The 72,089-nt window shown below is 39.4% G+C and overlaps 2 long non-coding RNA genes across 2 annotated transcripts; one reads left to right on the top strand and one right to left on the bottom strand.

The window, feature by feature from the left end:
* Window positions 1–1,843: 1,843 nt before the first annotated feature.
* Window positions 1,844–4,421, bottom strand: LOC138923938 (uncharacterized). Its single transcript, XR_011438318.1, has 2 exons — window positions 4,111–4,421; window positions 1,844–2,793 (listed from the first exon to the last, which is right to left on the bottom strand). It is a non-coding gene; the product is annotated as an uncharacterized lncRNA (long non-coding RNA).
* Window positions 4,422–20,025: 15,604 nt separating this feature from the next.
* Window positions 20,026–44,939, top strand: LOC138923705 (uncharacterized). The gene is made up of 7 exons (XR_011437697.1): window positions 20,026–20,166; window positions 20,978–21,044; window positions 21,720–21,794; window positions 23,890–24,003; window positions 41,012–41,182; window positions 43,061–43,188; window positions 44,212–44,939. It is a non-coding gene; the product is annotated as an uncharacterized lncRNA (long non-coding RNA).
* Window positions 44,940–72,089: the final 27,150 nt, after the last annotated feature.

The raw sequence follows: 72,089 nt of genomic DNA, 5'->3' as shown, positions 1-72,089 counted from the left end.
CTACAAGACTTCTTTACTCGGGTGATTACCACTCATTAGCACGGATAAGGAAGTTGTTCTGATTAATCCAGTCACAGTTTAGATGACCATCCTCATTCGCTCCTAGAAAGCCTGAGACAGGAAGCAAGGAAATCCTCTGTTTTCTACATTCTGGTACCAACTATCATACAATCTACTCATGTCATCCCCTGTAAAGTTTTCAAAAAATAAACTCATTCTAAAAGATTTACTAAGGATTTTTTAGTTAAATTTGAGAAGACATTATCTTATTTAAAATAGAAATGCCCTTCTATCTTCAAGTAAAATATAAACAAGAAAAGGAAAATGTTCAAATGACAAACACGTCCACAACTCTTGGAAGACCGAAAGCAAGCATGTCAATAATCCCTCTGTGCAGTAAATGTTGCTGTGATTATGCTGCATTGGTTTATTTAGAAATAAAGTGCGTTTCTCTCATTACATTAAAATGGACATAGGAAAGAATATGTAAAAAGGAAAACAACGTGTCCCTATATGGAAATAATAAGAAATACATGCATTTCAAGAACAATGACATATTGAAGATGACTTATAGCACCAAAGACTACAAGGCAAAATTAACCCACCTCTTTTGAATTTACTCAAAGAAACCAAAAATGTGTTTTCACAGTTGTCAGAAGCCGCAGTCGACAAGGAGGCCAGCTGAATAAAGTAAAAGAAAAAGTGGCTGGTAATGTGAGTTGACATCAAAAGTTTCATGGAATTCCAAACTTGAGTAGATATCTTGACAAAGGAAAGTGTAGAATGTAAAAGGAAATAGAACATTACACAGTTCCTTCTTTTGGGCTTGAATCAAATATATTTTAAAGTTTCTGTAGAAGTTTTAACCATAAAATTTACACTTTATGGAAAGTCAGCTTACCCTAAAGGACTAAGCTCAACAAAAAGTTTGAATGTGATGAATTTTCTCTCTAAAAAGGATGCTGATAGAGGAACAGGCAAGTTTCATTGGTAATTAAAGCTATGACATAAAAATGGTAGTTTAACATGACAGTGTAAAGTGAAATATAAGCTTAGGATTATGAGGACAAGAATGAAACAGAAAGCAAGAGGGTATTAAAGCAGAATTTTGCAATATCTTGGTTAAGTATTCAAATATTCTGGTTGCGTTGGAAAAGTTCTTTCTATGGAGAGTGGAAGTTTCCCCAAATAATTTTGGCTGAAATTTGTCTTCGTCAATTGACTTTTATATTCATACAATTGGCAAAGTTTTTTATAGTAGAAAACTTTAATATTTCTTAAGTATGGCAGATAGATGGTAGATATAGATAGATAGATAGATAGATAGATAGATACAGATATACATATATACATAGGTAGATAGACTTTTTTAAAAACTTACATCTACTAAAGCACAAGTCTGAGGTTTGGCTTCCCACGTGGCATAACCCAGGGAAAGAATGCCCTGGTGATTTGGACTCAATTACTCTGGTTCATGTCATGGTTGTTTCTCATCATAGATCAATAAGTTCTCACACTTTTGTCAGTTCTCTGCAGACTTCATTCCTTAGCACTGAAAGCTGTTTTTTTAAGGCATGGTGCCAGATCCTAAAATCAACATTTTACTTGGTGAGGCGAGCCAACCTTCAGCAAGCTTTCCTGTGGACACCAGTGCTGGCATCCTTCTGGGGTTTGCTATACATTTCTTAATCTAGATATATTATTTATGGTGACTATAGGCTTTTTCCACCTTAACCTATAACAGGCTTGCCATATTGAAGTACTAAACTGAGGATTCCAATACTTTTTCTTCCCCAAGGGTAACATTGGTTGAAAGAAAGGACAATTTCAAACAGAACCTATATGTGTTGTTTCCTTCACTTATTCCTTTATTCAGCAAATGTATATAAAATACTTGTTGTGTTGTAGAAATAATGCTCAACACTGGCAATACAACAGTGACCAGGTTAGAAAGAAAGACCAATGTCTTCAAGTTCATAGTCTCATGGTAGACAGAGATTATTAAATACACAATTATTTGGTGATGCTGTGTGACTGAGTTTGATGGGTCAGTAAAATTTTACTGAAGAAAGTGATGTGTCAAAGTAGAGACCAAAAGGATGAGTGGAATTTCTCTAGACAAAGTACAAGTGGAGTGGTGGAGGGACCTTTATTTATTTTGACAACAGATATTTACGGATATGCCACATGTCACATCCCTGTTCTCAGGGATTTGCATTCTGTTTAGGGAGACAAGGAAAACCAGTTGTAAAATCTATAAATAAATCACCTCTGATGGCAACAGCGTCATGAAGAAGTGAAACTGGGCCGTGGTGCACATTATGTGTGCCTACCAGCTTCTAAGCGCTCTGATTTTTGGGCGGGTTACTCTTTCCCCACGCAGCTCATATACTTCTGGGAAAGCTCATGTCTCCCCTAGTAGGAGGTATGAACACAATTGTTGAAAAGAAATTCCATTTCTTTGCAAGCAGTTAGTCGAGCAACCCAAACTTCATTGAAGCAGCTTTTGCATCCCCTGACCCTAGATCTTAGATCAGGGTTGGCAATGAAACACTGTTCTAGCCACCGAAACACGAGGGGGAGATTGTGCTAAACCTCTAGGGAAGAGGTTGCCTCACTCCTACGAGAACAGGAAAAAGATGGCCTCTTTCTTGCTGTGGTTGTGATCCCCGTAGCTGCTGCCTCATATCCCTTTGTGGTCGAGAGACTCTCAGAGAAACTGAGCAATAAGTTGACTCCATGCTGGTTTCCACCTGCCTCTGGACGTTCAGTCACAGGAGCCAGTGACCACACCTGTAGAAATCAACATTTCTGTTACTCATCTGGAAACAGTGAAATGGAACCAGAGAAATGTTTGCTGTATTAGAAAAGAAGTGAGGGGAGGACAGGGGACAGTGTAGGCTCTGCTGTAGACTGGCCGGTCCAGGACAGTCTTTCCGAAGACGTAAGATTTAAACTGAGGTGAGAATTCAGCCACACTAAGCCCTGAGCGCACAAAGAACAACTCAATAGTCACACAGTTCAGCTGGGAGTAAGGAGACACCACATGGGAGACGAGCGAAGTTCTGGTCATTCCAGTCACGTGCAGAGGGTCAGGATTCACTCTAAGAGCCATTAAAGCATTTGAAGTTTGGGGATGACAAATTATTGCCTTTTTGTTTCCTATGTAATAAAATTCTGATGTTTTCAACTACCATTAAAATGTGTTATTAGTTTATAGCAAAAACACTTCATTTTACAGTGTTGATAAAATTAAAATGGAATTAACATCATTCTTAAGGCACGTGAACTTATCTTATTTCAAAAGTATTTGATGACAGGAATTTCTTGCAGAAGGCAATGACATTCAGTTAGTAAAATTAGTTAACAAGAAGTAAAGATCCAAGACAGTATAATTTTTATGAAAAATAAAGGAAGTTTGGAAAATTTGTCTTTTTAATTATTGTAGAAATCAAAATAAATTAAAGTTGCAGGATATAACTACCAAAGAATTTTTTTTATCTAAAATAATACTTTTTCAATGAAGCATTTTACTAAGAATAGAAATAGTTGAGATAATTAAGGAGGTGTGGCTTGAAGGGGTGAGAATTTTTAATTTGCTTAGAGATAAATTTAAGGTAAAAATTTAAAATGGCTTTTCTAAACTTTCATATTGCTACTCTTAAGAAGTTGTATATCATAAATATTTTTCTTTAATCATGCACCTCTTCACTAAAATATTCACTATGGAAACCTACTGAGTAATTTCCACAAATATTTGCTGAATTCCTGTGTGCCATACACTATGCTGGGGACTTTGAAGAGAAGTACAAGAAACAAACAAAATTCTCTCCCCACCATAAAATATGATGCCATCTCAAAGAGGATAAAAATACTATAAAAGAGAAAATCGTATAAAATAGAATGAGACACAATTTGAAAAGAGGTGTGGACAGACATTAGAGAAAGATCATTCTTGCTGGAGATCCAGAAAGGCATCGTGGACAGGCGTTCAGAAGAGTCTTCACACACAAGCCAGGTGCGTGCGGGTGGGGCAGAGGAGTCGGAGCAGTTTTGAATTAAATAATAGATTTTTAGCGGGTGTAGTGTTATGACTACAGCATTACTCACCTCTGACTGGCCAGCTGCTAATCTCAGGAAAGAATTCATGTTTAGAATCCCCACAGGGAGTCACACATACATGAAGGTTGAATGTCAGAAGCACATTTCCTGATGTCGAGAAATTAGCAATACGACGGAAATCCAGAGAGGAAAAACACAGAGTTTTGCTGATTGCCATGCACGTTTTTCTGAGAGTGACTAGGCGACAGCAAAGTAGATGGCAGAAACCATGGGTAGCCAGGGAGGCTGTGAGGCGTGTAATAAAAAATTACAGTCCCAGTTCCATTCCTCAAGGCCTGTGTGATCCTGCTCGAAACACTAAGCCACACTTAGCTTTACTTTGAACATTTGTACACTGGAAATAATATGCCCAGGCGTGTTCTAAGACATGAGAAAATGTATGGAGGCATTTTTTTAAGCTCTGGAATTGAGCTGTCCAACAGTAAGCCTCTAGTCTTACGTGGCTGTTTAAATTTAATGAATTAAAATCAAAGAAAATTTAAAGTACAGTTCCCTGGTCACACTAATCGAATTTCCATTGCTAGCAGCCACATGCGGCCTGTGGCTATTGTACTGGACAGCCGGACGTGGGACATTTCCAACACCACAGACAGCTCTCCTGAACAGCACTGTTCTAGGAGGCAGTGCAAATATCCATTGCTTTTTGTACTTCTCTTCATGGCTGCAGAATAAGGTGTTCCAGTAAATAAATGAATCCTTCTGGGTAGAAAAAAATTATCTGTAGGAAAGATAAGGAAAAGTGGTACAAAAATCTATCTTCATGAGAAAACGCCGTATTAATAAACTGCTATCTCCACAGTGCTATGTGTTAGGTTTCTCCAGCTCCTCACTTATTTTCCTTGAGATTTCATGGAGAAAATAATCACACTTATAGTCTCAGGAAATGGAATCAGGAGTAAAAATCATTCTGTAGTCCTCAGGTATGAGTAGAAACCACATCACATTTTAGAATATGCTCCAAACACTGTGACATGTACTTTTAAAATGCTTATGTATAACACACATGACACTAACGTGTATGAATCCCGAGTCTATGCTCGATGAAGTTTTACTTACGTACACACCTGTGTAGTCACACTTCCAGTCCCAGACGGCCCCTGTGGGCCTCCCACTCGATAAATCCCTCTCCACAAAGAGACCACTCTTCTGACTTTGGTCACTAGGAGATTAGATTTCCAGTTTCTTGACTTTGTGTAAGTGGCACTATATAGTTTATACCCTTTTTTATGTGGCTTCTCTCACTCAGTATTGTGTCTGTGACATGAGACCATGTTCTTGTAAGAAACAGTAACTAATTCTTTTCTAAAAATGAGAGGAATTTTGATATTATGCTCTCCTGTTCTGGTGAAGTGAGATCACCATTCAGAGAGGACAGTGGAGTTGCCTAATTAGTTCTGATGCTTAACAAACTGTCTTTCCATAGTTCTGATGCATATTAGTCACACACATTGTTACGAACTCGCCTAAAGGAATAGATTTATTTTCCTGACTTTCTTTTCCCCCTTAAATTGCAAAAGGTCCCCAAAGATTGTTCTTATCCTTCCAAAACTGCACTGAAAGCTCATTTTCCAAGGTGGCCACATCTTTTCTGAATATGGTGATTCTGCAGCTCCAAACATTCTGTGAATTTCTAGCTTCTTGAAGCTGAGGGTTTCTCTCCATATAAAGCGCACTTGGATGCGACAACTAAGGCAGAGGACAAGAGCAGTCTTCTTCCTCAAATGTGGCTGTGAATCCTCTTGCCTTTTGTGGAAAAGCAGTTGTGAGTAATACTGTTTTTCTAATCTCTAGATCTGCAGTCCTATTTGAAGATTAAACAGCCACATAACTATCCTTGTGAGTCCAACTCTCTAAACGTTAGATCTGGATGAGTTTAACCTTTAAAAGTTCCTTGTGTAAAACAGTGCACATGAAGAGCCCCCACTTCTTACTGTGTGCCAAGTGCCCTGAGACCCTTTACATAATCATCATTCATATAAAACTCTCCCCACTGCTCTTGCACACTTACGAGATTTTAAGGTAAGAATTATTTTCCTCCTTTATAGATGGAGAAACAAAGCTCAGGAACTTAAACATTCTCCCCCAAGGGAGCCAAGGACAGAGCCTGGCTTCAAATTCCTTGTCACATCAAAGCCACGAGTGCCCACGTCTGTCTTTCTTCTTTGTGTTTTCCTAAGAGAGAATGGGAATTGTACAGATTTTAAAGCAATATTATAGGTTCTGTGCATCTTTATATCTGTGTTTTTGTGTAAACCCTGTTCCTCTGAAGGCAGAATCAAGTCTTTTAGAGAAGAGAGAATTCATCTAATTGTAAAAGCTAAATGCTAACTGGCAAAACAGAAATGATCTTAGAAATAGCGCAATGTAAACAGATCAAGAATACAGGGTTTAAAATGTAGATCCCAAGTGATATTACACAGTTTTACAATTTGTAAACTATGTATATTGTTATAAAATGTGAAATTGTATTCTATAGAGCTATGTACCAACTACAGACTTCCAAATTTCCTTTTCATTATCCTAGAAAAAAGGGTTTCCCTTATTATAGCACAAAGAAATAGCAAAGCCATGGAAATAAGAACTTTCATTTTTTTTATCGAATGCTGTTCTCTTGCATATTGGAGGGTAAATTTTAAGATTAGCATATGTAGGTATTATGACTATTAGCATAATATTCAGACACATTCTAATCTAAATGTGGGGAAATGGATTAAACTGTGTTGGAAAAGTTAAAGTAACTAACGTGGAACATACAAAATCAGATGTTGCCAATAAGCCTACACAATTTAGGCCTCTATTTCAGGAGAAAAAATGCTTTAAAAATCCTTTTAAAGATAAAGACGTACTGGGTCTCTCTTGTTAGGTCAGCTTCTCAGCAAGTTTAAGAGCTGGCTGACACATAATCTTGTACACGGTAACTATAAACACATGAGATAACAACGGAGCTGTTGTCTTGGTCTCTAGGATTCACTTTATGGCAAAGCTTCAGATCAAAAGACAGAAGCAGCTACAGTCCGGTATTTAATACAATTATCTTTTCCTCTATTTCTAGGCTTTTAGCCATTGTCTAAGGTTTTGCTTCTTCAACTAGCTTATTTAGGCAGATGAGGTCTCAAGAAACAATAGGTGAAACTTCCATAAATGTGCAGTTGGGTGTGGGGAGTGAAGTCAGTAAAAACTGCAGTTGTTGACGAAGCCTGTGGTCCCTGTAAATTACTCACTTTCAATAACCCTGGAAAGGACTGAATCAGTGGGTCTGACACGGAAATATGTTTGGAGTAATCTAAATAGTCGCCGTGATGTTTACATAGTAACTGAGCTTTTTAAGAAAATTCAGCCAGATTATGAATGAAAAAGGTGTCCATTCTCAGGTCTTGTTTGGCTGCCTTATTTGACTATGAAAGGATTTTTATTTCTGAGACTTGGAAAGGTGGATTTTCACAGGAGGCAGTTCTCGTGACTTAACGGGTCCCTCACAGGGAGTGAGCTCCAGCTCATCCAGCTCTGAAGGCCAGAGTCTATTTTCTATGGGATGAAGCTCGAGAGCAGACATTTATGGGAATTCTCCCACTTCACCCTCAGCTGCTCGGCCAGTTGGTTGGCGTTTGCTGCTGGTGAGTCAAAGGTCATAAGTCTGACACTTGAGCAGATCGCTTTGCGTCTCACAGAGAAATCTCTGTGACAAACACGTAGATTACTGCCTCATCTCTGCCAGCGCCTGCTGAGTTGCAAGTGTGAGCCTGTTCCCAAAGGGGACCAGACTCTCTAAGGGCCTGAGGGTCCCCTAGTGAGCATGATATAACTTGTCTTTCTCATCAAATAATTTCTGCCAAAATGGAAAGACAACAACCACAAGGAAAATGGGATTAGATTTCTTTCAGTGTTTTCTGGAGAAAGAATTGTTATTAATGTCAATCAACATTGAAAAAATGACATCCAAAATTTTAACTAGAATGCATATTTTTTTAAGTTGTGTTCTTTTATAAAGTGGACGGCATTTTTTTTTAGGGGGAGAATAAGTAAGGTATTTCTGATCTAAGACAGAAAGTTAGGATGCTCAACATAGAGTCAGTCAAGAGTTTTAGAAGAATATTTTAAAATTATATCCATATGTGGTAAATTTTAGAAATGTGTGACTTATTTATGCCATGAACTTTAAATGCATTTATCCTTTGCCATCTTTGAAACTATTTCGCTTAATTAAATCAGTATTTTGTCAGTTCTACATGGGAGAATTTTGTTTTTAAATCTTATTGTACATTTTTAATGTAGAAGCATATAAAATAAAGAGAACTGAATAGTTCTTGAGCTTGGTCTTAACTACCCGCCTCCCACCATGTAATTGGTAACTAAATCCTATTAATCTTATCTCTGGAATCAGACATTTTTGTCTCCACATATTCTGCCAATACTTTGGGGCATAACCCTTCCCCTGAACTTCATAATGTCCTCCTGTTGGTCTGATCACCTCCAGAATCACAGTCATCTTTCCAGAAGGATCTTTCTAGAGCACCAGTTTCACATGTCATTTCCTAGCTCCCTGTTCTCTGTAAGGTAAATGTGAAACTCTCCATGATTGGTGCCCTGTTAAGACTGGCTTGGTCTCAATGACCCAGCTAGAATGAATTAGTTACAGCTTCCCAAATGTGCACACTGCCTGATCGTTCCATTCATTTACACCCTGTCTGAAATGTCTGTTTGCCTCCAACAGTCATCCTCATCCCTTTTCCCTTGCAAAACCAACCCAACAACTGAATGTTTTGCTTCCTCTGTGTGGCATTCGCATGCATGGGGTTGAGCAGGGGTACCAGGCCCCCAGCTGTTCCAGGATGAATTGTGATTAGTCTAAGTCCAGAACCGAGCTTCTCTTTTCTCCCGTCCTCTCCTTGTGCCCCTCCCTCTCAAAGCAAGGAGGCCAGACAGGAATTTCCCTTTGCTCCTACTCTTGGTTGACATTTCAGCAGGATGCGACACACTAAACACCGTTGAGAGAAGAGCTCAAGGACGACAGCTAAGAGCAGAGCAGAGAAAGAAAGGAACCTTGGCCCTTTGGTGATGTCCTCAAGCCACCGCACTACCTCCAGACTGACTCTCCCTCCAGTCTTGTGGCAGAAGATGATAGTTTTCCCACTATTTAATCCACTTTTGGAGATGGATCTTCTGTTCTTTAACATCAAGAGCATCCTGATGGATACAGTTCCCACAGCTCCCAAGACACACGCCTTTGCTGATACACACTTATCTTTGTGAATCCTAACTTCCTCTGTGAAGACGCCCTCAATCCCGCCCCTTAGAGTCCACCTCCTCTTTTGTGCCATTGCAGTTTATATACAAGGCTTCTACACACACTCATCACGTAGCATTGCAACTCCACTGCCAAATCCAAGATGGCTCTTGGTGTGCTTGGCGCATATTGTGTTCTTGCCACCTGGATGCGAAGAAAGCACGAGAAAATCAATAACTGTTTCAATTAATTTATTTAAGCTCATGGACTGACCTTCATATAAATGATAAATTATTCTTGTTGATGGAGAGAAACAACTGTTCTATGTGCATAAGAGTGTTATTTCACCACAAAACACCAAAGCCATCAGCAAAAAATCACATTTTCAGATAGTTTTGATAATACTACATAGTTTTGAAATATTATTATAATGGCTTACATTGGTAACAACCACAGTAAGCAAAGCTTTGCCCCTCAAAACTCTTCATGTATGTAATTACATTTTTTTTCCTTGCGCTATCTGTAAATATAGGGAGAGCAGTGTGTTTATTTACATCTTCCAGGTAAGACTCCCTTAGCTATAGAGCGGATGATTCATCCACCCAAAGGATGAGCTCTTGGAGCTCCTTCTCCAGAGGGCCTTCAGCTTGCATCCTCCCCTCGGGGCATCTCCGTCTAGCTCTGTCAGGGCACATGCTCCATCAACAGATTTCCGCCCATGGATGGGACCTGCCAACGGATGGGACCCACAGCTCCAACAGAGTACCACTTGGACTCTGGTCCCTAGACCCCTGCATCAGGATCCCCCAAGATTCTTGTAAAAACTAGTTCCTGAGCCTCATCCTGGACCTTCTCAATCACATTGACTGGGCTCCATTAGAGCTGAAGAAACTAAGCTTCTTAAAGCGTCTTGGGTGACGGAGACGTCCGTTTTAGAACCACAGTTCTGTGGCTTCGTTCTCACAGTTTTACTTTCTCACAGCTGTCTTCACTTGCTCTGACCCTTATTTATTTTCCTGGGCCGTGACTGTTGTTAGGGCAAGAATGACACCTGTCCCTTTTGCTTCCTGTCCCTCAAGACAGGCCCCCTTCAAAGGACACGTCCTCTGTAGTAATAGTTGAGCAGACGACACAAATGCAAATCTCGGAGAGGCTGCAGTCTCTAGTCCATATTGAAACATGCAGGCGAGGTTGCTCTCTGACTGTTCGATTTCTTTGGCAGATGCTGTGGTGGTCGCTGTATGGGTGCTGAATTTAGCTTATGGAATTCATTTCTCTTTACTTGGCAACAAGAGAAAACTTTCTTTATCATGTTATGCTTAGGCTTATTTGCTAGGTGCATAAGAAGTCCTCAATTGTATTCCCTTTTTATAATTGCATAAAAAATTACCAGAGACTTAGCAACCTAAAACAACACAAACTGTAGTTTCAAAACTGTATTTTTTCACACTTTCTACGGGCCAAGAGTCCAGCATAGCCTAACGGGGTCCTTGGCTCAGAGCCTCACAAGGTGGTAGTCAGAATGTCAGCCCGGGACGGCTCCCCGCAAATGAAGGCTGCCCTCCAGCTCCTGCCAGACAGGCCCTCCACACACGCCAGCTCATGTCTTCAAGGCCAGTAGGAATGTCTTTGTGACCTCTAAATCCTCTTTTAAATGGCATATTTCATTAGGCCAGACTCTCCCAGGAAATCTCACTATCGATTAAAGTCAACTGACTAGGAACTTTGATTATATCTGAAAAATCCCTTCACCTTTCCCATGTGTTGTAATATAATTACGGGAGTGAAATCCATCATGTTGACAGGCCCCACCCACACTCAGGGTTGGGGACGATACCGGGCACAGACACCAGGAGGCAGAAATCTGAAGGCCGTCTTGCAATCCCAGCTATCACAACAATAAATACTTGTTCATTTTGAGTATTTTTTGCATTCCCTATTGTTCTTCATTAACATGTAAATGTAAAAAATGAAAAAACACAAAAGAGTATGTGATGAAAATATGTCTCTCTATCACCACTGACTTTTGGTCTCCTCTGTTGGTTGACAACAATATTTTAAGGGATTCTCATGTATGCTTCCAGAGTATTCTATGCACCTATGTGCTGAAATAACAATTTTCAAATTGCTTTTTCACTTAATCTCGAGACATATTGTTAGTATAGCAACACATACGTATCTACCACGTATGTGTGTGTGTATATATGTACATTTATATATATATACTTGTAAAATTATTCCATTGCACAGATGAACCATAAATTATTTAACTAGTCCTGTATTGATAAAAAGATATTTACTCTTTTATTATTGTAAATATTCTTGCTTTTTATGTCATTTTACATGTGTTCATCAATTGCAGGACAAATTCCCAGAAGCAGAATTCAAATTGTGAGTGCTCCTAATGTTCTGATAAATATTGCCAATTTTTTTCAAAGATGTTGATCAAGTTACATGCACAACTTCCTTCTAGTATTGCCAATAATGCTTTAGGAAATTTTTAGCTGTCCCAGGCTGAGAGGTGAACAAAACTCCATTATCACTATAATTTGCATTTTCTTAATTGGGAATGTGGTTGAGTACCATCTGACACTTAAAAGCCATTGGATTTCTATTTCGATAAATTGCCTGCTTGTGTCCTTGACTGATTTTTATCCTGTGGCCCTTGTTGGTCTGGAGCAATGAGTGGAAAACTCAGGGAAGAGGACTCACTCCAGTCTGAGAATCAGAAAGTGCACTCTGATGCCTTAGAAATGGAATGAGTCATGTAACCTCCCCACCAACGGGAAATTCATAACTGGGGCTTCCACCACAAAGCAGCCTGATCGTCTCCTCCACCGCGCTCCTCAGTCCCTCTGCTTCACCTGAGCTCATTCATGTCAGGTCTTCAGTGTCCAAGGTCTTCTCTTCCACCTCCCTCCTCACTCCTTCTGCCTCACCCGAGCACAGTCACATCAGGTCCTTCTATGTCCACGGTGTCCTCCACCGCGCTCCTCTCTCCCTCTGCTTCACCTGAGCTCATTCATGTCAGGTCCTTCTATGTCCACGGTGTCCTCCACCGCGCTCCTCTCTCCCTCTGCTTCACTCTAGCTCAGTCACTTGAGGTCCTTCTGTGTACACGGTCTCCTCTTCCACCTCCCTCCTCTCTCCCTTCACTTCACCCGAGCATGTTAGCTCGATCAACTTAACTCATTCTGTGTCCCAGGTCTTGTAGTTAAGTGGCTTTAAAAATCCTTATACAGACTCAGAAATCTGAATTGTACTCCAGTTCTGATATTTGCTAACTATACCCCATATAAATTTAGTCCTTGTATTAATCAGTTAAGCCAGCCAAGCTCTTGGGATGTGAGTCTTAAAAGATATAATTTATGTGAATGAAATAAGTTAAATAAATTAGTATTTAATGAAATTAAATCTTTTTCCATTTTCCCACAGGTTTATTATGTGATGCCATCATGTTCTGAAAATACTTCTTTATCTTTCCCTTGTTTTGGAAGATTGTTCCTGAACAAATATCTCTTGCCAGTCTTCCTCTTTTGGCTTGAGGAAGAGTGGCCTCGAGCTAACATTTATGCTCATCTTCCTTTATTTTGTATGTGGGTGGCCACCACAGCGTGGCTTTAATGGTATGTAGGTCCTTGCCCTGGATCCCAACCCACAAACCCTGGGGCCGCCAAAGTAGAGCGCATGAACTTAACCACCATTCCATTGGGCCAGCCCTGAAAATTCTAATTAATTTGAATCTACAAATGCAACAGATGAAGTAGCACAGATAAACACATAAAAATGTCAGTCTCCTTTGTTACTCAGAGGCGAAACATATGCCATACCACAAAATAATGTTTTGGGAGTTGCAATTCCATGATACTTTTAAAATGAAAGATTTTGAAGAGTTTCTTTTCTTTAGCTATTCATATCATTCAACAATCTTATCAATCTTGTCTTAAAAATGCTTATTCTGAAAGGTTTAGAAATAACTAAGTACAGGCATGCACCATGTAATTATGATCCGGTCAGTGATGGAGTGCCTAAATGACAGTGGTCCCATGAGATTAGCACCATATCACCTAGATGTGCAGTAGGCTGTGCCATCCAGGTTTGTATGAGTACTGCAGGGAAGGGAGAAATTTTCCTCTCCCCTTCTAGATTCTTTTCACTGGTCTAAGAATTGAATTGCATAAGACAGATTAACAGGAGGAAAACAAACAGAAGTTTAATAACACGTCTACACAGGAGAAACCCAGGAAAAATGAGTAACTCCTCAAAATGACCAAAGCCCTCACCTTAAATACTATGCTCAGCTAAAGACAAAAGAAGATGTTGGGGGTGAGGAGAGGCAGGGACTTCAAAGGGAAGAAGGCAGTTCACAGGTAGGTGACAAAGAGCAAATGTTTGGAAAACAAGTGTTTGTTTGGCCACAGAAACAGAACACAGAGGGGAGCCCAGCAAACAGACTTTCCCAGGTCCCTCCCTGCCTATGACCTAGTTCATGTTAAGCTAAGGTGATAGCTTGCTTCCTGAGATTTTTTTTTTTTTTTATCTGAAAACTTTTAGGCAGTTAAGGGGGAGGTAACAAGAAAAACCTGAATCTTTTGTTTCTTAAAAATAATCAGCCTAAAATAATTTTCATGTTAAAGAGATACATTTTAAGGTGGCAAATTTGTTCCCCTTCAGTACACTGCATGATGTTTACACAACAATGAAATCGCCTAAAGTCACATTTCTCAGAATGTGTCCCCATCATTAAGTGACGCGTGAGTGTACTTTAAAAAACATGAGGTATAATAATTTTCTGGTTCTGAGAATATGATGAATAAAAGCGGGTGTTCAAAGGAGAGACAACACCTGAAGAGATCGGTTAGTCCAATGAATAGGAGGAAAGGAGACTGTCCCTTTGAAAAGCTTGAGAAAAGAGGGTAAAATTGAATTGTCTTCACACTCATGCTGCTCCTAAGGCCTAAAGCAAGACTAGCATCCCATATAAACTTTCTAAACTGTCCTTTCTATAAAGCATTTTATTTAAATGTATAAATTCGTATAAGCAAATCGAATTTTTTTTAACTTCTCCATTTCTTAATTTGGAAGGAAATCCTTATCAATTACAACTTTACACTGGAAAACTGTTGGCAGGACCATGAATACAGCGGCCAGCCTGGCTCCCTTATCCTCCAGCCCTCCAGCTTTCACATCTGGGGGCACTTGAATTCCACCTGTAGGGTCAGTTTCCCCCTCAGGCCATCCCAAGCTGGAAAAACGAATAAGGACGATTCCTGTCTCAGTATCAAGGCAGGCTTTCTGTTGGTCCCTTCCACTGGAGTGAGGAAATGGGTGTAGGATCATTGTATGGGGTGAGGTGAGGCACAGAGGCCTCGTGAAAGGTTAATCCCCGTTGTGAGCCTCGATTCTCTTACACTTGGATATGCTCTTTCAGTCCAGAAAGTGAGGGGAGGCTGCCGTGAAAACAGTGTAGGATGTGCACATGTAACTTGTTGAAACACCCTCAGGAAATATACCTACGGTAAGAACTCCACAGGACATGTAACTTGGCCATAATTGCTCTTTCACCTGTTTCTCTATCAGTAAGATGCTAAAACACAAGGGGCCTGTGTGCTTGTCTAAAAGTGGAATAGCCCATTGGAGGGAAGGGGGAAAAGAAGGGAGGGTCTCTCTATACTTAGTGTGGGTGCCCTGCCAGAGGGAGACCTCCTTACAGGCAGAAGTTGAGCCAGTCTCGTCCAAATTTGTACCTTGAATGAAGGCACGAATGAGGAAAGATATCAACTTTATGTACAAAGCTTCTCGAGGCTGGCCAGCTGGCAAATCAACCTAGAATTCATGACACTTCCCCTCCACCTGGTATTTCACACGTGGTGACCACATCCCTCACTCGGCCCTTTATGCTGGAGTCGCTCCGTTGATTTCATGCCTGCTGCCTCCGTCCATCCAAGTCCTCAACCCACCTTCTTCCAAAGCTGCAGATCAAGTCAGAAGCGTCAGCCATTGGTTGCCTACTTGTGTGTGTTAACCAAGTCGCTTTACATGCCTAAGGCTCGATTTCCTCATCTACGAAATGGTAATAATCACACCAACTTCACTGGTTTTCAGTAATTCCAGAATGCCTTGCACATGGTAGGAGAAATTATTGCCATCGTTATTTCCTGTCAGTCATGGACACATTTTCCCTGGGCTCTGGAACCACTTGCTCAAGGCTTCCACCCCCCGAGACTTCTGTGAGTGTTGTCCCACCCTCCAAGGCCCTGCCTGCCGCTGAGCTGAGGGTCTCTGAGAGAACAAGATTTCTTGTTGGGTTTCCTTGTACCCGCTGCTGTTGAATCCTGTCCTGACTACCCGTATCTACTATCAGCTCCCATGGGATCTATTAACACCCAGCACCCCACCCCTCCACTCAGTCTGCCACCCCGCTGACTCAGGGTTCCGTCACTGGTTTACTCAGTGAACACACATTGAATTTAGCAAAACCAGTGGTAAATCCAACACACATTCTAGTGAAATTCAACACGAATACTCTGTGAAATTTCCTCACTTCAGCCACCCTTCTATTTCCAGATAACTTATGAAAACACTTTAAGCTTCCACATGCAACACTTAGAAATCGTTAAAGAAACTGCTGTGGCTTAGTGTTGCAAAAGAAGCTAACCATTTTGAGAAATACCCCTAGTATATTCTCATGTTCTTGCTTTTAAATTTAATTTGGAGCTGATGCTGAGTTGTGTCATAAAACTGGACTGACTTGTTTGGCAGACTTTCAAAAATTTCAAAATCCCCATTACAGACGCAGTGTTTTCCAAATCCGAATGTACACACCCACACACACATCACCAGCAACATCTATTTCAAATGGCATTTTATTCTTCTGTTCTTTAGCAATTTTGTTATTTAATGGGGCCTAATGCTATTATTATTATTAAAGCAGAGAATATGAATGACTCTTTTCTTTTCAGCAAAGAAAGATAAGTAATTGTTACACCCAACTCCATGTACCTGAGTTCTGGGCTTTTCTGTTGTAGGTAGAAATTGGTTGTATTTGTTGCTAAAAGGGGGAAGACCCTTGAAGGCATCCTTCTTGGGCCTCTGATTTGGAAGGTCTAAGCTTTTGAGGCTGGATTATTGGAGAACCCCTGTAGGCGGTGGAGGCCATTGACTTTCAGGAAAGGACGAGATTAGCCTGATCCCTGGTGGTTATTGAGACAGTCGTGCGTTAACTCAGCCACCCCTAGAGAAAGAGCATGGGCCCTGGAGGGCGCTTGAGAGGGGCATGGGCTGCATCACCTCTGAGGGCTTCAGCCTTGGGCATTTCAGCAATGGTGCTTGAGGCCAGCCCTGTGGTCTGTGAAGAGGGACACTGTAAAGGAATCTCTGACCACAGCGACAACACTTGACTAGTAGAGACCATGAAGAACAATGGTGCTGACGGTGAGCGGCAGGGATGGAAAACCAGAGCTTTTCTTCATTGTTTGCCTGGGCAAAGCGATGTATCCTATAATCTATAATCTACACAGACGGGATGAGAAGGCTGTAAAGACGAGTGACACTGGCTTTGGGAGGTCAGGTCACAGGTTTCCCTAACACAGGACATACTCCCTGGTACAGCTTGACATGTGATCTCGTGCGTGTCGTGGGTCCGTGTCCCTCACCCGTTTACACCCTCACCCACATCTAGGAGACTTGAGAAATTATCCTAGAATTACTGCTTCAGCCTCAGCTTGAAGCAAGACTCCACAATGGGCTTCCGACTGAAATCGCTCTGTAATGAGTACCTGTGAGTGTGGGACACTTGCACTTGGCAGGAACTGTAAACAACAGGTCAGATGTCAGTAATTGTGAGTCAACCAACTAATCCAGCAGCATTGGTTTTGTATGTTCCAAATTATGGAGTCAGAGGCCACTCTGTTTCACCGGCTTGTGCACCTCTTCCAGGTGGATGCCGTCCACAGACACATCTTGGTGACTGTATGGAACCTTCGTGCAAAATAGAAAATTGTGCTTCTTCTCTTACCATGGGGCACAACCTCATGGCACAGCTTTAGGGCTTGGTAAGCGGCAGGCAGGCTGAATTTCAGCTACCGCTTTCCCCTTTTGGCTGGGCGCTCTTATAGAAGAGATTAACAGCACGACCCTGTTGGCTGCCCTGATTCCTTGTCCAGCTTTCTGAAGCTGGTCTTCTTTGGATAGCAATCTATAAGCAATCAATAAACCTTTGTGATAATTTTTAAAATAATTGCTCTCACTTGCCCGTAATTCCTGTGAAATATGCCAAAATACATAGATACGCAGTGGAAAATCAGGTCAATAAAAGTAAGAATGGCTTGCATATATTTCACAATGCATATTCATCAACAAAAAATGCGGGGATTTACTGTGGAAATTTAAGAACAAAAATAGAACGGTGTACTCGGAATCAACCTTAGGAATAGAAAAGCAAATTTTGATGGAAAAGAAAATAGACATTAGGAAGAAGCTCAGTGTTAAATGTAGGGATCTGAAGCAGAAAGACAGAGGTTGGTCAACAGAGGAAGAGAGAAAAGTAAATGCTAGAGAGAGAAGAAATGCTTCCTCTGGTGTCTTTAAGATAGCCTCGAACACCAACTAAGCTACCCAATTATGGTCATAAATGTGACAGAAGAGTTTCCATACTTCCAAAGCATATTACCTTCCCAGAATATCAGAATAATAGAACACTGCTGGAATTAGGAAACATTTAAAACATTGACATCAGTTGTGACAGAGAAGGGAAGACTAGACAATGATTATTAATCCCTTTCAAGCAGCTAAGAGCTTGTTATCCTGGGAATGCTGAACATTCTTCTCCCTGGAGAACTTCAACAGAAAAACAATATTTAATTAGAATAAATACCTCTCTGTAGTTAAAAGAAAATAAAAGAAACAATAATAATTAAAGAATCAAAAGAAAAAGGGTAAGAGTGGGTAAAATCTTCATCAAAGGCTCATTAGTACATTGTCATTCACCTGTAGCTTGAGCAACACCACTGCCTCCAGAGGCTCCAGGGAAGAATCTGATCCTTGCCTCTCCCAGCTTTTGTGGCTACCAGCATTCCTTGACTCCTGACCACATCACTCCAGGCTATCCCTTTGCCCTTACATTGACTCTTCTCCTGTGTGTATGCATCAGGTCTCTCTCTGCCTCCCTCTTATGAGGGTACATGGCATTTAGGGCCCACACAGATAATCTAGGATAACCTCTCTATCTCAAGATCCTTAATCTAATCGCACCTTCAAAGACCAGTTCCAGAGAGTAGAAGCTGATATCTTTAGGAGCCATTACTCAGCCTCCTACAGTTGACCTACAGAGGAGCATGGCAAGAAGAAGGAGATGAACAGCACTAATCAAAGGAAGCAATCTCCCGTATATGCCACCTGCTAGGAAAAACTGTCAGCTCTGAGAATGAGTCGACACTGGCATAGTCAACCACTGCACACGGCCACATCCTTAACTTTGAAGATCTTTAACACAGTACAAAAGTCACCCAAGTGCTGGGTTTATGAATGGCCTATTTAGAGACAAGGGACCTGGTCCTCTGGTGGGATTTTCAGTTCCCTAGTTAGAGGATCTTTTGATTCATTTTCTAATTTTAATATAATTTTAACATAATTATAGTTACTAGCATTCAAGGCCATATATTTTTTAAAAATTTCCAGTTTCACATACTTTCTTTTGAAAAAATGCAAATCATTTGTCTCCTTAAAATTAAGTGCTAATGAGTGTGGGCTCATGTTTGAGGTCAGAGGTGAGAGTGCTCAGTGACGTCCAGAAAAATGACTGGAGGCGTCAGGAGCCAGTTTGTGATGGGAGCTCCAAGGTCTTTCAAACTTGGAAATAGATTTTTTTTAAAAAAGCATTTTTCTTTTTATTTTATGGGAGAGCTTTTATTTACTTGAATTAAAGTGTTTCATCTCCCTTTTATCTTACCCAACATCCTCTAAGACTATGAAGGTCAGTTATTACTGTCTTCCTTTTATAAATAGGACCACTAAGACATAGCAAGATGAAATTGCTTCCCTTACGTCACACTGTAAAATGCGTAGTGTAGCCAGTCTTAGTTATTATGACTACCAGCCAAGAATTCATTAAGGAATCTGCATGCTCAAAATTAAGAAAATAAAATGGAGACCAGGAAAGAAATGAACTTCTCAAGAGTCCTCACAAAGGTAGGAATTTTTCAGAAATATAGAGGTTAGCAAATGAAATGCAAGAAGTGCATCTAACATAGAAAATAAATTCTAATTAAGGATTAAATTAAATAAAATTTCTGGGTCAAAAAAGTCAACCCAGTGAACTCAGAAGTATTACAGAGTCTTAGAAAACTGTCTGAAAAGACATCGTCTTGGTTGGTTAACTAATGCTCTTTAGTTTTCCTCCAGCTCTGCAATATTCTTACTGAAAAAACTGTCACAGATTAATGTCGTTAACATAACACACACCAACATTTTCCGTATTGGCTGTTGCGGTAGAGACGGATTACCGTGTCCTTGGAGCCCATGTTGCTGCCTTCGTGTTTAGTTCCCGTGAGGCTGGGAGAGGATGCTGTTGCTTGGCAATCATGCTGCACACAACTTGTAAATCCGCGTATCCCCGTCTCTGTCTGTGAACTCAGCAGAAAAATATGTACACGCAGTTCGTTCCATTTCACCTCCCAAACCCCCAACTGGAGAGAATCACAAGTGTTGCCTACGACGCGCAGGGAGAGCCGGTGGACACGGTACAGCAGAGCGCTGAAGCTCAGGGGAGGACGGACGGTGACCTAAGAATTCTGGATGCTCTTGCAGGACGTGTGGTGATGGTGAGTTAAATGCAAAAATGGAAGACCTTCAAGATAAAGTCCAATGGATCACTTTTATACAAAACTATTTTTCTAAATTAACAGCTCTGTAAAACCAAGAATTCCTCCAAGGCAGGAATATGACACATTATTATATTTATTTCTGGTGCCTAACATAATGGGATGAATGAATAAAATAAAATATAAATAGACATATTAGTGGTTAAATTGGACAAAATGAATTTCAATTCTAAATATAGAAATTGCATATTATACATTCAATTTATAATTGAACTGGAAGGATTAATCTTCCAAATGTTTTGGTTTAAAATGTCTAATAGGAATTTCAAAATTAGTGAGATAGTATAAATGACTTTAAATATACAATTTTGACGATGATTTGGTCCTACTTTATGATTTTTCTATTAAAAATATCAATCTTTTATTATAATTCAAATAGAATTTGACTGATTGTTTCATTACTATGTAGGTTGAATTTAGCCAAACAACCATTTAGCATATATTTCATGAAGTTCACAGCTGCCATCTGAAAAGTGGCTTGGCATAGTGGAGATAAACCTCAAACTCTATTTTGACAGTCTAATTGAGAAAGAGAGTTGAGATGGTATTTTAGGCCAAAAACTCCCAAATAAATCCACGATCACTTTTGCCTGGACTACCTGGACATTTATTATGCGTAGCTGTCTCAAATTTTGTTTTCCACATCTGTTCTTGGACAGTAAGACATTAAAAGCTTAGGTTTTTTCATAAACTATAAAGTGGTTATTTTTTAAATATTTTTTTCTAATGTTAGCTTCATCTCTTTCTTCAGCATGCTTTTGGAAATAAAGCCAAGAGAACGTGTCTGCTGTGAATATGATATATAGAATCCACTTAAAGTAAGGTCAAATATTTTATATAAGCGTAAGAATCAAGTGATGTCAGATCTGCAACACCATTGAGATTTTTAAAAATGATTATTGGTGAAATTAAAAATCATTTCCTGTATTCTTTTGCCCTGGAACATCTAAAATGTCACAGTATTTTACACATATGTACCATGAATACATATCTATAGATTCATACTTACATACTTATATAATATATATTTATATTTAGTAAACAGATCTTTAAAGTAATTGAATTTTATGTTTGAAGCAGTCTTGAAAGTCCACTTCCCTTTATCAGAGAAATATCCTGAAAAAGACCATATGATGTCACTGAATGGGCCAGGGACCTCGCTTCTTCCAAGGAATGTTGTGTGACTGTTGGACAATTGACTTGTTTATTCACTAAATATCATGTCTTCACATACAGTGGTTTCTCAATATGCACAATAAGTTAACAAATCCGAACACATAATTCTTAACTTTCACCCATTAACCCCAATAGCGCCTGTAGCGATGCAAAGTGAGTCTTGTCCTCTGCTCCATAAAACTCAGAGACAACTATTTAGAGCTTCCAAGTCTTTGCTTTTTCGGTATAAACACACCAATAATAGCTTTTCCCCAGGGCAAGAACTGTTTCACGATGGATGTTTATCACAGTCCTATCTCTCCTTTCTTCACATACAGAGCACACAGTGAGGCAGCTGAAACAGACTCTGGGCTTACATTTCCGCTGATGAAAGCCAAGGTTTTATCCATCCTGTGAGTCCCATCAGACTCTTAAGTTTCGCTGTCCTTATGGTTAAAATTGTTCCTGTTGTTGCAGTTCTTGCTTTTGCTTATAGGTTTGCATTTTTAGTTTTGGGGTTTTTTCCTCATTATTTACTGTTAAGCTAAGTTTTACACACCCTGTACTTTTAAAATCAGGGATGACAGAAATACAGCGTGCTACCATCATGCCCCTACTGGCCCCTACCAACCCCTACGTAGACACTCAATTAATCACAGCTCTTCTTCTTGCAAGGTCCAGGTGCCAGCTCAGAACTTCCCTCCGGTCTTTTGGTGTCGACTCATGATACTTCATTCATCTCTTCAAATCTAGACTTCAGGGTGTTCATTCAAGCGTATCACATTTAACCATGTTAGTTTGTACTGCTGCGTTATTTGAGATGTTTTTGATTCCAGACTCTGCCAACTAACCTCTGAGCTATTGTTCCCAACCAGCTCTCTGAAAATGTGATGAGCCTTTTTGCTTCTGTCTTCTTCCAGACTGTCCTAATCTTCTTAGGACTATTCTTCTGTTTTAAACACATGAATTTGGCAGACAATTACTTATCTTACATTTCTTTCTGTTTTTATGCTAATAGACCTCCTTGTGGGCCTACTGGTTTTGGCCCTGTTTTCAACTATTCCCTTGTCGACGAAAATAATCCATAACCAATCTGTAAATGAAAATTTGGGTGAGTTTATTCTGAGCTGAAATCCGAGGACCATGGCCTGGGGCCTTTCTTCCCAAAGGAAGAAAGGGCACTGAAGAAGTGGGGTGCACAGAGTGGTTATATACCCCCAAACAGGGTGTTTCACATATGATTGAAATGTGCCTCCCACAATAGTCACAAGATTGCCCTGTCGGCACAGCGTTTGATAGACACAGCAGGTAGTGGGTCTGCTATCTCAGAGGGTGTAGCAGGAGGCAAGACTATTGTCTCGAGCTGGGCGGTCACAGGTGAGCGCAGCAATCAGTTTCTAGCCCAAGGAAAGATGCTTAATCCTTAAGGAGATGCCAACATTGGGAGGGGCAAGGAAGTTGCACCTTTATCTCAAGGGCCTTTGTTCTTGCCATAGGGAATCTCTAAAGCAGATATACAATGCATGCTCAGCAGCCACGGTCAGGCCCTTTTGGAAAGACAAGGTCAGGCCGAATTAGGTTTATACCAAATGGCTTCCTCATATTCTCCAATATATCCTATTGCTTGCCATTTTTATTTGTCACCCTTCTCCTAAACTTTCTTTTCTAGAAGTTTCTTCCTTTCTATCCATGTGATCATAACGTTACCACCGAAGGGGAGTCATCTGCTTGCAGCAAGACATGCCAATAAGGCAAGGTGGTAGGAGAGAAAGGACTTTATTATAGCTTGCTAGCAAGAGGGAACATGGCTGACATGTCTGAAAGAACCATCTCACAGAACAAAGACAACAGGCCAGTTATATACAGTCTATATATATATAACTGTATATATATATATAACTGCCTATATATATATAACTTATATATATATAACTGTACCTATATGTACAGTTATATACAGCCGGTCTCCAGGTAGGGGAGGCAGCTGGTCTCTGGGTGGGGCAGACGTCTGGTCCTAGTTCTTAATAACCCTTTGTTTACTGTATACGCATCAGAGAATGAAGCAATGCCTATACCCTGATCTTTCCATTGTCATTGATGATGGCTATCAGCATGGGCTCTCTGCCCAGGGGTCATCACATTCCTAAGGAACTCAAAAGAGCAAAGGTATCATCTTAAAGCAGCTGGGGGGGTGGGGCACAAAATCTACAGAGCATGTCTGGGCTAGTTAGTCAGAGGTCAATTAAAGTTACGCTATGGTTTCTTTTCTATGATGTGTCTTGCCTTATGTCAACCTTGTGTTGAGCTGGTATCAATAGGTGTGGAGATAGGCAAGGTAATTTTTATAAAGAGGGAACTGTTGGCATTAGGAAATGATCAATTTTTGTGTTTTTACTTTCCTGAGTAAAAATTCAGCATCTGTAAACTTACAGTCCTTAAAATAGTTATAAGGTTTCTAACTTTGATCTTGGGTCAATTAGCTTGTTTCTTCTATTCTTTATCTTTGAGGATTATTTACCTTAATTGAAGAGATAAGAGCCAAAGAAAGAAAAATCTCTGCAGCTGAAATCAATTTATTTGGTCTCCATGATATTTTAGAGGATTGAAAAGAAACTATTTTCGGTAAGTATTAAATATAATTATGTTAGATATTGATCTGTTATTTATGGAGTTAAAATATCCTAGACAGATTAATTTTAAATATTGCATAAATATTTAAAATGACAGAGTTCATTTAGATGACAGTTTGTGGTGTATAATCCACAATTTATTTTAATATTATATCTGTTTAACACTAATCATTGCAGATTCATAGTCTTCTATTGATTATTATTTTTGGTGAGGAAGATTGGCCCTGAGTTAGCATCTATGCCAATTTTCCTCTATTTTGTGTGTGGGATGCTGCCACAGCATGGCTTGATGAGTGGTGTATAGGTCCCTGTCCAGATCCAAAGCTTTGAACCCCAGGCTGTTGAAGCAGAGCACATGAACCAGCTGGCCCCCAATAAAATTTTGCTTTTCTTAAAGATTGACACCTGAGCTAACATCTGTTGCCAATCTTCCTTTTATTTTCTTCTTCTCCCCAAAGCCCCAGCACATAGTCTCATACTCTAGTTGTAAGTCCTTCTGCATTAAAAAGCAAACATCCCTGAAATGCTGGGACACTGTCTGTCGTACAGTTCCTGCACTGACTCTTCCTGCTCCTCGAGTCAGGGCCTCACCTGCTCTCTGCTTCTCTGATATTCACTGTTGGTAGCGCTCTGTTTGGTCCCTTTGATGTTCCACGCCACTAATTTTTAAACTTTGTTCATGCTGAACACCTGGGGGCAGAGAAAACTCACAGCAGCGATTATGAGCATGAGCCTGTATCGCACACGCCCTTTCAGAGGGGGTCCTTTAAGAGGCATTCTGGAAACTCTTAGAAGGAAAACGCTTTAACTGAGGCTGCAGGTTGGAAGTGCCATCACCGGCTATTAGAGCCAGGGGTGTTTAACGTGCCTCAGAGGGTAGAAAGGGAGATGCCGCACAACAGGACAGTCCGCGCAAGATCACCGTAATCTACAGCAAATGCGTAACGGAGAAGACTTGAGGCCACTTTCATCAGACTTAGGGAAAATATTGTTATTAAACTAAAAATACTCTAGATTCAGTGATCTCATCTAATTTTGTCAAAGGCCATTTTAGAAGTATTTCATAAAAATATTTTTATAACAATGACTATAAATCTATGTTGAACAAATGTCTGTATTGGAACTGGATTTCTGTTCGGATCACATGCAATTTTCTCAGGCCGTATTCTGATACTGTCCCTAAAGATAGAACACGCATGTCCTATATTAGCATTTCTTTTTCTAATCCATTCCCTGTTCCAACTTATCTATGAAATATAAAGTATTCCAGGTATTTTTAGGAACTAGAGATAAAATCGATGCCTTGGCGTGAGGCACACACAGGAACACACGCAGCGTGAGATGGTCCATCCTATCAATGTCGTAAGGTAGGGATTATCCTGACACTACATTTCTGAGTTAGGTCTTGTCTGTGAGTGTGACTTTATTTTATTGCCTCTTTGACAGTTGGCAATTTGTACTGATGAGATACTCTATTTCAATATCTTCCGTGTGCAAATACGTCTGGTTTTAACCTATCACTTGTTTCTGCTCCAGTGTTTTCCCGCTGACAACACAGCTCTCTCAGCTGGCCACCCCCTTCCTGTGGAAAGGCTTTCTCTTACTTCTCTTAAATCTAAACTTACGTATTCCAAATGAGTGCGAGCACCTGGTTACTTCATTGTATCTTCTACTATACTTGTAACCAAACATTTGTGTATTTGAATACATGTTTTTAGTCATAAATTGCTGTCTTTCCAGTTTTCTCTTCTGTTTTAGTCATGGGCATGAGACTATACATTCATGCAGAGCCCTGTGCTTAGAAGGCCCTTGCCCTTAATTTAATGAACTGTTGTCACCATATTAAAACTTTTAATACACTTTGAACACAGTCCCCACATTTCATTTTGCTCTGGATCCTGCAAATTACTACAGTGAACAACCTGAAAATGGCCCAGAGAAAACACTGATATCGTTTTCCTTGAATGAGCACATTTCTATAATCTCTTTCTAGAAAATTCATCTACTTACCAACTTCAAAAACAAAAGATAATTTCCCCAGCAATAAATTCTCGGATAATTAGGACTACTAATTTGTTATGCTGCCCTGCGTCACATCACATCTCTCCTTCATGATCTGCTTGACCCTCATCATCCTGATTTCACTTTCTCAATTATTATTTGCAGGCAACGCCTTATGTCCATGCATGCCCATTTTCATCTACATTATTATACACTACTAATGAATCTCTTTTGATTTCTTGTTTCATAGCACTATAACTCAACCTCTAAACCACACCTTGAAAAACCCTGTTCTATTTGAAACATAATTCTTATCACTTAATTATACCGCATTAAATTTTTAAATAGTACTCCATATATCTCTGAATTAAATTGCAATCATTCGATCATAAGCCGCTTTAAGACTAGTTTCTCCCTAACTCTTCAGTCCCGTTTTTGACATCTTTTCCAAAACTATGCTTAGGTTTCGACCAAACTGAACTTCCAGAAGCTTCTGACAAACCTTGTTCTTTTAAGCCCCTGTGCTGCTGTGTATGCTACTTTGACTGGAAGATGCTCAGTCATCATGTTGTGCTGGCTGGGTCCTCCTGAAGGCAGATCGTAGGATGCAGCTGTAAGTGCAAGAGATTTATTGGGGATAATGCCTGTGAAAGATAAATGGGGTAGAGAGAAGTGAACAAAGAAAGTCTTCAGCCTAGAATGTGTGTCTGGCCTTCTTTATTCAAAGGAGAAGAGGAAGGAAGGACGACTGGGTGTAGCACAACCATGAGGAAGTCTTGGTCAGCCCAAAGAGGAGCTCTGACACAAAGACTCCCTCATGTGGAGCGTCCCATTGGGCAGACGTGGTCAGGTCCTGGTATCTCCACCAGGCTCTGGTATCAGCTGGGGCTGTGACTACCCAGGAAATCATAAACTCGGCACAAATGGTGTTGTGGGTCCTGACAGCAACTGTTGGCTGGCTCTCTCTTGAAAAGCAAACAAAGAGCACACTCCATGACTGCTACAACTCTCCATCGGAGACAAATGCTTTGTTGGGATGTGACAGGGAATAAATCAGTCAGCCCATAAATTGAGAACTCCAAAAAATCCTTCAAAGTCAGCTTGAACTATTGAGTCTTGGTCCTTGACCTTTCTGGAAGAATAGCTCCTTAAACATTTTGATACTAAAGGACACTAATAAAATTATGTGTTGACACCTGTCTAGCCCTATTGACTGTGTGCCTTGCCCCTAGCGATTTGTTTGGGTCAGGGCGGCCCCACGACCAGCTGGTAGTTAACAAGCACAGGAAGAAGGCGAGGTTAGCAGAACCTTAGCAGGGATGGGGGTGGGTTTGAAGAGAGTCAAGGTCCATGAGGCAATCATACCAACAACAGCAACAAATTCAAGCAGAATACAGTGGGTTCCATTTCCCAAGCTCTGTATCAGACACATGAACATGAATTCCAGAGAATTCTTTGGCAGACTGCAAGCCCTTTTAAAATACATGTTTTATAATATCTCTTTTAATACCCCAAAATGAAAATCATAGATAAAATACCTACCTAGTCCCGTTGAATAACAAAATCATTATTATGCGCTAATTGTTCTATGAAGGAAGAATCAAAGGAAAGTAATTTGTCATAAAATAACGTGTATGTCAATGTTTAAACCCTCAGTCACTAATTCACTAGAAGACATGATGAGGCGGTCAGAGCCCTTCGCTGATAGGTAAAATCACCGTGAATGTGACAATTATAAACATTGACTGATTACATGTTTACTGCCAATTCAAATACCATAAATGGTGGTAGGATTTTCTAAAACGTAAAACAACATCTTTTCTAAAATTCTGATCATCACATAGTTCAATGTTTCCTGAATTTATTCTGTAGTTGTATTCCTGGTAAATTTGGTAGATAGTAAAACTGGGCAAAAAATACGTTTTTATATATAAGGGAGTTAGATTCTAGTCTTGAATGATTGCAAACCTACTTTCCACCTGCCCAAATTACTGTAGGTCTGTCAAAAATTGCAAAAATATGGGACCATCTTTGGTTGTTTCAGACTGTTCACATTCTGCAGGGTGTCTAACACCCCTCAACGGTGTTGCTGAATCATCATGAAACAAAAGATGCCCCACAAATCCCAGAACATCATCTGGTCTAAACTTCTCCCATGAGAAACACTATTCCAGGGAGTGTGTGTGGAGAGGACGGAGACTCGTCTGTGAGACGGTCACACTAGGACGTCCACGGCCACTCTGGAGCATTGACGAGGCATCAGTGCTCTGGGAAGATGGGAAGACATTCTGAAAATGAAGAGGCAATTGTGAAGTGCAAAAGGAGTCAAACAAATCTAAGGGGCCAGCGAAGAGCTGGTGTGGGCTGGAGGACGAGTTCACACAAGGCCTTAGAAGCAACAGAGATTATAGTCCAATGGAAGAAATGGTGCAGGCCCTGGGGGACAGTAGAAGGATGGAGAGATGGTGAGGCCAAGTTCTGAAAGCCATTTAACTTAGTTTAATTTACCCAAGAGCAATGGAAGCCATTAAGAGGGACGGTGAAATCAGATTTGCATTTTGTGATCTTGCTGTCACTTGGGGGCGGGGCCACGAGCTCAGAGTGGGTGGCACAGTTAATTTTCTGATGGCATCAAGTGAGAGGTGTAATTCCAGTGAAAGATGTTAGTCCCTGGATGGGGTAGGTGCTGGGGTGTGGAGTAGAGTAGGCAGACAGGAGAGCTGTTTACAAGGTAGAATTTGCCTGACCTGGTAAACCATGTGACTGGGTGAGTCACTGGGTGAGTCACTGGGTCACTGGGTGAGACTGGGGAGTCAGAGAGAGACGACTATGGGGTTATTGCCAGAAATCTGGCTCCTGCAACCAGGTTAAAGCATTCCACTCACAAGGCATTTTTCATAAGGATGGGGGCAAGAGGTTTAGTTTGAAGGGCAATAGGGAAACAACTGGGAAGAGAATATGAGGGGGGATTAAAAAATATTTAAGGCAGGGCCAGCCCCATGGCCTAGTAGTTAAGTTCGGCACGCTCTGCTTCAGCAGCCCAGGTTCAGTTCCCAGGTGTGGACCTATACTACGTGTTGGTGGCCATGCTGTGGCAGTGACCCACATACAAAACAGAGGAAGTTTCTCATGGATGCTAGCTCAGGGCGAATCTTCCTCAGCAGAAAAAAAAAAAAAGAAAGCAAAGAAGAGAAAATTTAAGGCAAAAGTAGCAATTTCCCTGGGGCCTGCCTGGTTAAGTATCTACACTTCCCTCTCTCTCTCCACTTCCCTCCCCAAACTGGCTGCATTAATTTTCAAAAGGACACATTCCATGTTTCCTGCCAAAAGATTTCATTTTTACATACCAAAAATGGATTTCAAAATCCAACGGAATTGGCAGATAATGAGATCACAACTGTGTATTTAGTGATAATCAAGTAAACACAAGATAGCAGGCTTTAGTGCTGCCAGTATTTTGTACACAGATCATTGAGACTCTTTAGCTTAAAAATACTAGCATTAGACAAGATGGTCAATGTGTGAGATAAACAAGATGAAGCAAGAAATATTGCTCTGTAGATATTTGCTAAAGACCAAAATTTGATATCTGACATTGCAACGCAGGTTTGACAACAAAAAAGTTAAAATTTCAAGATTTAGAAATTCTAGTACCAGATGAGCAGTTTCCAACGGGCTGCAAACAATAAATAATGAAGGAGTTGATGTCCTTAAAATCCCAAATTAAACAGTCTAACTATGACATCATACCTCTGTAATATTGCAAGCAGAACAACAACCTCTCCAGGAAAAGTCTTAAGGAGCCAAGACTAATTGGAGAATATAAACATATGCATTCATTTACTGTTGCGAGGACGTCCCAAGAGGATTTACAATGCAGAGAATATATGAGGAATGATCTTTATTTGTCACTTTATTCATTTAAACGTTGATGCTGATGGAAGCAATTTTAAACCCACATTGTTTTGCTAGTGCTCTGACCTCCCAAGGCAATTTTAGAGTTAGCCTGTTTTTTTGTTTTTGTTTTTATTTTTTTCGTGAAGAAGATTGACCCTGAGCTAACATCTATGCCATTCTTCCTCTATTGTGCGTGTGGGACACTGCCACAGCATGGTTTGATGAGAGGTGTGTAGGTCCGCCCAGGATCCGAACCCCTGAACCCCGGGCTGCAGAAGAGGAGCCCACGAACTTAACCACCATGCCACCTGCCCAGCCCTGCAGAGTTAGTCAGTTTTATAGTAAATTTTTCGTATGTCTGTGTGCCTCTCTAGATCAAAACCCTTTGAGGATAAGAACTTCATCTTATTTTTCTACGCTTGCGAAGACTAGCACAATAGCTTGAATGCAGTAAAAACTAAATAAAGGCATATATTAAATCAGTTTGTGTCCTGAGGATTCATATATTATGTATGAATCAAAACCGCATCTTAATTTAATGCTGATACAACTTCACAATTACCATTTTATCTGGATGAGTTAGACATAGAGATAAAACAAGATTGATTCTTGATTCCCATAATCAAAGATTTATGATATAGTTTCACAGGTAGAAAAAATATTGGGAGAGATTGACAAAATGATCTTTCCTTGTGTTTTGAGATTCAAGATTAAGAGATTCTCAACAGCAAGTCAACAAAACATTCTAGATTCTATATTCTGGGTTCTCTGAAGACATAATAGATTCGTTAGGTGACATAAGTTTAAGTAAATCAAGCCTTGTTTACCCAGTCTTTGCTCAGTACCTGAATTCTCACATCCAGTATACTCTTGACAGTCTGTAGACAATAAAATGCAATAAATGGATGCAGCCGTTTCTCCTTTAAAAGTCTGTTTCCATTTTAATCTTATTTCTAAGAAACTCTTCTTGATAAGATGTAGTTGGCTGTTGGCCTTCTTTACTCTTGTTCAATTTGAGAAATGAGCGCAGGGATTGGAATTTGTTTATGTGACTTAGGAAAAAGATGGAAAGATGACTTAATCCTCATACTCCATGATTTTATAGTCCAATAAGACAGAAAAAAATTAAATAAATACTTCAGATATTGAGAAGTAAAATCAGAAGAAAGCAGCAAGCTCTGGGTGAAATTTCCCAACTGGAAATTGTATCACTCTCCCTGAAAAAAAAGTACATAAATAAAATGATATATTCATACATATGACTTTTATTTATTGTTTGTCTGTAGTTATCTCAAATTTACACATTCCTTTTCAACCACAGTAAGACTGCCTTTTGTGTAACTCTTCTCTCTGCTGCAAGTTTTGAGTATCAGAAGCTAAAGCTCCTACTTGTAGGCTTTTCATTTTGCTTGTTTCACCCTCTTTTGCATGATACAGCTCTGGAGTTCGATGTTACCTCTTACCTGTGCTGCCTGGCACCTGCCATCACAAATGTTATCCCTGTCTCTCCCCATCCCCATTTTAACATAGCCCAACATCCTAAAGCTCCTGCTTGTATATGTGGAGTCGCTCTTCTTGTCCTTCCTTCTGTGAGAGTGTCCACGCGGCTACTTGTCCTATGTTGTAAGTCACACTGGGAAGGTGGCTTCAGAGCGAGGGGTCCCTGACAACCCCTGTTGAGATGATCAGTTTTCACACAGGCGACTTCTATTGGCCTGTTTACACAGTCTGCGTGCATAGCAACGAGAGATTCCGTCCAAATAAGTTAACACGAGCTGCAGGAGCTGTCTTTGCCATGACATTTGGAAGAAAATAGACTGATGTGTCCTTATCTACAATGTATAGACAGAAAAGCAATACCATTCATTAAATATCACCGACACTTTTCAAAAACTCTAGGATACTTGAGAGAGCTCTGGAGAGCTTTTCCTGTAATTCCTCCTCCGATGCTCTCTATTATGTAACTTCCATACACTGTAAAGTGCACTGGGTGCTCTCTCTCTCCACATGATCTTACTCACTTTCACAATTTCTTCTATCATCTGGGTTTTGCTAGATTGTATGCACCTTGAGAGCGAGCGTTGTAGCTTTTCTTCATTTCCTAAAAACTTCCTTCTCTTTTATGGGAGTACCATAAATATTAACAAACTATGGGAGAGCCTCTAAAAACTCAGCCCCAGTCTCCCCAAAGTTAAGAGGATCCTCACATTAAATCAGGCCTTTAGGAATGTGCAGCTACACTTTCATGCCATCAAGACTGTTAATAATCTGACTTGTTATTTGTACTACAAATTCTAAGCAATGTATTTCCCGTTTTCAGGAGACAATGTACAGGGTAAGAGTTGAGAACATAGAGGATTTTGTTCTTAAAAAGCATACACCCATGAAGGCAAATTTCTGGAGTTTATTAAATTAATAGCATGAATTGTCGTGTAAAGCTGGAATTCAGATCAACCAAAGAAACTTTGTGCTGCCGAAACCTCAATTCAAGCTTGCTTTGATCACCAAGTGTGAGGCCACGCTCATCCCAGTCCTGGTGACTCCTGCTACGTGCATCTAAGCAGATGATGAACAGTTACATCTAATGCATGTGTAAGACAAATATGTTCACTCTTTAAAGTAACTTATAAAAATTTTCAGTGTAAAGAATAATTTGAAATTTATATATTGAAATTTATAGCATAAAATCATATAGGTTTACCTGTGAAACACAGTACAGATGAGCTCCCAAAGACAAAGGTTTTGGAATTACCAACGACTTGAAATTGTGGGATTCTGTAAAGAGCATAGTCTCCTAATCTTATTTGGTGGCACTGAACACGAAAACACAGTTTCTTCTCTTAACTAGGATAAGAGGTTCCTAAATGATAATATATTATGAACTCTACCCTCTTCTAAATTATGGATCTGAGAAGTGACAGAAATGTTTGAAAAAGCAGAACTCCCTGTTACTTTCCGTGGCTGTGCAGCCACGTGCTCTCGGGCAAGGAGAGCTCTGCTTGTTCCGTACCTTCTTTATGTGAGCTCACTGCCATGACTTTTTTCCCAAGTAATTTTATGGGGATTATAGTGGTTTATAACACTGTGTAATTTGGGGTGTACATTATTGTTTATCAATTCCTGAATACACTTCATTGTTCTCACCCTCAGTCGTCCAATTTTTATCCATCACCATGCAAACGTGCCCCTTTATCCCTTTCACCCACCCCCCTGCCACCTCTTTCCTCTCTGGTAACCACTAATCTGTTCTCTTTATCCATGTGTTTGTTATCTTCCACATATGAGTGAAACCATGCAGTGTTTTTCTTTCTCTGTCTGGCTTATTTCGCTTAACATCATACCCTCATGGTTCATCCATGTTGTTGCAAATGGGATGATTGCCTTTTTTATGGCTGAGTAGTATTCCACTGCGTGTGTGTGTGTGTGTGTGTGTGTGTGTGTGTGTGCCACATCTTCTTTATCCATTCATCCATTCATGGGCACTTGGGTTGCTTCCACATCCTGGCTATTGTGAATAATGCTGCAATGAACATAGGGGTACATATGTTACTTTGGATCATTGATTTCAAGTTATTTGGGTAGATACCCAGTAGTGGGATAGCTGGGTCATATGGTATTTCTATTTTTAGTATTTTGAGAAATCTCCATACTGTTTTCCATAGTGGCTGCACCAGTTTGCATTCCCACCAGCAGTGTGTGAGTGTTCCCTTTTCTCCACAGCCTCTCCAATGTTTGTTGTTTTTTGTCTTGGTGATAGTACCCATTCTAACAGGTGTAAGGGGATATCTCATTGTAGTTTTGATTCACATTTCGCTAATAATTAGTGATGTTGAGCATCTTTTCATGTGCCTGTTGGCCATCTGTATATCTTCCTTGGAAAAATGTCTGTTTATATCCTCTGCCCATTTTTTGATGGGGTTGTTTTTTTTCTGTTGTTGTTGAGTTGTACGAGTTCTTTATATACTTTGGAGATCAATGCCTCTTCTGACAAACGATTTTCAAATATTTCTGCCCATTGGTGGATTGCCTTTCCATTCTGTTTATGGTTTCCTTTGCTTTGCAGAAGCACTTTAGTCTGATGTAGTCACATTTGTTAACTTTTTCTTTTGTTTCCCTTACCCAAGTCGACATGGTATTTGAAAAGATGTGGCTAAGACTGATGTCAAAGAGTTTACTGTCTATATTTTCTTCTAGGAGTTTTATGGTTTCAGTTCTTACATTCAAATCTTTCATCCATTTAGACTTTTTGTGTACGGTACAAGATACTGTCTTCTTTCATTCTTTTGCATGTGTCTGTCCAGTTTTCCAAACATCATTTATTGAAGAGAATTTCCTTTATCCATTGTATGTTCTTGGCTCCTTTGTTAAAGATTAACTGTCCATAGATGTGTGCTTTTTATTTCTAGCCTTTCAATTCTGATCCATTTATCGGTGTGCCTGTTTTTGTAACAGTACCATGCTGTTTTGATTACTACGGCTTTGTGGTATATTTTGAAGTCAGGGATTGTGATGCCTCCAGCTTTGTTCTTGTTTTTCAGTATTCCTTTGGCTATTTGGGATGTTTTGTTATTCCATATAAATTTTTGGATTCTTTGTTCTATTTCTGTGAAGAATGTCTTTGGGATTCTGAGTGGGATTGCATTGAATCTGTAGATTGCTTTAGGTGGTATGGACATTTTAACTATGTGTATTCTTCCAACCCATGAACATGGAATATCTTTCTATTTCTTACGTCTTGTTCAATTTCTTTCAATAATGTCTTATAGTTTTCAGTGTACAAGTCTTTCACGTCTTTGGTTAAGTTTATTCCTAGGTATTTTATTCTTCTTGTTGTGATTGTAAATGAGATTGTGTTCTTGATTTCTTTTTATGCTAGTTCATTGTTAGTGTATAGGACTGCAACTGATTTTTTAAAATTGATTTTGCACCCTGCAACTTTGCTGTAGTTGTTGATTATTTCTAATAGTTTTCTGGTGGATTCTTTAGGGTTTTCTATATGTAGAATCATGTCATCTGAAAACAGGAAGTTTCACTTTTTCCTTTCCAATTTAGATTCCTTTTATTTCTTTTTCTTTCCTAACTGCTCTGGTCAATACCTCCAGTACTGTGTTGAATAGGAGTGGTGAGAGTGCACACCCTTGTCTTGTTCCTGCTCTCAGAAGAATCAGGTGACCTGCCATGATTTTTATAATGGAAAATATAATACTTTTAATTTTTTTAAATATGGAAATACCCATTTTAGACTTTATTAATGATGTCTAAAAAATAGCTTACAATTTTACATCATAAGCAATACAAACCATAAAAAGTGTCTATAACAGTCATTTATCTACATTTACTTTAATTATAGACACAGAAATGGACGTGAGTATTCTATCTTCCCTAAATTTTTGAAGCATAGTTATAAATAAAACATAACTACTTTTCTATTATATAATGGTGTTTCAGTTCTAGGATCATTGATAAAAATTCCCAAATTGCTATAAAATTGGGAAAATATTTTATTTATCCTTAAGTATGCAAAATTGATTTCTGCATATCTGGAATCCGATGAAAATAAACATCACTTTTTACATAATAAATCAAAGTACAAGTTATGTGCACAGTATCTCAATATTGAAGCTGAACAGACATGCGTTTAAAAAGTAAGACTTCAGATGTGCCAGTGATTCTCAAGTCAGCGGGTTTGGGGACGACCATGGAGACAGACCGCCAAGCCCCAGCCATGGCTCTGCAGGGGCTGTGGGTCCCAGGAAGACTGTGAGTTAATAGCTCGTTCAGCTGCACACACCAGGGAGCATTTGGAATTTATGAAACCAATCTGCTCAAACTGGATTAAAACAGCCTTTTCTTCACCTTCATAAACAGAGGTGCTGCACTTCCAGCATGACCGAGTGCAAAGATGACTGACATGAGGCAGGCCATCATCATCCAACCACAGGACCGAAAAGGGCCTTCCCAGAGCGCCAGCCCGACACTTCCTCAGGTGTTAAGTGCATCCTGCTGGTGGAAAAGGGAGGAGTTTAGGTGGTATGTTGGCATATATATTAGTTTCCTAAAGCTGCAGAAATTACCACAAACTTGATGGCTTGAAACAACAGACATGTGTTCTCCCGCCGTTCTGGAGGCTGGGAGTCTGGAAATCAAGCGACGGCAGGGCTGTGCTCTCTCTCAGGCCTCTAGAGCAAGATCATTCCTCGCCTCTACTCAGCTTCTGATGGTAGCTGACAACCCTCGTACGTTCTGCTGGAGACACATGGCTCTAGTCTCTGCCTCCACTGTCACACGGTCTTCTCCCTGTGGACCTGCATCTGGGGCCAAATTTCCCTCTTCTTATAGGGACAGGAGTCACTGGATTGGGACCCATAATCCAGTAGGACTGGATCTTAACTAGATCACACCTGCAAAGGCCCTATTTCCAAAGGTCCCCTTCACAGGTACTCAAGGTTAGCACTTGAACATGTATCTTTTCTGAGGACACAACAAAGATGAACAGTTTTTTTAATAATATGTTTTAGTTCACATCTGTAAAATATAATTAGCCCATGAAACTGTGATTTCACTGATACAGTGTCATTGCTTAAGTTGACTAAAGGCTTAAGTGAAAAGGAATGAATCTATTTGGAGAAATATCTTGGGTAAACCATTCTAAGTGTTACTCAGACACAGCAAAACCTGTGAAGATGGCGCATCAGCGTCTGGAACTCGCTGAGTGAGTGCCCCCCTCTCTTCAGGCAGGAGGCTATCGAGAGGAAAATAAGGTAAATCACTGAGCCTCTCACTAAAAGTTTCCCAAAGGAGACCTCCCAATTTCCCTCACGATTAGGTCATTGCTAAAAGTCTCACTGCCTGGAAGCTCTTCATTACGTCTAACCCCAATCCCTCCTGCTTCAGTTTAAAAAATGGCTGCTGGAGACATGCCCTTTATGCAATTTAAAACCATTCGGTCATCCAACATACAAGTAGACGAATTATAGGCATGGAGAACTTCTGGTGGCTTAAGAATTTAATAGAACAATGACACATGGATTGCTTGTTACCTATAAGAAAAGTAAGATTTAAGAAAAAAAGTACATGATCATAGTTATTTAAATATAAAAATTAGAGTTCATACCTAACGGCATGTGTCGGATTTTTAATCTTGTGATAATAAAATATATAGCATTAGGATTGAATTTTAAATCAAATTCATTCTTAAAATACTTATATAAATCTCTTCAAATCAATAAAGGTTAAGGTTAGTATGATAGTATAATCTCATTTCTGAACTTCTGGAACACTATTTTATGATTTGAGTTGACTTAGTTAATTTTAACTAGTATTTTAGTTTCAAGGATACAGATGCATTCTTTCTTATGCAGTATCTACTCAAAGCCTCTCCACCACAGATAGTATTTTATTTGAATAATTTTCATTCCTTACTGTCTTCCCTGCTCACATTCTCTTTTCTTTACCCTTTGCAAAAGAGCAATGGCTTTAATTTTGAATATCAGGTGACCATCACTGCTTTGTGCCTAAAATCTTATGAGACTTGTTTCTAACAAAACTATATAACAATTTTATATTCATGGTGCAAAATTTGATAGATTATCTTTCAGAGCTTTGTGGCATAGAGAAGAACTGTTTGTAAAAGTTTCTAAAAATAATTTTAGACGTTTTATAAATTTTTACTATTAACACCTAAAATAAAAAATTATTTTAAGAGCCTTGTCAGATCAAAGAAATTATTTGGAAATACAATTTAAATCAAAAACATAAATCAAATTTAAATCAACTTTTTCCTCAACACCGTATTGCATTTGGAAGCACTTAGCATACAGGACAATAAGTAAAGCCATAAATCTCTAGTGAAAAATATTGTTGGCACAAATTCACGAAATCTGAGAAATATAAACTGATTGAATGGAAGAACTATCAGAAGACGCACTGACATTGATGTAATGAATACGTATGTTTGGAACATAATTTTTAATGATCATCAACTTTCCAGAATTTATAAAGTATTATTTAGGCACTTTGCTTTCATCTCTACTGGTCAAACTGATACAATGGACGTTTCACAACATATTCCATCTTCTTTGAAAGATAAGTAGCAAACAGTAGATAGAGAGCAAATTATCATTAATAATAACGTTAGGTTTCTGAGACACATATAGATGACCATTCATCATCTCTAATAACCATATTACCATTTTGTTCAGAAATACCTTAATATAAAGTTTCTATAGGCTTTGTGCTAGCTTGGATAATCTTCAGAAAATCTGTCAAATATGAGTATATTTGGTTCTATCTAGTTTAAGAGTGGAATTGAGCAATAAAAAATATCCAGGCAATTCCATTATTAAAAAAAGAGAAATGTTTACTTCTACCGTCTCGTTAAATCTATTTGATACTCAAGTTTGTTATAGTGCATCTTTGAGAATCCTGGAAGAAACAGACACTTTCTCGAGTTGTGTGCATGGAATCTCAACACTGAAGCTGAGTATTTGGTGAAGTGTACTGAAGAGCATCCTACAATATCCTTCACAAAAGCTGTTTGACCCAAAACTCTTCCAGGTCAGAAGGAGAATCACTCTACAGACTAGACACTTAGTGGCCACTGGTTTCTAAATCTTTGCAGAAATCCTGATAAATCCCCACTTGACTCGCTATCGCCAAAATAATTCCTCTAACGTACCCTTTCTCTTGAATGTTTGGTCTAATACATCAAATATACTTGGCTTTAAAATCTTATAATCTGGTTTGTTTCCCAGTATAGGACGTACTATGGTTGTGAAATTCTTTTAAAATTATGAAATCATAGAGAACTTCAAAATCCTCATCACTCAAGGGAGATAATTTTGTTAACTTTGCAAATATTTCTGTTTACAAACTGAGAAAGCAAATGTGAAATGCTTAGCCAGTGGCTGGCATAATAATGCAAATTCCACATAGGATAGCTAATGCTACTTATTATTTGTTTTTTCCTCAAATCAGCAGTTCTTGAACTTTTTGCTCTCAGGCCCTGTTTACAGTGTTGAAAATTACTAAACACTAAAGAATTTTGTTTATGTGGATTATAGCTCTTGATATATTTAAAATTAAAGTTGAGAAAATTTTATACTATTTATTAACTCATTTACATAAAAATAAATTAAGTATTAATATAAACAATTGCTACCAAAAATAATGACACTTCTAAAACAACTTTAAAATGGCAAACTGCTGTGATATGTTTCATTCATTGAAGTCTATGAAGAAAATCTGGCTTCACAGAGATGCAGAGTCAGAAAAGGCTAAGATATTCCATTAAGCTTTTAGGTAACGGTGAATATTCTCTTCTTGATACCACAGGAAACTCTGCAAATAGTTTCTAAAACGTTAGCTGCAGTCTAGCTACAGTTTAGTTGCGCAGTAGCGAGGAAAGGAAACTGAAACAACATCCACGTACACTTCATACTCTGTTACAGTGAATCTACTGGTCTATCTTACACTGTTGTTGGGTTTTATTGGAAAACATTGATTCACTGAGATGTGCGGAACTCCCAAATGTCGACACGCTTCATTCTTGTGTTAGTCAGCTCGGGCCCCATAACAAAGGAGCACAGACTGGGCGGCTGAAACAAGGGAATCTGTGTTCTCAGGGTTCTGGAGGCTGGACGTCAGAGATCAAGATGAGGGCAGGAATGGTTTCTTCTGAGGCCTCGCTCATAGATGTCTTCACAGGGTCTTTCCTCTGTGTGTGATTGTGTCCTGCTCTCCTCTTATATGGACACTAGACATATTGGATTAGGGTCCATCCTCATGTCCTCATTTAACTTTAATTTCCTCTTTTAAGGTGTTATCTTCAAATACAGTCATATTCTGAGGTAATGGACGCTAGGAGTTGAAAATATGAATTTTGAGCGGGGCCGGCCGCATGGCCGAGTGATTAAGTTCACACACTCCGCTTCGGTGGCCCAGGGTTTCGCTGCTTCGGATCCTGGGGACCCAACCCCACTCATCAGGCCATGCTGAGGCAGCGTCCCACGTAGAGGAACTGGAATGACTTACACCTAGGATCTACAGCTATGTACTGGGGGGCTTCAGGGAGAAAGAGGAAGAGGAGGAGGAGGAAGAAGAAGATTGGCAACAGATGTTAGCTCAGGTCCTAATCTTTAAGAAAAAAAAAGAAAAAAATATGAACTTTGAGGGGACACAATTAGGCCTTAAAAATTGCCCAATATAAAAAAATCACATCTGTTAATACTGCCATCAATTTCATCCCAAAAATCTATAGTACTGAGTAGCCATGGTGGAAGATACAGGTTTTTCAAAATTCTAATTTCCTCTTCAAGCTTGAATTTTGCCATTGATAACAAAGAGAGCTGGATACTTACATTGAAGAGACAAGCTCACTTTGATCATTAAAAAAACTGCCAGATACTCAAGTTTGAATAGCTGTAGTTTATGAGTTTTTCTTCAATAAAAACTCTTGTTCTGTGAGCTCCACTCTGAAATTCAATGTCCCCAGTGTGTCTGATTGGGGCAATCTCATTCTGATATTCCGCAGAAGCACTTTATGTGAACGTCCCATTATGTCACAAAGCATATAAAAAAAGACATGCTCCAACCCTGAGATTTAATAAAATTAACAAATTTTACAGCTTCATCTAGGACAGTCTCAAGTGAAACAAGCATTTATTTAATGACAAGTGCATGACAGCGAAGACTACAGTGACCCCCAGCTGTTTGCTGCCACTGCCTCGCTGTGGCCATGATGCCAGAAATTGTATCCCCCACAGCTTCTGCCCCAGTGACGCAAACGTCAAGACAGAGAAAAAAGAAGAAAGTCTCTGTGTTATTAAGAAAATAGCGTTGACGTCGTGGACGCCCTACAATTGTGGGGACTTCCAAGGTCCTCAGCCCACATATTGAGAACCACTGCCTCAAATGCATACGGAGCTGTAAACATGCTGTCTCACGTGAAACTGCATATAAGGCTTTATAAAGGGATTCCTTATGGGGATTTGGAGGGAGGTGAAAGATTGTAACAGAGGTCAGGACAGTGTGCATTAAAGAGATTCTTTGCATGATGAACCCAATTCATCTCTTTTCCTTTTTGCTTTGGCTCTTCTGCTTAGAAAATGACGAGGCCAAGCATTCCGGAACTCTCTCTGAGTCCCTAGGTCAATGGGCATGTGTGTGTCACTGTTTGCTTTCCAGCAGAATTGCAATGATGTAGTTCCACGGCCCCGTGTCTGTCAACAGCACCATTTGGAGAAAGTTTGGTTCAAAGGAAGGAAGAATCAAAGGTGTGTGGCTCTTTATTTGTTAATTAGGCAACAAGTCTCTATTCTTTTTTTTTTCTGTCTCACAGTCACAAATCCCTGGCAAGGATTTAGCCATGTTTTCAGTTCTAGGAGATTCCTGAAATATTTTTAATAATTAGACAAGAAGTGTAGTTACCAGAACTTCTCCTTTTTCAAAGGCTGTTCTATTTCAATGGCTGCTTCAGAAGTTCCTGCTTGTGGTACTTAACTGCCACAAACTGCCTCTCCTCCCTTCCTCCCCTCCACCCTCCACCCCTCCCTCCTTCCCTCTCTGCCTCCTCCCCTCCCTCTTTCCTCCCTCCTTCCCTCCATTTAGTTTGCTCAGCTCCCACCCCTGTCGATAAACTGTATTAATTCCAGGATCGTGTTCACAGAAACACGTCTCCTGGAGAGACAGCGTGGCGTGAAAGTCTTCTGATGAACAAGACCAGGATTAGAGTGTTTGCACTGTCCTTTCAGGTTACATACACTCTCTGAGTCTTAGCGTTCTTATCTTTAAATCATATCTGTTACATTTCTCTGGGATAATTAAAACTAGTCTATGTAAAGTACTTACACGTAAATAGCTGTTAAAATATTAGTTAAAATTACCCTAAAATTATAAAAGATGAAAAGTAGTTTAAAATATATTTTCCTCTATGCGGGGAATACTACTAGTTAAGATTAAAATCTATAACCATGTATAACTTTATGCCTTTGAGGAAAACCAATAAAAATATTGTCTTCAGAATATCTCTCTCAACTGTCTTTTTTATTATATTAATATAACATTTTAGTTACTTTTCTTCTATCATAGTTTTCGGGTATGGACTCTCCAAGCACCGCAAATTCCGTATCTCTAAGACCAGTCTTATTTAAAAGCATGTCTGTGCTTGCTTATTGTACCTCACTTGAAGCATTCATCGACCTTCAAGTTAGACGTCATTTAGAAAAATTATTCCAACTTATTTTAAAAACCACAGGAAAATTTTGACCTTCTGAAATACATGAACCAGTGGTTTATGGTATTGATTATTTTAGGAAAAGTGAAGGAGAATAAATGCTCTTTAGTTGGCATAGTACATCAAAGTCGAATTCGGTCACATAGAACAGCCTCTAGGTATTTCCATCCTGAAAGAATTATTGAAGGCTTTGATCTCAACATGCATGTCCAACTCTGGATCAAATTTTAACCTTCATTGGTCTTTGCTGTCCACAATTTACTTCTTTTCTTTTCTTTCTTTCTTTCCTTTTTTCTTTTTTCAGTCCTGAGGAATATACATAGTCCTTGCTCACTGTTGGTCTTTAGGCGTTAGGGTTCTAGTTCTGATAAACAAACATTCAGAAATGAGTTAAACCTTACTTTGATCTTAAGAGGCAATATAACATAAAAGCGTAAGTTTCTCTTTATGTCTCTATGACACATGTATATATTTTTTTCTGGTTAATTTTTTTTTCCTAATCAGAATAACAATTTGCTCCCTATAGCTACTGGGGGAAAAATAAAAGGAGACAAGCGACATACATGGGTCTCACCCCATTCATTTTTATTCTTTATTCCTCGTTTACTTTAGACTCTGTGTGGCAGGGGTGAGAGAAATGTTTTGGCAGCCAGAACATCTCTCTCATCATAAAACCCTAGACTGAAATTTGTGCCACAATGAGCCTCGTGCCCTGAGAGAAATTCTGGATATTAGCGACGTTTAGCTGTCAACAACTAGTCGGGCACTGTTTATTTTCCACTTTACAGCATCATAAAAAGGCATCCTCCACATCAGAATCAAAATTTGTCTTTTTTCTTATTAACTAATTTGGTGGGACTGAATCAACTGTAATTTAATTTGCTGAAATGGCTTCTCAGCTGCCTTTTCATTTTTGCAGAGACAAACATGCAGGGCCCGTGCCTGCTGCCCTGCCGTCTTCAGCTGGTGCTGAGGTCCTTGCCGCAAAGATGAGAGCTGGGACGTGATGGAGACGGCAGCTCGAGAATGGTTGACTTTCCCTGCTGGGTAATCTTTCCTCAAGAAAAGAGAGAATTTCTATAGGGAAAGGAATAAACTCTTATCAATTTGAGATAGAAAACTCATATATAAATATATAAAGGAGGGAGGGATGACCAACCAAACAGCGTGTCAAAAATTTCTATTTTTATTAGAGGAAAGAGCGTGGGTCCAAAAACGACCTCCGGAACTTGTTTTAAAATTAAACTACTGGTGTGCTTCCAATACTTTGGCATCTCCTTCTTTTCCTCAATGATATTTCCATCTTTAACTCTCCTAAACTTCTGGATTAAGAGTGGAAACCAAACTAGAGTTTGTTTCCAGAAATAGCAATGGAATGGACAGCTGCAAAATTTGGGTTCTATAGGCACAGAACATACCAAAAATCATAGAAGAAAAAGTACAACTCTTTGGAGGAGAGTTTTTGTCCAATGTGGAAAGTGCAGGATGTTAAAAAAAAAAATCAGGAAACCTTTTAATTTTTTCATGGAAAGTAGACTGGTGATTTAATTAAGTTCAATTTAATTAAAACTTTTCTCCACACTCCAACATATTAATAAAATGACCCTATGATATCTTTGGGTATACTAAAAAGACTTTTCAATAAAATATAGTTATTACAACAAATCACATTCCATGAAGGGAATTTTTTAAAAACTGAGGTGTAGATATGGTGTCACGTTCCTGAAGAAAGTTAACACTGTTTGAGAAGAGATAATATTAGCAGTCAGTCTTAATGCACGTTTCAACACAATGAGAAATACAACTGCTCAAAACAACCCCCTTTCTGAGTCAGAGATTCAATGTTCACATGAAGTAACATCATCATGGATGATAAGCTAGAGGGTAGCCCCAAGTGCTAAAGAGTTAATGGATTTTGTTTTCCATTTAAAACTTGAAACAAAAGGTGTGTGTGTGTGATGGAATGAAAAATTAAAGAAGTTTATTTCTGAACTATTAAGGTGTTTTGAGTATCAAATGTATTAGAAGATTCTTTAGGAAGTATTCAATGCCACATTTTTTTTATCTTAGGTAATTTTCCTTATTGCCCCAATTGATGACAAAGAATCGGAGTGCAGTGCCTAATTCTTCACCATAAACTACCTAAGGTGTGAGTCAGCCTTCCTGCGTTGTACACATTCTCAGGATCCCGGTGGAACTGTGTCTTTCGTGCTGCCATTGAAGTCATCTTCTGACTTAGATGACAAATGTATATGCGTGTGTTTATGCTTTATATATAATTATAATTCCTTTCTGCAAAAGTATATGTAGGATAATTTTTACACTGTTAAAATATAATCCAACATCATTTTCTATACTTTCTGAAAATTCTACTCACAAAGTGATAAGCTTTTCGGAAGTATTTTGTGAAGTGGCAAGAAGCTGGCAGCAATGCAAATAAATTGGAAGATTTATGATGTCAATGATAAAGTTATGCATGTGAGACTTTGTTATATCATATCTTTAAATATTTAAAAAACCCACATTATTGATTTAAATTCACTTTCTTTATAGCTATTTTCTCAATATAAGGATAGCCTCTTTTTTCATCTATATGTTAAAAGTTGTAAGGAAAGTATGTTTTAATTTAAATTACAATAACTTTTTGGCAAAATGGATGTTGACAAAAACTTTAAACACATCTCAAAATATGCTGACTCTACTCAGTATTTGTTGAGTAGCAAGTGTTATGATTTTTTTATAGGAATGTTTTCACTGACTAAAACAATTCTATTAAAAATTAGACAATTATCCCCATGAATAATGAGTGACAGACTTGGATTTACTTTTCTATTTTTTTAAATTTGGTTTTATTTGTAGGTGTGTGGACAAACTCGGAAAGAGCAACATGGAGACAGTTGCTAATGGTCTCCATCTATCCACAGGATGAAAGGGAGCAGACACGTGGAATGGTTGACAGGAATAAAGGGAAAAAGTGCTACTTATGTGCTAGAAACCAAATAAAAATTTTCCATATCTATGTACTTTATAAACTATTTTTTAAATCAGAATACAGCATAATGAAAAATTTAAAAGTCCAAAGCTCCACTCTATTTCTAATGTTTTTCACTGTAAAAATTATTAAGATCCATCCTTTTTGACATATTGGCTAATTGAAAGTCCATATTAAAATTTTCCAGAGGAAATTTTACATAAGAAGTTATAAATGTGGCAATTTTCAAAGTGCAGACCAGTGGTTTCCGTTTATTTTTATACACAGCTCATATCTGTGATTTGAAGTCACTAAATTTGTAGAACTTACTCTGAATATCTTCAATTCCTGGCTACCTCACCATGTTTAACTGTGATTTAGTTTTAATTAGAGAATGTACCCAAAAAAATGTCATTTGTCTTACATAGATGTGGTTAGTCTGCATAAGTTTCTCTAAGATAAGCAAAGAATTCTCAAACGTTTTTGTTTGACTTGCTTTGTTCATTCATTCTTTCATTCATTCATCAAGCCTACAGCAAATATTTATTGAACAAACTATGTAGAAGTCAACTTCCCAAAAGAATTTCAATTAGAACTTGCTCCTTGCTTTCTTAAATTGATCTCTTACTTTAATCTAAGTCAGTAATTTTTGACTATGTAAACACTCAAGTTAATTTATGTACTTAAACTGATGAATCATGGCACTCGTTGAGAAGTGACTGTCACATTTCTATTTAGGGATATGATTTGATTTTCTTCTTTTTTAAAAGCTATTGCTATTTTAGTGACTTTGAAACTGAGAAGAGAGCTAATCCACTCCTTATTTAAACTCTGGCTGTTTGTTTGATCTCTGTCCTTTTTTAGACATTATATTAAATTCTGTACTGTATTTATTTATAAGCCAGGATGTACTTATCATAACAAAAATATATTAAAATTTCATTTTACGATTCCCACCCTAAACAGAATTTTTGTTGGAAGCCCTCTGTGTAGAAGTCTAAGGGCAGGTAGAAGATAAACCATGCCTGTGCCCTGGAGATTGCATTTCATTATTAATACGTGCGAACTTCATTATCTTGAACAGTGTAACAGTCTATGAAGTTGCCATATTCTTTGTGATTTTAATTTTTAGTGTCATCCAAATTAGAAAAATAATTTTGTTTTTACATTGGAGTCTAATTTCCTAATAATTTATGAGTATAAAATGGCAAGGAAAGAAACCTTGGCAGTTGCCTATGGAAGGGCATACGGTCACATGAAGAGACAGGTCAGGGGCAATGAAATCCTCTTATTAGCAAATGTAGGAGCAAATTTGATTGAGGATGAGATCAATGTTGTAGAAGTGTAGCCAAGAGCACCTTTTAATTTCCTTCGTATCTTTTCCTCTGATCATTGCCCAAGATAATATCAGAAGTAATTATTTGAAAAATAATTTGACACCTTACTGCCTTCAAGATAGTGGCATCCTTTTAACTTAACCCTAAAATATTTTCCACATAATTTATTTACTAGTAATTTATTTTTTTGTCTTGAATATTCACTCCATTAAGGAAGACCCATCTGTTTATCAAAGGAGTGGAGGAGATTTCTCAAAGGCCCTTGGCAAAATCTCTCTCATAATTTGGTGACTATCTCCCCTTCCTTCAGGACAAGTCACATTTTTTTAAGTAGCCTTTACAAATAAAGAAAAGAAAGCAAAGAGAAGCAAAGAGGAAGGTAAGGAGGGAGGGTGAGATGAGGAGGTGAGCAGTCCCAAGCTTGTACTGTCTTGTTCAGTCTACTACGACGAGTTACTTCTCCAAGGAGAATTTACCTGGGAACACAAGTCAGGTCAATCTAGTAGCAACAATCAAATACAGAGATAAATAAAAGGTTTGAACAATAAACGTTTTGCAATAGGAAACAGGAAGAGCAATGTTTAGAATCACAGTAAATCCTTAAGAAATAAGTAATAACATTATCCTCCAATCAAACTAATTTATAAATGAGAAAAACAATTTGGCCAAAATCACTGAAAGATGTGAGAATTTTGTCATTTTCCTTCAGGAGCTAAAACATGTAGTTTTCACCCAAATATAAAATAATAATCTCCATTTTAAAATAGGCTCAAAAAATTATACCAATTTGGAAGTCTAATTATTAGTACAATTGTGATTAAAGTTAGATATTTTAAATAAGTGTCTCATTTTTCTGCTTTTGGCTTCTAGCTTGTCTTTTTTTCTTCTGTCTTTACAGTCACATCTTGACTTTCTACACATCATCTCTGGAAAAGTGTGAACTTTCTGCTGCAACATGTATTTTTTCTCATTCTGTGCTGTGCTTGTTTCTCTGTACTTTTCTCATTATAGATTTAGCTTTTACTGGGACTTGTTTAGGAAATTGCTAAGTACTCGGAAAAAGTCCTGTGCATGGCCCTAATTAATCAACATAACCAACATATCAGAGGGACGGATTATATGTAAAAGCACGCCTGTGCTAAGGTAATTTACTCTAAAGGTGCTTCAACAGATGGGTGAAGGCACTTGAAATGCTCCTTCAAGATGAGTGATTGATATAAAAGAAGTGGCCTTAACAATAACACCACAAATACGTTAAAACAGTGCGTCTCAAATACTGATGTGCACATGAATCACCAGCAGATCTTGTTGAAGGGTGTGTTTGGGGCGGCGCCTGACACTCTGCATTTCCAGCAAGGCTTCAGGTGACGCTGATGCTGCTGGTGCATGGACCACATTTGAGGAGCAAGACCTCTTCATGTGCAGCCACGGCAAACCCCATCCTAAGGAAATAAATGTAGAAGCAAAACCAATCCCTCGTGCTTAGGGCGAGCATAGTCTTCAAAAGAGATTTCATCCAGTTCTTATCATTTAACAATCATTTTAAAGACAGCAAAGAAATGACTCAGAGTTTAAGCGTCATGTCCAAAGCCACAGATAATAATTAAAGAGAAAAGTCTGAAATCCAGGTCTCCTAGATGAGAATTTTTTTGTTGCATTCAGCAGTTACAAAATAATTTAGCTCATTTTGAAGCAGCAAATTACTATTTTTTTTTTGGAAGGGGGTAGTAAAGTGTTTCAGTCCTATTTTTGCTTTGTACAAATAGTGATTTGTGGTGATGTTTATTTAATTCTACTATTTCCAGGAAACCTCACTATATTTAGTGTAGTTATCTGCCATCAGCACATAAATCAGTTTTTCAGTAATGGTGACAGATTCATTTTTGATCCCCTCACTCTTAAGCAGGCATCTTGGTCAATCAATAAAGCATTTGACACCAATTCTTTGCCCCAACACGTTTATACAATTGAAAACTCCTAAAGACATAATTAGCAAACTCCCTATAGAATTTGTCGTTTGATGGAGAGCCAATCTTTTACTTCTTGGGTTTGCTATTTCCCGTCTAGACAACTACAGAATGGTATTTTTTGGGATAACTTTGCTGTTCTTTCAATTTTGTTTCAAATGTCACAAAATGATGCAGTTGATTTCTAGCACCATGAACTTCGTAGAGTAAAACTTTTCTCAAATAATCACAAATATCCATGTAGGAGTCTTGTCCATTCTTTTCCATGACCCTTATCCCCAGCTCCCTTGTCCTTCCCTACCAGGACATATTGCTATATATTTCAGATTCTTTACACAATTCACACTAAGTTTTTGGTGATATTTGTATTAAGGAGCAGTCAGACTAGCACTAGATATTTGAAACCAGAATATTTCAGAGGTGTATTATGTTTTCTCCAGTGATATAAAATCATCATATCCCCTAATTCTATTAAATCTTATACTAATGTAAAAAGATATTCTTTGCACTTCCATTTTAAAAGATTTAAATGTGTAGTGATTTATTCTTTTTCTAAAACTTTTTTTTTTTTAAGCTATGTGTTTTTTGGTGAGGAAGATTGGCCCTGAGCTAACATCTGTTGCCAATCTTCCTCTTTTTATTTTTTTCTCCACAAAGCCCTCCAGTACATAGTTGTATATCCTAGTTGTAAGTCATTCTAGTTTCTCCTTGTGGGACGCCACCTCAGCATCTCTTGATGAGCGATGGCATGTCCGCACCCAGGATCTGAACTGGCAAACCCCAGGCCACTGAAGCAGAGCGTGCAAACTCAACCACTTGGCCACAGGGCCGGCCCCTAAATGTGTAGTGATATATTTACATGAAAAAGTTTTTTTTAAAAAATATGATCACAGTAACCTAAAAAAATACTTCACTGTGCCACAATGTCAGGAATGGCCTGATAGCACTATTACAATCAGTAGCATAGTCCAGTGAAGACTAATTTCCTAGATTTGGAGGTGTCAGAACATAACTCCAGGTAGACGTTTGCTGTCTGGTTACAAGTACCTCCTTTTAGCACAGTATAAATTGAGACGTGTGAGGAAGGGGGACGATGCCTGATTGCAGGGCAGGTGTAGATGCACGAACAGCTTCTTCAGGAGCACGGCCCTCACGCCCCCAGAGACGTCTGTGGCTTTGTTCCCTCCAGCCCCACCTTCACTACTTATCACTAGATGAAACACACGTATTTCGATATGGATTGGTTAATAAACACTCTTTCTTTGTGATTAAAGTTGATTTCAGGGTTATAGTTAGATAGTTTAATTCTTCTTATGAGAACTCTGTCATGTGTGTATCAATTTTTTCTCAAAGTCTTTTGATATTATAAGAGAATATCAAAGAAAAAGCATATGATATTTTAATAGAACTTTATATAAAATGCTGGTAGCCTTAACATAAATGTTATCTGCTGATATAACAACAGTACTCCATTTTGGTAGGCCTGAAAATAGATTAAAATGCAATTAAAAGAGAGCTGTGAACATTTATTTTTGAATGGCAGCTCCCCCATGACTGACTGCCACAAGGTCCTATATTGTAATGCTTATTAAAATAACTTCTTTGGATAGTATCACTCATGTTATCTGTGGAATGCTAATTATGTTTTAAAGAGGAAACCAATTAAATGTAGTCTACACATCATTATTCTCATTTTGTTTTATTTTAAAAACTAATCTGTATATAATCCAGGTTTTGTTAATATTACCTATAAAAAAGAAAAATATATTTTAATACTTTCTAATAACTAAATTGATATTGAATTGCAATTAAAATATACTATCTATCTATCCATATACATTTTACTACTTTCTAAAACATTACCTCATAAGGCTCTAATTAAATGGGAAACATGTATATATTTGTATTTGATTATACAGATAAGTGTTGAGCCCAACTTTCCAGGACATTAAAAAAAATCTTTATATAATTGGATTTCCATGGGATAAATCCAAATCTTTGGCAATTTGTCAAGATAGAATTTTATAATAAAGACATATTTCTTATTCTTCAGATAGCTGTGTTAATATTTCCCATTTTTAATGAAATGAATTTGATTGAGTATCTGATATACATCCCTCTAATAATGGGGTAATACGGAAACCCAGAATGGTATGAGCTCTTACTAATCAGAATAAACATTAGCCTTCTTGGAACAAAGTTCAGGTGTGGACGACTTGTCAGGCCTGAACTACATACAGCCCTGCTTGCAATGGGAAATATGATTTTAGAATGCAAGGGCCCCTTCCTGGAGGAAGCTAACAGAAAATCAATTTCTTGATTAATTTTTATGCATTGTAAGACCCATGAACCAAATACTTGTGTATGCCAGTTCATATTTTTATACTTCCTCTCAGATTTACTCATCTTGCACAAAAACTTTATTATATTTGACTCAAACTTCTTAATGTACAATCTTGAAATCCTTGGAGTGTTGGGATTTCGTTGCAAATTGATATGTATAGTAACTTTAAACCTCAGAATTGTCATTTTCTAACACATTATGAGTATATTTTAGGGGCAATTTGGTTGATTCTGCATGTCTAATTTCTAAAACATATTTTATTTAGATTAGTGGTATCATTCGACTAAGATGTGTGTCTCACACCAGTGAAGACATCCACTCAATAAATATTGATGAAGGCCCACCGTAACAGGAAAAGTGACAGTGAATGGGACAGATAATGCAAATAGCTTCATGGCAGCACTGCTTATGCTACACTCACTGAATCTGGCAACAATTCCATGAGGTCGTCATACATTCTAAAAAGTTCCTGTTATTGCCATCCCTATGTTTCTAATGAGCAAACTAAGGCACAGACAGGTTGAGTGACTTGCCCAAGGTCACACAGATAATAAACGACAGAACTGGACTTGGACGCTGGTCAGTGTGGCACAGGTCTAGAGTCTTAACCTCTCGCCATGCTGACTCTGGTTTTAAATGAGACATTTTATGATGCCTGGGAACTTGATTTATGCCTCAAAACTGGAAATGATAGGAAATAAGATCCTCCACATATATCAGAAATTCTAGTTACACCCAGCTCAGTCAGAGTGTGGCGACGTTCCCCTTTCTTCCCCAAGCCACCGCCTCAGCACAAACGAGGAGCACTTCAGATGAGTATCGCGACAACCACTCTGCCACTGGATGCTTCCTGAACAGCAGAAGTCCATTAGGCCACCTCCGAGGCTACCAGGCCAGGGCAGATGGAGGTGATTCCTGAGCGAGCTTGACATGCATCTCCATGATTTGGGGAAAGCTAATGAACAAAGCATTTGGTGTCACTCACCATCTGGGTCCACAGGCAGAGCAAGGAGAAAGTCCTGCAGTGCAGGCAGCCCACACCCGCGGAAGTGACATGTAGCAAGGATGCAGCAGTTACCTATCGGTCCAGTGAAGATGCTGCACAAATGGCCAGGCTCAAACCACCCTAACAGCATCCTATACAAGAGGGTGTCCTGTCAGGGAAGAGGACTCCGGCGATGGAACTCCACGGAGGGCACTTCCAGAAGGTGGGAAACTGAATGGAAACTGAGGCTCCTGTGGAAGCAAGCATCCACAGGAGCCTCAGATGACCCCTTAACACAGCCAGTGGAAGAATCGACACCCGCGGCCTGACTCACAGGGCACTCAGATGACAATGCCAATCACCAAAGGTACCTGCTGTTTTTCTCCAGACACACTGGAGGAGGCAGTGAGACCAGGAAGGACAGAGTGAGAAGCAGAGAAGAAAGAGAAAGAGGGGAGCATGTTTGCCTTCCCACAGCCGGAGGAGAAGCTTTGCACTGCACGTGAGGTTTAAGGTTTAAATTAAACCGAACTAGATTTTTTAAAACCGAAAGGAGTAAATTTCTAAAGTGAGCCTTGTCCTTACAACTGAAACTTATAGCTAAAGATGCTACTTAAGGCTGGAAGGATCAGAAATGTTTTGAATGTCTAGTTTGGAGTAGAAAAAAAAAAAAAAGCCATTTCTTCTCTACTCATTGGATTCAGTGCACCTAACAAAGGGTTTGAAATACAGGGGACCCTCTTCCAGAAGCTCGCAGTCCAGTGGGGAGTTCGTTTCACAAGTTGTTTCAGTATAGTCCGATGAGTGAAGAGAAGCACATGTGTTACCAGGAGGGTGCGGAACCCAAGGAGCCTGCGAGAGCACTGACGTCTACACTGCAGCCTCAGGCGTGACCCTAGCTCTGTAGCACATGGCGGAGCGCGGACGGGCCGTCGCCAGGGTTCCAGGCGGGGTCCGCTCAGGAGGACCCCTGCGGGAGGGAAAACACGCGCTCAGAGACTGAGTCCGACGCGAACATTCCTCTCTGGATGCTCCGCGGAGACACGTGCGAGAAACCCAGGGGGCAAGGAGGACGGCGGTGAAGCCACGTCTCCTTGTGCTTGTTTGTATCTCTGCAAAGACGTTTCCTAAGCACGGGTGGAAAATCAGCGAATAGACCTCAGAGGCCCTGCAGCAGCGACAGCGAGGGCTCAACGAGGAGGCGCACGTGTCCACTGCAGAGAAGCCCCGGACCACGGAGTAGGACGCTCCTTACCGGGTCCAGCGGGACGCCGCGTCTGCAGGGCGGCCCAAGGACATCCGACCATCCCGCCACGATGGCTCTGACTCCTCAGGTTCTCACCTGGACGGGCGCCTCCTCCCCGCATCCCTTTTCTCCCTTTGGGGTCCTTCCACTACTGAGGCGCCCTGTTCTCAGGCGGGCAGCGGGTGGCTCCCTGTCCTCAGTTTACCACCTCTTCTTCCAGTCAGGCCTACACAGCCCTGCAGCGTGTCCAGGTGTCTCGGCACCTGCTTGTGCACCCGTGGGCCTGAGGCGCCGGCGGTGCGCCCCGTGCTCCGTCCCAGTCAGGAACCCAGGTGTCTCGGCACCTGCTCCTGCGCCCGTGGGCCCGAGCCGCTGGCAGTGCGCCCCGTGCTCCGTCCCAGTCGGGCGTCCAGGTGTCTGGGCACCTGCTCGTGCGCCCCGTGCTCCACCCCGGCTGAAGGGACCCAGCGCCCGCGCGGTCCTCCTGCGTCTCCGAGGGAGGCGGCTGGATGCTCGGGGTACACGGGCTCCGCAGCTCAGGGCTGGCCAGGCCGGCGGCCTCCGGAGTCGTCTGGGTGTTGCTTCCGACGTGCGGCGCCCGCGCTGGAGCAGCGGCTCTGTGTGACCGGGCGCGGCCTCCGGGGTCAAGGCGCGGTCCGCGCCGCCAGCGACCGTCCCCACGGCGGGTCCACAGCCCCCAGTCCCCTGGGCCGGAGCAGAGCGCTCCGGGGGTCCCGCAGGACGGACACACAGACGCGGCCTGCAGGCCCGGGTCGGCACCTGCCCCGCCTGGGTTCACGGACGCCGGCCCTTCGGCCCCTTAGGGAGCGGCCGGAGCCGCCGCCCTTCTCGCGGCCGGACAGCTGGTGACGAGAGTCCGTGCCGACGGCCTGCCCCGCGGAGCCTCGTGTCCCCTTTAGGGAAGTGGGTCTAGATAATAAGCAATTCTGCATATTTTTGTTGAGATTGTGCTTCTTAATCTAATCAAAACAGGATGAAATATGACAGAAATATCTACACATCTGTTAACCTATTGTATTAGTCGAGGTTTTCCAGGGGAACAGAAGCACTAGGACAAATATATATAGATACGTATGGATACAAGAGGAGATTAGCTGTAGGAACTGACCCATGAAGTTACGATGGCCGAAGCGTCTCATGATCTCTGCCCGCTGGAAACCAGGAAAGGCGGCGGGGTGACAGTCCAGTGCGAAGGCCTGAGAGCCGGAGCCCACGTCAGAGGGCAGGAGAACGCGGACGGCCAGCTGAGGAAGGGAACAGGACTCCCCATCCTCTGCCTTCTTGTTCTGTTCCGGGTCTCCAATCCGCGGTCGCACGATGCTGGCCCTGTGGGTGAGGGTGAATCTTCTCTAGTCGTCTACTGAGTCCGTGCTGGTCTCTTCCAGAAATCCTGTTTTACCAGCTATCAGGGCATCCTCAGCCCAGCGAGCTGACATAACATTAAGCACCACATCTGTCTATGTCATATCTGTCTGCACTTATCTATAGCTAACTTTCTGTAGTTTGCTATTGACAGCTAAATAAATACACAGCTGTCCATAGCTGTTATTGCTACACTAACATTAAAGTAACTTTCACTTCAAAAGGTAGTATCTTCTGCAACATACATGCATGCTTAGAACAAAGTAAAGATTATTTAGTTTTATTCCAAATTTGCAAGAAACCTGAAAATTTACCTCTGCACACAGAGTTAACCTTGCTATTTAACCAATTCAAATTCAGCACATATGTTCTCTGTCAGTCTTAAGTACTGCCTGCGTTGTTAGTCTTTTTTTTTAGTTTTTAATGAAAATTTTTTTCAGCTTTATTGATGTATAACTGACAAATAAAAACTCCAGATATTTAAGGCATACAACATGATGTTCTGATATAGATATATTTTTTGAAATGATTACCACAGTCAAGCTAATTAACGTATCTATGGCCACATAGTTGCTGTTTAAACTCAGAAGCATCCTTCAACACTTATTAGCAGTAGCACCATAGAGAGTGGCAAGAAGGAGGAAGAGAAGAGGATAAGGAGGAGAAGAAGAAAAACTCTACCATATTCCCTTTCTCTTTTCTCAGAGCTGGTTTTAGATGATTTGACATACATGTATATTGTAAAATGATTACTACAGTAAGGTTAGTTAACACTTCCATCACCTCACAAAGTTACGTTTTTTCTTTGTAGTGGGAACTTTTAAGAACTATTCTCTTAGTAACTTTTAAGTATACAATACAGTACTGTTGACTAGTCACCAAGCTGTACGTTAGATGTCTAGAACTTATTCATCTTATAGTTGGAAGTTTGTACCCTGTGACCACTTCACCCATTACCCCTCCACCCCTGGCAGCCACCAGTCTAGTCTCTGTTTCTATTAGTTCAGTGTTTTTAGATTTCACCTCTAAGTGAGACCATCCAGTGTTTATCTTTCTGTCTGACTTATTTCACTTAGCATGATGTTCTCAAGGTCCATCCTTGTTGTTGTAAATGGCAAGATTTCTTTCTTATGGCTGAATAGTATTCCATTGTGTATATATACCACACTGTCTTTATCCATTCATCTGTTGATGGACACTTAGGTTTTTTCCCTCTCTTGGCTATTGTAAATTATGCTGCAGTAAACATGAGAGTGCATAGGCCAAATAATTTGGCACGTGTGGCCACTGGGCCTTACAGTTTAGATCTGGAATGTTCATTTCTTTTGAATGATAAAGAGTCAAGCGAAAAAGAGAGGGTGTGGAAGAAGATTAGGAGGCATTTAGAGCAATGCTGTGTGACAACATGGATTGAGCATCCACTCTGTGTGAAGGACTTTCTAGGTGTTGTGGAGGCAGGGCCAAAAAAAGAAGAAGAAGATATTGCTTCTCCAATCTTGAAAGTAATCTAGAGCTGCACGACAATGAGGAGCAGCAGGCAAAGAGAAACATCAACAAGATAATTACATTTTCTTAAGTGTTCAATGCTTTTCAAGAGCAATTCCTATAATGGCAACAAATGGCTTGCCAATGTTACAGTGAAAGGAGAGTCAAAGGTCCCTCTGTTGACTGACTATTCATCCTCACCCTCTCTTTTTCATAAAGAAAGAGCTGCTCTTCCATGGGATCTAGGGTTTAGAACTATAACCCTAAATTTGAGCATTGCCAGGTATTCTCATTCTGTTTTTTCCTCCAAAAACATGGACAGTTAAAATGTATTTCTGGAAACACTGGTTAGGGCAAATTCATAGAGATGTTGCTGGAGACGAAGTGCTGTTTTAGAGATCACCAAACGCATGAATCAGCAATGGAGATAGAAAAAGTTGGAATTATTTTAAGTGTGATAAATTACTTTAAATATTCTTTAGCCATTTCAGTGAAATGTTACTTATGCAGTTACAGGATGAGGAGTCGTGAAAGGGTTGATCTATCAACGTTATTAATACACACTCTTTGCTCTTAAGTAGCTAATAGTCTAGTGAGAAAGGCACTAAATTTCATGCATGTGTGATGTGTTCAGTTGTAATTGTCCAGCCATCAAGTCTGGTGGAGTGCAGGAGAGAGAATCCCAGAGGATGCCACATTTGTCTTCGAGTAGTTGAATTTCTTCAGGGGTGTGTGTATCTGCATATGTAGCAGAAAGAAAGACATCAGAAAACTCAGAGGAGATGGTGAGAAAGGACTTACAGTGAGACAGCCCATAGTCAGGAAGGCCAGTTAAAGGGCACTACAAGTGAAAATAGTGTGTCCCAACTGATGGCCTTTCAAATTATTAGAGCGAAGTCCTTTTAGCTTATGTAAGGAAATGGAAATCTAACTTTGAGGGTCTCACTGCAGCACGTTCTCCCGTCCTGGGTTCCCCAGGCCCCTCTGATTTTACAGATCTCAGAGCAAATGTTGCAGTTATTTTGTTCTCGTTCATGAAAACTGTGTTAACCACACAGCAATGCATATTTATACTAGTCTGTTTCCTGCCACACAAGCCTGCTCTGTTCTCTTTCTGCTGCCCCCGCCGCTGACATACAGATGCACACGGGCACACACACGCACGTACACTAAAGACAGATTTACGTTTCTGCTTGATGACTAGCTATTAAATACAGCCTTTGGCTATGTGAAGATCACTAAAACATACACAGGTAGGACACATTTGTATAAAGAGAAGCAAAATCAAATTCAGGAAGTTCATGGTAGAAACCAGCCATCAAACTGGATTAGCTTTACTTCACTGGAGATTTTCCCTTCAGATGGTAAACTTTCCTTCCTCCTGTAAAGATTATTATTTTGCATTCCAAACATCCAGAGCTAACTGAACAAAATAACCTGCTTGTCTAGACATTGCCTAATATACCATGGGGAGGGGGGGGGAACCGAGGAGGTTTAGAGCAGAAGAAATATCTGGACAATCAGTTAAATGTCTGCGTGATGAGATGTCTTCAGAGTAGAGGTATTTATTGGGCTCCACGAGTACATTTTGTGGGGGAGGATTAATTGACTAGAGGATATTCAAAATAGAGAATATGGCATTTTAAAAACTTCCTTTATGAAAATAATGTGGTGCTAATTTGGAGAGACTTGAGTAATTCAGGATAATTAAGTAAGCAGTAGGCACATAGGATAGTGTATTTACAGAAAAGAAATAAAGCTCTACCTTACTCTGCTATTATGTATGCACCCCAAGTAGAACAGAACAGAATTTGTAGGACAGACAGAGGTTCACGAGAAGTAATTCCATTTCCTATCAATGTTGTTCCAAAAATCAATGTAATCAAAAAGATTTTGAGAATACAGCAGGACTTGTGTGTACCTCAGTGGCTGTTAAATTTTCATGACAAGCCCCTTTGTTCTGCACCCTTAAAGTTCCCCCTGACCCCACAGCCATAACATCAACTGTAACTGCTTTCATACTCTGTGCACTTTCCTGGATGACAGAGAAGAGTATTATAACTAATGCCTGGACGGGCATGACGTCACCTCTGTGATTTCAACACGGGAGGATTGTCCACAAGGGTGCCTGGAGGGCTTTGTTGTAGGAAAACTGTGGCAAAAGCTGAGGTGCGGGAGAGTGAGAAAGAGACCCTGTGTCTAGAGCACATAGTAAAGTGCAGATAAGAAAACGTAACCTGGGAGGAGAGGGAAGGAAGGGTGAGACAGGGAATAATGGATGGGGGTAGAAGAGTTTGGAGAGCGGGTGAAGAATTAATTGAGAGGAGATGGCATTGTTTCTCTTTCTCTCTCCTAGTGTGTGTGTAAGAAAGAGAAAGTAGACTTTTAAGATATTTTGCTATGCTGAATATTATCCCCATTTGGCATTTTCAAGAATATTTGGAAGGGTAATTTAACTTTATCTCGGCTACATCTGTAAACACTGTATTTCAGTCTTGTAAAAAATATTTTTAAAAGATAAAATAGTCACACTCATACAAATGTGAAATGAATATGTGCCGAATATTTTATTTAACTCATTAATAAAGGATGCAGTGGGGCTGGCCCTGTGGCCGAGTGGTTAAGTTCGCGCACTCTGCTGCAGGCGGCCCAGTGTTTCGTTGGTTTGAATCCTGGGCGCGGACATGGCACTGCTCATCAAAACACGCTGAGGCAGCGTCCCACATGCCGCAACTAGAAGGACCCACAATGAAGAACATACAACTATGTACCGGGGGGCTTTGGGGAGAAAAAGGAAAAAATAAAATTTTTAAAAATAAATAAATAAATAAATAAATAAAGGATGCAGTAAGATGTTACAACCAGTTCAAAGGAGAATTCAAAGTGCTACACTTATATAGGTAAAGCAGGAATGCCAAAATAAATTTACAAAGAGAAGCAAAGTTGGCATTTTCCCCAAGAAAGAAGGGAAATTGGTCATCCCTTCACTGGAGAGAATTCATGTGCAGATGGAAAATAAAGACGCAATGCTGTGAATTGGTGGAGACCATCCGGAGGGTTAAGTCAGGACATCCACTGATTGTTTTTGCCCATTTCCAAGTCTTTTATCACTTTTCTTGCCTCTATGTACCAGGTTCATAGTGGTTTTAAAATCAGAATTTAGGAACCATATTTTAAAGATGCTGTATACTTATAAACTGAGGAGAAAATGAAAAAGCCAAAATTTTATCAATTTAACTTGCTTTTTCATTTTTGCAATGATAGTCTGGTGTAATGATTCCTCATATTCTGCCAGTTATCTAACTTTCCATGTAAATAAATGTTTCAATTATTATCTTGAAAACTCACATTGGTAAATGTCCCACTTCCCATTTTTACTACATCAGTGCCCTTTGCACCTTACCAAAGGATAGGCACCATATCATGCACATGATCTGTTGTTGTCGCCCCATTGGAGTGGAGTTAGAAGTGAGAAAGACAATCCTGATAAAGTGAGAATAGGGGGCATTAATTACAGGAATTTAATTTGTTTAAAGAGAAGTCCTCGCTCCCAAGTCCTCAGTTTAAAAACTTAGAAAAGCCACATTGATTTTCCTAATGAATGGATATTGAGCCATAATAAAATTAAAGTAATGAAATTAAATAAAAATATAAGTAATCTTAGCACTTGGGTGGCCACTAAGTTAAAACTACACAACAGCTTTTCTTCTTTTCTGGGAAGCCCTTTAGCAAAATGGAGAAAATCGTTAGTTTAAAAGTTAGATGATAGTTAAAAGTGTTTTACGAACTCACAATGTAACACTATAAACATGTTTGTGGTGCTATGTGGTATCTACTGATTTGCAAATTTCATGCAAGGGACTTGCACTTTAAAATAATACATTTTATTTAAAGGTGAATTGCAACTATACCTAAGAAAAGCAAAAATCAACAGATTTTAACGTTGTCTGATGAGGGACTCGACACTGTCTTTTAACATAAAAACCAATCTGAACTCACGCATCACGAGAATGGGTTACCAAGCTGGTTCTGGTCTGCTTCATCTGTGAAATAACACTTCCAGCTCGACGATGATGTATGTCCCTATTAAAGTGAAGTAAATGGAGGAAGTTTAGTCTGAGAATTGCTTGTGTAATTTTTCTTCTTTTGTATTTTGGTGGCACCTAGAAAATGAGATTAGTTACTTCAAAGCAGGTTTGTGTCATTTCCTAGGTGATTTACTGTGTGTAGGTATTAAGCTTTAGTTCAGGGTTTGTACCAAATAAATCACGAAGAGTCAATGGGAACAAATTTCCTGAAAACGATTTAGTACATTTAACAAAAACAAAAATAATTTGAAGTGTTAATTTTAATTAGGTTTTTGAATAAGGCTTACATTATTTAACGTTCTTGCCTCAAACTGGCCATGGAAAACATAAATTTTATGACTCGTTAAGAACAAATTACTATGATTTTCCAAGCAAACACGAAGCATAGCAACATTATATGGGAAACACAAATTTAGTAGCTTGTTAACCACAAAATACAATACTGAGGCTTTTTATGCTTTCTCCCATGTTGAGGGGCAAAGAAGCCATAAAATAGTGCAAGCAATAATGTAGCTCCTGCTAAACATCACTTAGGCTCCAAGAAACGTGCAAGCTTATTAATCATCGTTACAGTTATTATCGGGCCGACAGTGTGGAGAAGTTAGCAGTTTAAACCCTTTGCTTTGAAACTCGGTTCCAGTTACAATGATCGCTGCAGTACAATGCGCTGGTTCTGACCAAAACTCTCCCAGTGGCCGAACTTTCGTGACCATCCTCTGAGCCTCTTTCTGGACCAGGCCTGGTCCTTGGGCCTTGTCCTCAAGCCTGCCTCGCCAGTTGCAGCACGAATCCTGCTGAGCCAGTGTAGACAGGTCCCCCTGCACACCTGAGCACCCTCGCCTGCCTTCACCGTGGCTTTGTTGAGCAGGTTCGGCAGAAATCCCCCTACCCTTGGTGTTCCAGGCTGGCCCTGGGAATGCTCATTTTTCAAGCATGAGTTGAAGTCGTCAAAGCACCATTGCTTTTCTCCTCGTGACTGAGCTATAAATGTGTTCACATCTTGTACAACATTTAGTATATGTAAAATATAAAGGGACAGTAACAAGCATACAGCTGGTGCTTTATAAAACCCAAACACACAAAATCATTACTGTGAAGATTCTTGAGGGGTTACATGTGTTTGTTTGGTGGTGATGGTGGTAAGAAGAGGACTGGGTAACATATTTTATTTTTTATACCTCATTTGATTTTTAATTTTTTAAAAAATTCACTTTTACAATTAATAAAAATGCAAAGTTTAGTACTTAGTATGTCTTTGATCAATAGTTGATACAATAATGATGATAAGGTTTTCTCCAGATATCTGCTGCCCTGTCCATTATATCAGGTCTCTAGAAAAGGTTCCTCATGGGGCCGGCTGGTGGCAGCGCGGTTAAGTGCACACATTCCACTTCGGTGGCCTGGGGTTCGCCGGTTCAGATCTCAGGTGTGGACATGGCACCGCTTGGCAAACGCCATGCTATGGCAGGCTTCCCACATATAAAGTAGAGGAAGATGGGCACGGATGTTAGCTCAGAGCCAGTCTTCCTCAGAAAAAAGAGGAGGATTGGCAGATGTTAGCTCAGGGCTACTCTTCCTCAAAAAGAAAAGAAAAGAAAAGAAAAGGTTCTTCCACGGTGTGATAATAGGGTTGGACTGAATTGATTGGTTTTCTTCTACTCATCTGAAAGCATAAATGAAGATATTGTGCTATTTCCTCCCCAGCATCACTTTTGAACCAGAGTCCCAAGCTTCCCTTTTATTTCCATTTGAATGCTATACACTTTGTCTACAACCTTCTTCAAACCATCGCTGTTTCCATCCAGCCCCAAAATTTACTTCTATCTCTGTGAATAACTTCAGTAGATCGTTTATAGATGATAAATTTTCCAACCAACTTCAACTGACCTCATTCTCATGATTTCCAAATTGATGTTGGCTATCAATGTAACTCTTCAAGTTCACATCATCCTACCCTCCTCAATAACCCTGACCTTTACTTTCTTCTCTCTGGACCGACCACCCAGTAATGCAACCTCACTCTGGACCTCATCAGCGCATCCACATCCAGCAACTCAAACTCTTGCACTTGGCATGTATAATCAAAACTTCCTGTCTTGTTTTCTTTCCCATTTCTCCACACCCACTAAATCTGTTGTCTAACTTGACAGAGAATGCCAATTTCTTAGCTTCTCTCTTTCTTTAACTCTTTCCTTGCTTTCAAATATATTTGTAGCCTTCAATGCATCTTTGCTCAGGAAACTTTTTTATCTTCTTCCTAGATTCTCTGGTACCAACCTGAAGTATTTCTGCGGGTTGTGCTCATGGCAGTTCTTGAGGGCGAGCCATCCAGAGTTCCATTGCTGGTGGCTGCATTCGAAGTCTCACTCTCCAGCCTTCCATAGGTATAGGAACCCAAGTATCTATTGGATGATTTTGCTCTTTGCTTAAGCTAGTTATCTTTTTAAACAATTTCATTTGTCGTCATGAGTTCTGATAAGTGCAATTGATGAAACCCAAGGGCCCAATGAACAGCCTAGCTTGGCTGGAGCACAGGGCATATCTGTGCCGGAAGTGATGGGAAGGCTTGAAAAGAGGTTTGGGAGCTCTCAAAACTAATCTTTTTAATAATGCCAGTGATTCTTAAATTGGAGTTCAAAGTTACTCAAAATATCTGTGGATAGAAATTTATTTAATAGAATTGACATTCCTAGGAGACAGCCAAAGATAACACTGGTAGATAAATGCAGCTCAAAGTCCAGAATCTCCAGTTGATAAGCAGCAATCACTCCGTTGGGATTTGGTGTGGCTTCTTTGGCCATAAGACAGAGGAACTAAGAGGACAGGTTATCTGTCCCATACACACCCTGTATACAGTGGTAGGACAAGGGCAGAAGAACCACACGCAACAAAAATAGTCTGTCTTGAAAGGGAAGGAGGGGAGTCATAAAGCAATCAATAGTCCGTAGCTTTTCTGAGATGATGTGAAGGCCTCTTATCCTGGAGGTCAGAGGTTCCTTAAAGAGGATGTGATTCTCCTGGGGGAGCTTTTTGTTCATCCCTTTTATTTTCCATTATCCTGTGTGACTGGTTGTAAACCGAGGCTACACAGCCTTCCTAGCTTACTTCCTGCTCACTGAAGTCTGAGGACCCATAGTTACTTTACGTCTCAGAGTGATGGGCGTTCCTAGTGCAGGTTCAAGGCTTCTCCAACAGTCTCTGCCCCTTCTGCTTGCTTCCAGTCTGTGCTTGTGTCTGGACTGTCTAGATGCTTATTATGAATGCAGATTTCCATGCTCTACTCAATCACAATCTCGAGAGATGAGGCAGGAGGCAGGGTCTGGGGACAAGCATTTTAACGAACTCGTTAAATAATTTTGGTTCTCTGTAAGTTTGGGGAACTGCTGGGCTACACTGAAGGTGATTCTTTGAGGTAGGGAAACTTTTTGAGCTTTTTAGAGGTAAAAAGACAGAGGCTGGAAACCTGAATTAACGTAGTGACAGAGCTGCTTGACAAAAATACATAGATTACAGAAGTATTTTGGAGGTGAATCCACAAAAATTGGAAACATTACAAGTAGGAGATGTCAAAAAATAAAGGGATCAGGATAAACTTTTAGCGATAGAGTACAGAGGAGTGGTCTTCATCTAGGGAAACAGGCAAAAGGAAGAGTCTCGCTTGTGGATGTGGAGGCATCCTGGAGCATGGGTGGGCGGGGTGTTACCTGGGGGTCATCACAATGAGAAAGTAAAAGAAGAAAGTGGAGTTTGTAGTCTTTGAGGAGAGAGTATTTCTGTTCTGTCTCAGTGCTGTTCACCTGAGGTCTGATTAGCGTCCTACACTTTCCTTAATCCTTATGCTAAACAAGAACTCATTGTAGTCTTTTATGCACTGGAGAGTGATTATGATTCTTTTCTTTTAAACTTACGAGATTTCCTTGAAACTAAGATGTTCTATGATGTATCTGTGGAAAAAGACTTCTGCTTGACAAATTATTTTTGAGCATTAAATTATTCAATTCTATTCCATTAACTCAGAATCCTATTACCACTCAAAGGATATGCGGTTCTGTCCCCTTCTACTTTGTCTGAGACCTTGAAAGAGTCACCTCTTCCCAGCACTTGGTGTTAACATACATAAATTACAGCTGGGAACGTACTCAAGACAAAAATTCCCGAGCCGTGGAACCGATGTGCATCTCCCAACTTCCTGGGTCCCCGCTCAGACAGAAGGAGAGAGAAAATGTGTGGCTGAGCAGAGCACGTAAAGTGTCTGCTACCCAAGCCTTTGCTCTCTACTTTTACTCTAGAAAGTCAAGAATTTTGATACACCTAGCAACGGTCTACCAAAAGTATACATTCACTCTAGTTTCCTCTGACTAGGACTTTCAGCAGAAGTTCTCCATTTAATAAAGATAAAAAAGAAGAGGGAATTCAATAAATGCGCACATGCCCTAGGAAGATAAAGGAAAAGTGCCTGGAGGATCTCTGGACAACGCTGACTACGACAGCAGTGGGTCTGGGGACTTATTGACACCTTGGGGTGTCTCCAGGAGGCCAGATCCGCTTTTCTCTCCCAAGCAGGATCCTTGGGCCTGACCAAAGTACTCTGACCTCTACCCTACGCCACTGCACCGCTCCGCTTCCCTGGCTGTGCTTAAGACAACCCCCAATTCTGTAAGACACCTGCACTCTCATTCCAGAGAAAGTTAAAAAATAAGAAATCAATGAAAAACATTTAATCTTAAAATACACATTTTTAGTAATTTTTATTTCCTGAAAATACATACATTTAGATACATATTCTAACTTGTCTTCATATTTTTAAAATTTTTACATCCATTTCTATCACATATTAGGTAGTTATGAACTTTTCATTTATTCTGCACAAAGTTTTGTATGTGTTAAATAGGAAAGGAAAATATATATAATATATTTGGCTCAATATGAATCACATTTATAGAGCTTGTTTCTCAGCATGAAACAAGCTTTACCTAGTGTGGTTTTGATTACTGGTTTTTGTTTTTTTTTGTATATTTGTGTGACAGTAGAAAGGAATAGCTTCACAAAGGAGAGGCAAGTATTTATTTACTTTTTAAAAACCTTAAGATCCACTTAAATCTGCCCTTTAAGTGAGAGGCCCTGAAACCGGATCTGGTGGTTGAGTTTGTGAGGCCCCCTCAGCCTCTGGCTCTGAGGTTCCCCACACAGAGCCGAGCAGAGTCCTGTTTCTACAGCACATTCGGAGCAAATGGTTTGAATGATCTATATTGAATGATCAGTAATCGGTAGAACACTGATGTGATTAAAATGGATGAATCAGTGGAAACGTTCTTCCACAGGAGTCATAGTAATGTCTTGCTGAGAATGACTTTATATGAGATAATCTCAGTTCACCATTAGAGACACTTTCCTTGAACACAGGCCTCATTAATCTCCTAGAAATAAAATGCTACATATTGAGTCAAAAAAGTATTCTTTGTTGGTTTAATCCATATATATCTTTTATGTCCAAACGAGGTGCAAAACATTTTAAAACTGTTTGAAACAATAGAGGTGGTTGGAAACATTTGTTAAACATAGTAAAATAGTGAAAAAAAAAATCCATAGAGGCAGAGTTCATTCATGCAAAGTTTTCATCATCGTCAGGAAGTTTTACAAATATTTCTTTGTTCTGCCTAGCAGATCTCAGATTTCCTAGTTCTTACAATAACAATAATATACTTGACGTACTATAGGGATACATTAGGAGTTATTATTTGCTTTCTTTTTTCAAAGAAAACATAGGCTGTTTAGATAGTTATTTTAGGAGATTTATCGGACCATGACCACCTGGATGACTTTTCTCGTCATTTTCTGTTACTACTTATATTTCCTTTGCATCTCACACAAGTAAATAGATGGTGTGCTCCTAACATATGAGCAAATTTAGCCAAACTGCAGAGGGGTTTTAAAAACCTGGTCTTTTTATCCGATCATTTGAAATTATGAAAAATAACTTCTGTGAACCAGGCTTCCTTCCATATTTTTGTTTACAGCCACACATATAATTGACTTTAAGCAATATATATTTGAAGGTTTTTGCATTTAACTAAGTCATATACTCACATTGGGTGTGTATGAATTTGAGTTTTATAAAATATTGTTTAAAGAGAAAGAAATAGCTCCAAATAATTTCCTTAAAATTAATTAATGTTTTCTTTATTTTTCCATGAGCCCAAAACAATAATTTAAGGATATCCTTTTTTTGATGTTCATAATCCTTTGAGTGAACTTCTGATGAAAGAGGTGAGCCAGGTGCTTTTCCCAGCCATGTTTTTTACCAACGAACAAAGAAAACAGAAGTGTCCTTCTCGTATATTTTAGGCAGATAATTTTCCAAGGATGACTTGGCTTCGACCTCACGTGACTGCCGTGCACGGGGCGATGCTCTGAGCACTGACACACCTGTTACTCAGGGCTGCTCAGCCGAGCCGCCGGCATCCTCTGGCTTGGCCATGTGTTTCTTCACGTTTGCATTTTTTCTACCTTGTCTCATTCTTTAAAAGTAAGTATCTTGAGCACCTGCTATGTGCCAGGTGCTGTGCCAAATATTTTGAATATGTTTTCTCTTTTAATTCGCACAGCAACACTGTCGATTTTGGAGCTGTTCTCACAGTACAGACGAGGAACTGAAGGGTCAGTAAGTGACTGATCTGAGAACCAAACTTCAAAGCGAGGAACAAACCAGGTCTTACAGGCTCTTGAACATAAATATTTGGCAATAAATAATAATCAATGGATTAGTTGACTTAATCTTTATTGATATAATTACCCTCTCAAAACATATTCCCCAATACTATTGGCTTGATTTTTACAAATGCCGTACATACATAACTGGGTTTTACACTCTGCACTTGTTTCGTGAATTCTCAGCCTGGGGCGATAACACAGCACTGCCCTCTCCAAACTTTGGAAACGTATGGGGTGGTTTTGGTTGTGAAGATCTGAGGGGGACTCCTGGCATTTAGTGGACGAGGGGCATGAGCAGTAAATATCCCACAATGCAGAGGAGACTCCCACACAACCAGGCACTATCGTGTCCAAAAATGCCAGCAATAATCTTTAGAATAACACTGACTGGAGAAGAAGCACAAAACAGAAACAAGTATTTGCATTGATGCCACCATCATTGTGATCTTCTTGAGAATTATTTTCATGAAGTGGTTTTAAATTTGGGGTCTGATAAATTCACTAGTGGGTCATGAAATCAATGTAATGTTTTGTGACTAAGACTTTTCTCAAATAAACATAAGAGAATAGACATTATGAGATTTTACTGTATATAGTTAGGGTAAGTATTGTATAATTCTTTTGTTTCAGTATATATCTAGGTGCAAATGTCTGTGTATACTGGATTACCATGAAAAGTTATTGCTTTCTGAGAATTGGCATTGAAAAAAAAAACTTTTAAAAACCAATGTATTTATTAGTTTCAAAGCAACCTGGAAATTTTAACTTGCCTATCTTGATTTATAAAACTAATTCTTTTTAAATTTTTCAAACTTGAGAGTTCATAGACAAATAATTTTAAAAATAACTGGAAACTAATATTCAAGAGACTTTCCCTTAATGACAATAAAATCTGAAATAGCAGGTGATGTAATTCCCAAAATAATGTAACAAAAAGGAGTGACCTTGTATATATGCCAGATGATATGGATTTTATTTTTTCAGCCTCTCTTCAACACATGTTCAGTCAGCTTTGATATAACATTAGCATAATATTTTGAGCTTGGTATAGTGTTATCAAATATTTGTGGAATAAATAGATGAGTGAATCAAATTGACTATAGAAATTAAATAATTCTTCAGTGTATTGTAAATCTTCTTTATTTAAACATAAAACTCTTTAGAACTCCACAAATATAATAAACAATGGAAAGTAGATTACTGTTTTTATTTTTTTATCCTCTTAAAATATATGAACTTTTCATTTGTCAGTTGGTGATCATTGCATCTCTGTTTAAACAATTCCATGTGGCGTTTTCTGAAACAAGCTCATTTTCATGAGTGAAATGAAGCCATACGTAATATTTATTATGAATATTTCACAATGTATTAACCTTTGAGTATATAACTCCAATAATATTTCAATTTGTATGTATTTTCCTTTATGAAAAAATATTTGGGAAGAACGTACGTGTACCAGCTGTCAGAACTCCTACGTTATGAGACAGTTAAAATTATCTCATAAACTATTCCCCCCAAAACTTTTGGTTCCATAATCCACATGCAACCACTTTAGAGCCAACAGCTGAATTGCATTCTAGTTTTTGCTATAAAAGAATATATAGAAAGAAAATTAACTGTCTTTAATGATAAGTCTATGATATATCTCTGGAACTGAAGAAACGTATGTCTTTGTATACAGTGATTAAAGAAAAAATGATCAAAATGACAGCTATTTCCATATTTAACTTGTAGACTTGGAAAAGTATTATTTTAAGAAATAACTATTTGTTATATACAGACTTACCCAGAATTATATCTATTCTAGCTAGATTTACGTTAGAATATTTATCTTCTAAATAAAAAGTCTATATCACAAAAGATGCCGCAAGTAAAAATTTAGAATTGTATGGCATTTGTATGATTTTTCCCACTCATTTTGATATTGACCCTGGTATCAGTTTCCTCACACTAAACCCAGCATATACGGGGTTAAAACCAAAACACTCATTGCCTGCTTACTCTCTGGCTTCCTGGCTCCAGAATCCACTATGCTCCATGGAGACAGACACCGTGAAGGACGAGAACCTGGACCATCTCCTCCCCACAAAGAGATACAGGCTGGTGGGAAAGCTTCTGACCAGCAAGGTCATGAGCTCCCTCCTCTCTGCAGTGTCTCAAGGCCAAAGACAGGCTGGTGGGAAAGCTCCGACCAGCAAGGCCATATGCTCCCCCTCCCCTACCTAAAACCCCAAATAAAAACCCTTCCTTTTAGCTTTTTCGGGGAGTTTGGGATTTCAGCGTTAGCTGCCCTCTCTCCTTGCTCAGCGCTGTGCAAAAATAAAGTTCCTACTTTCTTCCACCAAACCCGTGTCAGAGATTGGCTTGCTGCGCAATGGGTGGATGAGCGAACTCACTTCAGGTTTGGTAACAATTTTATGTCTTTCTTTTAGATAAGCAAAAAACATTTGCAAGACTCTTATTCTGATTTTTAGATTGGGTCTTCATCCTTTAACCTTTTATTCGGAATCTGTTACAGAAATTGTATTTCTTGAATTGTATTTTAACTGGATACAAGCCCCTCACACTCCAGACTCATTCATACGAGCCTGAGACGTGGGGTTGCTCATCTTCCAGAAGCTGTTCAGCTGCTGATGAACGAGGATCACACGCCCGGTGCAGTGTGTATGATTTTTCACACCTGTGCAGATCACCATTTTCTAAGAGAATGAATCTGGGTGGTTAGATTCCACCACACACACGTTTTCCTGGTTGCAGCTGATTTGGGCTCGAGGGGTAAGCACCTGACTCGAAGAAATTAATCCAATCACAGGTGAAGGGATAATTCGTCTCTTTGTCAAGAATTTTAGATAAATTGGTGGTGGACTTCTAAGTTGAGTGGTCATGGACATTTTTAGTTTGGCACTCTGGCAAAGGAAAACCAGGGGCAAGAGAATTATGGGGATGAGAAACTATGAAATAGATGGGAAAACTGTGCTGTTGATAAGTGAATAGCATTAACAAGCCAAGAGCATCGGAAATGAAAAATCTGTACAGTCCGAAAGAGAAAGAAGAAAGGTGTTGTTTCCCAATCTTTCTGCATGAGACATGGCTGTCCTTCCGCAGTTTGTCTTCAAGTTCGTATCTGTTGATGCTTTTCTATTATTGTTCTGTGTGTTTCCATCAGTTCTTTATAAGGAAAGAGCTTTGGCACTCAGGATGCATGGTAAGCCCTCTCACCACACGATCCTTCTGCCGTGTGCAGAAAAGGACGAAGGATACATACATATATTCCAGGCAGTGGACCCGTTGGTTACAACCACTTGTGTCTATAGAAAAATAACACCGTTGCAAAGACTTCTGTAGGATAGCTTCATTCCTTGATTGCAGTGGGATTTAATACCTTCCAATTAGCAAGAAATTATATTCCCAGTATTCAGATCTAGATGTGAAGCAACCTGATCCACAGATTCCTTACAATAAATTAGCCAGGAATAAAAGTCCTTATTTGGACAATGCTATGGTCTGAATACATGTGCACCACCCCATTCATATGTTGAACACCTGATGCCCAAGGTGGTTATTGAGGTGGGGACTGTGGGAGGCGATTGAGTCATGAAGGCAGAGCGCTCATGGATGGGACAGAAAATCCCATTCGCAGCAACATTGACTTCTGTCCCAGATGACCGCGGGCCTTTGCTATAAATGGAAAGCAGGATTAATTTTTTTTTTTCCATTCACTAACTAACCTACTTGAGCTGTAATTGATTTTCTGTTTCTCTCTTAAGAAGCACTTCTTCCCTCTTTCCTTCCATCCCCTCCTGAAGGGAGCTTATTATACAAGATTTCAAAAATTCTAGGACTAAAGAGACGTTTCCCTGAATTTATTTAGTACAATTACTCTCTCTTCAGAAGCAAATGCTGAGATTGCTAATCGCAGAATTAGATCACCGGTGCGAGAGGTGAGCATGACTAATTTTGGATATTTTCAGGCAGAGAGCATGTGGAATAAGTATTTATCCTTTCTCTTACCAAGAATTATAAAAGCAGACGCCATGTACCAGTTTATGACATATGTAGTGGGAATATATTGTAGAAATCCCGCAGACCCCACCACAACTTATTATAGTTGGTAATATTTTAATCCCAATTTTACCACCAAGGACACTGAAACTTCAAGAAATGAAGTAATATTTTGAAAATGTCTTTCAGTCAGTAAGGGATGAACTGGACCTTGAATGCAAGACTTTTGATTACAAAGCTCAAGTTCTTTTCATCCAATAACACTCATCCTTTTAGAAAAATGCTTTACAACATAATGATTTCACATACATTTTCAAAACTCCTATATAGAATGACATCAAGATCATTTGTTGATCAATTAATCAGAAGAAAATATATAGAAGGAGCAAAATCAAACGTATTTTATTTATTTTATCCATATTTTTCTCACATCTGCGTCCTTTCTCACATTTTCTGTTAAGGCAAGAGAACCTTTGATAATTTTAAATAAGATACATGTTGAATATTTATATGTATGCATATTACATACTATAAAGAGAGGTTAGTCTTTTTAGTTTAGTTTTTCTATATTTATGGTGAAAAGTTTTTCCACTTTTCAAATTTTGTACTTTGAAAATCTGTAAAACATAAGAAGCTTCTCTTTATTAACAATAAAAGGAAATTCTGAAGGTCTCCTTTAATTAAAAAACAGAAAAGAAATGTGCTGTGCAGTCCAAGATGTAGCCAGTAGTTACATGACAACTTAAATGTAAAATTAAATAAAGTTTAATTGTCTTATCTCTCACTAGCCACATCTCAAGAGCTCAGTAGCCACTCGTGCCTGGTGGCTACCATATTGGCGACAGCACGGACGTAGAACATTTCCTTCGAAGTGGAAAGGTCTGTCAGAAAGCACTGGATATAATCTTAGCATTATGATTTACAGCAGATCTCGAGGGCCAAGTTGGCCCTTCACTTGTTTTTGTAAATAAAGTTTTATTAGAACGTAGCCACATCCATTTGTTTACATGTTATTTATGACTCTTTTCTCACTACAGTGGCAGAGTGAATAGTTGGAAGAGAGACCATATGGCTCATAAAGCCTAAAATATTTAGTCTTTTACCCATTACAGAAAACATTTCCAAACTCTGACCTGGAGCCTCTCTTCTAAGTAGTCAAAAATTGGTGTGCTTTTCTGGCCAAAATACCATTTTTACACGAGTATTTATAATTCTTTGCCATCTTCACTCTCCTCTTCCTTCTCCCTTCTCTCTTTTATGTTATTTCAGTTATATATTTCTCTACCAGAATTGCAAAATGTGAATGAAAATCTCTTCAGGAATTTCTTAGTTACTTGATAATGAAAAGAAGTACCTAGACTTAGATTCCCAAATTCTCTTATAAATTTTTAGCCACCATAACATTACAGTAAAAATACAGTAGTGGTTT

This window comes from Equus caballus, chromosome 4, assembly GCF_041296265.1.
Source record: "Equus caballus isolate H_3958 breed thoroughbred chromosome 4, TB-T2T, whole genome shotgun sequence".
NCBI lineage: Eukaryota > Metazoa > Chordata > Mammalia > Perissodactyla > Equidae > Equus > Equus caballus.
This window is presented reverse-complemented; position numbering and strand designations above follow the sequence as displayed.